Genomic DNA, 72,089 nt, shown 5'->3' with positions numbered 1-72,089 from the left:
AGTTCTTTGACATGATGCTTGCAGAAGGCTTGAATAAGTGGCTGCAATTCTGGGTGAAGAAATTTGAGTTTTCCAAGCATTACCATATTTTCACTAGCATGCATCTTCATGCTCACGACAATTGCATAATCTGTGTTGGTTTACCTTTATATGCTCGCAACAATACGCTATGACTTGCCTTTATGTGCCCATGAAAATTCCTATAGGGGAAATATTCATGACATGTGAGGGCACACAAAAAACCACAGGCTTTTACCACATATTTTTCCCAAGGTTTTTGAAGTAATCAAGGTGATTTGATTTGGTCCAAAAGGAGTGAGGAAATGATTTGTAATTAATGGATTTGATTGAGTCTGAAATGATGAATGGAAAATTAGTTTAAAATTTTCATGCACTAGATCATTTATAGGTTAGATTGTATGTGCTCCCGTGTAAAAGAAATGAGGATCTACACATCAGATTACCAATCTTTGTGGAAGTTATGAGAGCATTGAATTCGAGATCATTTTGTTTGTATGTATTTGTGAAAGTACAAGTGTAAAGATGATGTGAATTGAAGCAATGATCAAAGATTGATTTATGTTTCTAAACAATGCAAGCACTCTTGTGTAATGACAAAGGAGTATGATGATGCCTCTTTGCATCTTATATTGTTTCTGAGATCGGGTATGGTTGAATAGTGTTGAGAAATATAGGGAAACACTAATAGGGATTCTTATTAATTTGATTTCTCTATTACTTGACAATTTCTTGTGATTAGATATTTCTTCTTCTTCTTTGTTATTACATTATTATCATCAAGACAATTTCCAAAGCACAAAAACACAAGAGAACACAAGATATAGGCACTCATCTAGGGAAAAACCCCTAGGTAGGGGAAAACCCAGTCAAGAACTCTTCCTTCAGTAGATTCAAATCACAGTGAGACAACCAAGACTTCTTGAATAGGACAATGAATCTTATACATCCACCAAGTTGAGCTCCTTATGAAAACATAAATTTACTTCAATTAGAATTGACCTTTACTGCAACATTGTTCCCATGGTTCTGCATAGATGGAAAGATCACAAAGATTTTGGTCAGGTATATTCTTCCTTTATGTTCAGATTTCGTCGTTCTTTATTTCTCTTGAAAACTTCCTTCTTGCACTTCAAATTGTAGCCCTATTCACACTTCAATTGCATAAGTACTTTAAGAATCGAATGCACCTCAAACTTGTCGAGTATGGTTGCTATATATAGTGGTTGGAGTGTCCAATAATAGGCCTACTTGTAGACTAATGAAGAGGATGACTTGTAAACTGTTGAAGAGACCGACATGATGATATTGAGGCTGACTCGAGAGGAAGCTAACTTGGTGGAGGATAGACACAAAAATAATTTTTCTTTCTTGACTTTAAGGAGCCCAAGAAGGGTCTCTTACACAAATGATTTTGACTTTGACTCAACAAAAATCCTAGAGCACTCAAAGGGTGTTATGACCTATTGGCCATTGATCCAAGCATGAAATCGATGCTTTAATAAGTTAATTTTAATAATAATAAATTTCTTTTTGACTAATATATTACATCATGACTCAAGTACAATTATGAATATCAACACTAGTTACATTTTTCAACAAATAGTGCTGACAATGTTTTGTTGCATAGCCAATTGTGAAGTTGTTGGAATCATGTTTCTATGTTGTTGTAGCATTGTGTATGGTTTATATTGCAAAATGTTATTGCTAGAATATTGTTCTAGATGGCGTGTAAATGTATTGCTTGTATAAGCCATGTATCATCATTGCAATTCTAATGCATTCTCTATACAAATCTTATATATGTTGTTGTTGGTGTTATAATGATGTTAAGGACAAAGTTTAGTATGGTTGAGTGAGGAATTGTGTGGTTGTAGCTTCTGTGTATTGGTGAGCAAAGAATGATTGTATTGATGTCATTAATTTATGGATGAGAGGAGAGAGTGTGCTTTGATATGTTGCTAATGAGAGTGATGTATGTATGCAATTGTTCGGGTTTTTCAGTTATGTCTTTGTTGTTGGTTATGATAGAGACATGTATGCTTGAGCAGTTGTAGAGTGCTATGATTGTATTAAGTAGTGGATTGTATTGCAGTGGGATTTTATGTTGTTTGTATTGATATTTGAGCAGAGTTGGATCCAATATGAAAATTGATCAAACAAGATCCACAATGTATTGAGCAGAAGTTCGTGGGCCTAGTTTGAAAATATATGATTCTTTTTCCATTAGGGTTTGAAGGTTGGGGCATTTAGTGGCAAGTGGTGGCTTCCTTCAGGTGGTGGCCTGAGAAACTATTTGGAGGTTGGGGCCTGCATATAGTTTCAGAAGTTGTGGCTTCCATCAGGTAGTGGCCTGGAGTGAGTGGTTGCTCATATACATCACAAGTCGAGGCTTGCATATTGGTGGTGGATAGTATATGATGTAGAATAAGATTTTGATTAATAACGAAGAAGAAGAGAACAAAGTATGATGGTTTTTCTCCTGGAATGGTTTCAACCTAATATCCAATGTCATTATGTGCTTTGATGTTTTATGTGCCTTATGTTCTTGTTGCTCTCATGGTTACTTGTGCATGTGCAAATTGGTGATCATGTGTTATGTTTAGACTGCTTCTATATACATTGTGCTTCTCATTGATGATTCGGTTAATTGTTGTAAGAAAAAGCAAAAAACATAAATTGGTGATCCATATTGTACAATACTGATTCACCCTCCGCTCTTAGTATTGTTAAGCTCTCAACATTCACAGTGGTATTTACAAGGGGGATTAGCAAAAATGGTTTTCACAATTACGCCCATGTCTAGTACTACATCTTTGTGTCATAGAATCAATCATAGAATTCCTTTAATGAAAATAGGTCAACCATTCATAATGTGAATATTCTTGTGAATCATATATCATTGAAAATGAACTAACACACAATGATCATGGTAAATGATAGCATGCTATTGCTATAATGCAATCAATACTTTGGACATGAAATGTCTTAAGTATTAAACTTTATTTTATTTTTGTGCTAACTTTATCAATTATGTAGGTGTTTTCACACTACAAGATGTTTCAATAATAAGATAGAACATCAATAACATCCATCCATTAAATCCATGATGCTTGGAAAGTATATAATTTCCGAATTTAGGCTATTGTGATCCATTTCATGAATATTAGGAAATATTTCAGTAGAAATCACATTAGAAGTGTATTGTTGACGTGTTTTGAACCATCTAGCATGGTTCATCATGTCCTGAACCACACTAGATGGTTCGAAACGTGTCAACAATACACTTCTAATGTGATTTCTATCGAAAAATTCCCCATTATTTAAGTATATAATTATGATCACAAGAGGAATTGAACCACCACATGGATATAAATAATCTACAATAGAAAACATGAAAATATTATCGTTATCATAAAATCATTGTAATGATATATAAAACAAATTAAGATGCATGTCAGACTGTGTCCACATCACTTGAGCAATGATTGTGATCATGACTTTAAAACTAGTTATATTGCCATGCAATAGATCATATCAACCTTTTCATGCAATATAATCTAGGTGATGGAAGCCCCTTCATTTTCCCATGGGGTATTAAAGAGGGATATATTATAAAATTAATATTGTCATAGATAGATTTTGCAGGATTTGATTGGGTCTTTGGGATTTAAGAAATTTTGAAAATATGCCAACCAAAATGAATTTTCAATGCTTTGCAATCTAATCATGTGACTAAATTAAACAAAGTCAAAATATGTTGCGCCATAATCATTTTCAATTAAATAAATTTGTTAGCAAAGAGCTACTTTATCTCAAGAGGAAATTGCAAACACATCCACATTGTCATCTGAGAGCATGTTGGGCAAAGGGACAATTAACTTCCTACAATCATACTATATTTTGTAATTATAATTCAATTCACCCATCTTCCAACGTAATTAATCATTTGTTATAATGCACTAAATACTCGTGGCATGAAATGTTGTAAGCAATATATTCTATTTTGTGTTTCTGTGCTAGCCTTATCAATTGTATGGGTGTCAATGTGTTGCAAGATATTTCAATAACAAAATATGACATCAACATCCATTAAATCCATGATATTTGCTAAGTATGTCAATGTGATCACAAAGGGAAGTAAAGATCCACATGAATATACATTGTATACCACATAAAATGTGAAGTATTTATTATCATCATAAAATCATTGCAATGTATATATAAAATAAATTACATGGCACATCTGAGACTATGACCACATCTCACTGATGGTCATGATCACTATCTAAAAACTACTTATATCACCATGCCATAGACCATATCAACCATTTTCGTCAAGTGTAATATACGCAGTGGGACAATTTGGTTTCCTTATGGGCATTAAATATGGAAACAACATAAGTTTAGGGTTATTATCAATAAATCTTAAAGGATTGACTTAAGATTTTAGACCCCAGGAAAATTTTAAAATATGCTAATAGAAATAAATTCAAAATGTTTCACAATTCTAATCATGTGATAGAAAAAAATTCAATATATGTTATGCTATAATCATTTCAATTACATAAATATGTTAGTAAAGAGATACTTTATCTTGAGAACAAAATACAAGCACAACCATAATTTCATCTAAGAGCATGTTAGGCAAAGGGACAAATAACTTCTAATAATCATAGCATAATTAGTAATTATAATTCAAATCACCTATCTTCCATCTTAAATAAGCATTGGTCATAATGCATTAAATACTTATTACATGAAATGCCATAAGTATTAGAATTTTTTCATGTTTTTGTACTAGCATTATCAACTACGTAGATGCCAATATGTTGTGAGATGTTTTGATAATAAAATAAAACATCAACAACATCCATTAAAAGGTATTTAATCCATGATGCATGGCTTGTATGCAATTGTGATCACAAGGGGAAGTGAAGCACCACACGAATATTCATTATATATCACAAAAACATAAAGTACATATTATGATCATAATATCCTTGCAATGTACATATAAAAAAAATTACACAACACATGTAGACTATGCCCACATCACATTAACGACGATCATGATCATAATATCAAAGCTACTTATATCACTAACCCATCAATCATATCAACATTTTGTTTTTGTTCAATCTAGGTTATGGGACCCCCTTAGTTTCCCTATGAGTATTAAAGATGGATACAACACAAAGTTAGAGTTGTCATAGATAAATTTTAAAGGAGCATATTAGGTCATTACGCTTTAGGAAAATTTCAAAATATGCCAATAGAAATGAATTCATAATGCTTTGCAATCCTAATCAGATGATTTAAATGAAGCTCGGATAATGTGTCATAACCATTTTCAATTGAATAAATTTGTTAGTAAAGAGAAACTTTATCTCAAGAGGAAAGTTACCAGCCCAACCATATTTTGTAATTGTAATTAAATTACCCATCTTCCATATTTTGTAATTGTAATTAAATTACCCATCTTCCATTGTAATTAAATTACCCATCATCTAAGAGCATGCTTAAAGAGATCATGTGAGTAGATGACATCAAAGGGCTAAACAATTCACATAAAAAGAGAAGGCACTCGATACTCTCAACATTATATATATATATATATATACAAAATTTTCAACACAAAAAGAACTTCAAACCATAACAACAATACCATACAAACTCAGGAAATGATTAACATCACTTGAATAATGCAAAGATTACATTAAACTAAACAACAATCTAAATAACCATCAATATGAAATTTGAAAATCCTATATATTACAAAAAAAAATTAAGAACAAGAATTTGAAAATCAAGATGCTTAGAATAACGGGAAATGCAAAGTGCTTAATACCCATGCAATGGAGCATTTTTGGTCCAACATGAAAGGAGATCAGGTGACAAGATATGGAGAATATGCATTTGTAGATCACACTATGGAGAAGATTAAATGGACTTTATAATGTGAGCATTTGAAAGGGTGTCTATTGTCGAATAAATTAAAAATTGGAGAATATGCATATGTAGATCATACAATATGGAGAAGATTCAATGGGATTTATAATGTGAGCATTTGAAAGGGTATTCATTGTCGAATAAATTAAAAAGTATGCTTAGTGGTTTATTATTATTTTTAATCATAAAAGGGGGAATGAGATTCAAGAGATGAGTTGCACATCACAAAATACAACTCAAGAGGGAGTTGGTTCCATTGTCATCGAATGACTAATAGCGATGGTGAATTTGTCGATTGGTTTGTGATAGGAGGAGAGGTTGGATGGGATTTCTAACTATAATTCATGGGAAAAAAGGACCGAGTTAGTCTTGATTGTTAAAAAGATATATGACTTTGCCGACAAAGATATCAAGAAGCCAACTGGGGGAATTGGAAGTGTGTGAGGAGTTGGATACAAAGGCCAAGTTGATCATCCTAGATGGCGTCAAGGATAATTTGATCTACGTGGGGCTCAAATTTATAACTATTATTATAGATGGGTGCAAGTTATAGCTAAAACTTACGACAATTTATAATAATAATATTGTATTAGACTATGAAGATTTAATCTTCACTAATTATGTGTAAATTACAACCTATTTCTACATAACTTAGTATAACTTATAGATAAAATTAACTTTTTCAAAAAAGAAGGTGATATTTTGTTGTTTAAAACGCATTTTTGGATGCATAAATGGATTAAGCAGCCTCGAAAACCTGGGGCACTAGCATTCTACAAATTAAACAACTTAAATTCAAGTTTTTAAAAATCTCAACCGGATTTTGGTTAAAATTAACTAGAAAAAATGTCTTGAAAAATGTCATTTCCTCTATAAGTTAGATTATGCCTTTCTACATCAGTGAAATTAACAATGAAACAAACTTGAATAGTGCAATTATTGCGTCGTTCTCCAACACAATATGGTAGAGATGTTGTAATGTCCTGTCCTATTAAACATTCAACTGAGTCAAATTATATAAAAATAAATAAAAATAAAAATAAAAACATAAAATTAATAATTATAATTATAATTATTTATAATTAATTACGTCGTAAGGTTTTCCCTTTGAAAATAATTCCCCCAGTTGCCACTCTGTACGGTTTGGCACCGTTGATATTGTATTAGACGATTGAAATATTATCTTCCATCAGATGAGTTGGTTATGGTATGTTAGTTATTGTGTTTCCCAGTTAATCAATCCGTCGTCGGATGAGTTGGTTATGGTATGTTAGTTATTGTGTTTCCTAGTTAATCAATCCGTCGTCGGATGAGTTGGTTATGGTATGTTAGTTATTGTGTTTCCTAGTTAATCAATCCGTCGTCGGATGAGTTGGTTATGGTATGTTAGTTATTGTGTTTCCTAGTTAATCAATCTGTCGTCGGATGAGTTTTGGTTGGATAGAAGAGAAGCACGTTCAAATGGCTGTGCAAGAGGTGTTTACATGTCAGAGGCTTGGGCTCTCCATGATGCGATCATTGATCACATGACACAGCTAGTCGTCTCTTGCCTTTAGGGTATGCCTGGTCGCCTTCCAAGGTATGGAATAGCTTAGACGAGGGAAGACCTTCGAATTCAACATTGGAGAGTGGATGGGTGGTACAGGAACCACCGTGAGATCGCACGTGTTTAATGTATGATCCAATGATCCAATTGCCCCTTAAGAGCTCTATAGCTTAGGGTTTCACTGGAGTATTTCAAATTTCTAATTTGGTTAAGGACCAACTCTTCCTCAACAGATCGATTGGCACATAAAAACGATGGCAGTCGACGTTTGGAATCTGTTTTCATTTTTAGGTAAATTTCAACCTCTTATGGGCGTTTTCTCACCATACTCTTGATGTTCCTGACTTACAGGTGGGAACAGTGGCCACACCACACAAACTCTTATAGGTATATAAAGATAATCCTTTCTACTAAGTTCTTGGTCTCTTGTATTTTATCAATTGGCACATCAAAACGATGACAACCAACGTATCGACTTTGTTTTCATTTTTTCTTTTCAGGTAAATTTTAGCCTCTTTCTCACCATACTCTTGACTCCAAATCCACAAGTTCTTGTACATTTTCTTCTTCCAGTGGATACCAGATTGCGACCATGCTTGTGAAACCCTACTCGATTAGAGTTGGGTCACTTTCCAATATCAACTTGATTTGGGCTTTTATCCTTCAAATTTACTATTGAGTTGTATTTTTAAGCGATAGGTCGCCGATCGCTGGAGTTCTCTTTCATGCACAGGGGGCTGTTGAATCTCGACTGCACTTTAAATACTTGGATGCTTGTATTTTCATTAGACTTAGGTATCGAGAATTTGGACATACAAGCATCTCCCATTTTTTTTTAAAGGGAATATTATACCCTATGCATTGTAATGTATTTACGCACAACAACTAGGGCATCTGCTGGAAGGCTTTAGGTTTCGTTGTTGGTCCTTATCTCTATTATGGAAAGCTTTAGGCCTTGCTATTGGTTTTTATCTCTTATGCCTTTTGTATGGTCTTATCAAGTGCTTTTATCCCTAAGTTATTCTTCTTTGCCCCAATATGTGGCTATAACTCTATGGTTGTAGGGCACCTCTTCTATGCTACCAATTCCCTATCAAACCACACTTTGTTTGATACTTTATGGTTTTTTATTTCCACCCTATGTTGTATGGATGTTCCCATAGCCATGGAACTAGGTTATGTTGTAGGATGTCATTTTGCTTTAATTTTTTACAACAATTCTACAAAATATGTCTTTTGTCAAAGTCATCCTCTCTTAGTTTGACAATCCCAAAATTTTGTTCCTGAAATTAGATAGAAGATGAAAATAATGTCTTTGTTGGACAACCAACTGGATTGGAGAAAACCTTTTATCCTTCAATTATTTTCTAAAATCTCTACAAGATCGTGTAAAGGTCTAATATGGGTCCAAAAGGTTTGATCAAAGAAGAGGGTGCTTCTTTCAGAGGGCATGAGAGTATTCAAAGAAGGATGTTATCAACATCCTTAACTATGCTATTCATAGTAGCCTCTGGGAAAGAGTCCAAACAAACGCAGTCAATTGAGATAGAAAGTTTTCTTTTGATTTTCTCCTTTATTTTTCCTTCTCAGCAGTCTACAGATTGATCTTATATTCTTATTCATTTAGCGATATGGCTCTCGACCAAGGGGGAAGTAACCTGAAGTTCACCTATTGATATGCCTAATGTTACTTAATTTGTGTTTCTCGGATCCGAACATTAGGGCAATTATTTTGTTTATAGGAGACATCAAGTTTGGCATGTGTCATACTATTTTTGAATTGGAACCATCATGAATTGGTTCTGCTAGCCCAAGTAGACTTATATGTCTATGTCCACAGGATCAGTAAGGAGGAATTAGATGCAATCACCAAATAATTGGAGCAATAGTCTTTAAATGTCAACGCAGATAATGCATGAAGAGATATGAGAATACAAGGGCCCATGATCCCAGATCATAAAATTATTTACTGTCACAATGATAATATATAGGATTTATTGTCACATTGAAAATATATAATTTGTTTATTTTAAAATTTTAGCTGCAAAATGCACAACGTATTTGTCGGCCTCTAATGTTTGGTATCTCTGTTGGAAATAAATGCACGCCTTGACATTAGAAGATAAAGTTGAGATGTTTGTTGTTGTTAGCTCTTTAATGGCGTGTGTTTAATTTTGTGCTTTGGATGAAGCCCATATAGTTCTTAATATGACATTCTTCAAATGTGAATGCATATAATGCACAAAGAGAGCAGAAAATAGTAAATACAAGGGCCCATAATCCCAAATGATATAATTAATTTATGTCACACTGATAACCTATGGTTTGTTATTTTCAATTTTTAGCTGTAAAATTCACAACATATTTGTTGGTCTCTATTGTTTGGTATGTATGTTGGAAACAAATGGTATATTTGTGGGAAAGAAATACATGTTTAAATGCCCCGACATTAGATTCTAGAAGAGAAAGGTGTGATGTTTGTGTTGTGAGCTTGTTATTGACAGTATACCCTGAACCAATTTCGACAAAACTTGTTATCCCGTTCCGTTGCAGGTATGAGAGATTCATGCGCTCGGTTATAGAGAGAGAGGACTTCATATCAATATCTTATTTTTTATTTAAACGAAAGCTCGACTCCAAATCCACAAGTTCTTATACATTTTCTTCTTCCAATGGATACTAGATTCCGACCTTCATTGTGAAACCCTACTTGATTAGAGTTGGGTCGCTTTCCAGTTGCACCTTGATTTGGGCTTTTATCCTTAAAATTTACTATCGAGTTGTATTTTTAAGCGATATGCAACTGACCACTAGAGTTCTCTTTCATGCTCAGGGGACTGTTGAATCCTAATTTCACTTTAAATACTTGGATGCTTGAATTTTCATTGGACCTAGATATCGAGAATTTGGACATACAAATGTCTCCTAGCTTTTTTGAAAGGGAATATTATACCCTATGCACTGTAATTTATTCACGCACAACAACCAGGACATTTGCTTGAAGGATCTAGGTTTTATTGTTGGTCCTTATCTCTATTCTGGAAGGTTTTAGGTATTGTTGTTGGTCTTTATCTCTTACATCCTTTTGTACGATCTTATCAAGTGATTTTATCCCTAATCCATTCTTCTCTGCCCCAGCCTATGGCTATAACTCTATGGTTGTAGGGAACCTCGTCTATGCTACCATTTCCTTGTCTAACCACCCTTTGTTTGACACTTTATGGCTTTCCATTTCCACCCTATACTGTACAATTATTCCCATATCCACGGAACTAGATTATGCTATAGGATGTCGTTTTGCTTTAATTTTTGATAATAAATCTACAAAATGTCTTTTGTCAAAGCCATCCTCTCTGAGTTCGACAATCCCAACATTTTGTTCCTAAACTTAGATAGAAGATGAAAATAATGTCTTTGCTAGATGAGCAACTGGATTGGATAGCCTGATGTTAACCTGTTGATATGCCTAATTATACTTAATTTGTGTTTACGGGATCCAGACATTTGGGCAATTATTTTGTTTGTATGAGACATCAAGTTTGGCATGTGTCCTACTATGTGGTGAATTGGAACCATTATGAATTAGTTTTGCTAACCCAAGCATACTTATATGTCTATGTCCAAAGGATCAGTAAGGAGGAATTGGATGCAATCACCAAATCATTGGAGCAATAGTCTTCAAATGTAAATGTAGATAATGCATGAAGAGAGATGAGAATACAAGAGCCCATGATCCTAGATCATAAAATTATTTACTGGCACACTGATAATATATAGGATTTACTGTCACATTGAAAATATATAATTTGTTGATTTTAATTTTTAGCTGCAAAATGCACAACATATTTGTCGGCCTCTAATGTTTGGTATCTACGTTGGAAAGAAATGCATGCTTAAATGTCGTGACATTATAAGAGAAAGTTGAGATGTTTGTTGTTGTGAGCTCTTTAATGGCATGTGTTTCTCTATGATATAACATTATTTTTTATGCTTTGGATTATGAATTTAGTTTTGTGCTTTGGATGAAGCCCGTATAGTTCTTAGTTTGACATTCTTCAAATGTGAATGCAAATAATGCTTGAAGAGAGTAGAAAATAGTAAATACAAGGGTCCATAATCCCAGATGATATAATTAATTTCTATCACATTTATAACATATGGTTTGTTGTTTTCAATTTTTAGTTGTAAAATGCACAACATATTTGTTGGTCTCTGTTGTTTGGTATGTATGTTGGAAACATAAGGTATCTTTGTGGGAAAGAAATACATGTTTAAATGCCCTGGCATTTGATTCTAGAAGAGAAAGGTGTGATTTCTGTGTTGCGAGCTCGTTATTGACAGTAACCCCTGAACCAATTTCGACAAAACTTGTTATCTCGTTCCCTTGCAGGTATGAGAGATCCGTGCGCTTGGTTATAGAGAGAGAGGACTCCATATCAACAACTTCTTTTTTATTTAAAAGAAAGCTCGACTCCAAATCCACGAGTTCGTATACATTTTCTTCTTCCAATGGATACCAGATTCCAAACTTGCTTACTTGATTAGAGTTGGGTCGCTTTCCAGTTGCGACTTGATTTGGGATTTTATCCTTAAAATTTACTATCGAGTTGTATTTTTAAGTGATAGGCCATTGCCCAATGGAGTTCTCTTTCATGCACAAGGGACTGTTGAATCCTGACTGCACTTTAAATACTTGGATGCTTGTATTTTCATTAGACCTAGATATCGAGAATTTGGACATACAAACGTCTCCCAGTTTTTTTGAAAGGGAATATTATACCTTATGCACTATAATGTATTTACATACAACAACCGGGGCATCTGTTTGAAGGCTCTAGGTTTTGTTGTTGGTCCTTATCTCTATTTTGGAAGGCTTTAGGTCTTGATGTTGGTATTTATCTCTTACTCCCTTTTGTACGGTCTTATCAAGTACTTTTATCCCTAAGCCATTCTTCTCTGCCCCAGTCTGTCGTTATAACTTTATGGTTGTAGGGAACCTCTTCTATGCTACCATTTCCCTGTCTAACCACCCTTTGTTCGACACTTTATGGCTTTCTGTTTCCACCCTATGCTATATGGTTATTCCCATAGCCATGGAACTAGGTTATGCTATAGGATGTCGTCTTACTTTACTTTTTGACAATAAATCTATAAACTGTCTTTTGACAAAGTCATCCTCTCTTAGTTCGACAATCCCAAAATTTTGTTCCTGAACTTAGACAGAAGATGAAAATAATGTCTTTGTTGGATGAGCAACTGGATTGGATAGCCTGATGTTCACCAGTTGATATGCCTAATTATACTAAATTTGTGTATATGGGGTCCGAACATTAGGGAAATTATTTTGTTTGTATGAGACATCAAGTTTGGCATGTGTCATACTATGTGGTGAATTGGAGCCATCATGAATTGGCTTTGCTAACCCAAGTAGACTTGTATGTCTATGTCCAAAGGATCAGTAAGGAGGAATTGGATGCAATCACCAAATCATTGGAGCAACAATCTTCAAATGTGAACGCAGATAATGTATGAAGAGAGCTGAGAATACAAGGGCCCTTGATCCTAGATCATAAAATTATTTACAGTCACAATGATAATATATAGTATTTACTATCACATTGATAATATATAGTTTGTAATTTTTAAGTTGGAACATGCACAACATATTTTTCTGCCTCTAATGTACATAGCCATCATGTGCACCTGCGAAAACCCTCGAGCTCACTTGCACCATTCCTCTGCCAAGGATTCAATTTATGGTAAGTATGTCATTTAACAAGTTGTTGCAGGGAAAAAGAAGAATAAGTTTCTCATTTGCAATAAAATAACACATATAATATGTTTGAGGTGTTATTGTTTCTAATACATTTTATTAATGATGAGTAAAACCCTATCTTGAATTCAAAACATAATTCTATTCTTAATGAAAGTTCCATATTATGTTATCGACTTGCAACGTTTATTCATTGTTGATATCCATTGTTAACACTTCTCCTTGGGTGGGATAACTGAAGTCAAGATATGAGTGGCATCCTCTATTATTTGAAATCCTTTGGTTATTACTATAATTCCAATTATATTTGTTTAAAACAGAGCCCTCAACTGTAAGCTCCTACATTACTAAGACATGAGTAGGACCACAGTAAAATGTTTTGTTAATTTGATACGTTGTTTAAGAATATGTATGAAGAATTATTTTTTCATTCAGTGATTCCATAAGCAACAAAGAAGATAAATGGCGTCACCAAGGAATAGAGAAACACACAATACCTGTCGGCATTGTAGAAAGCACATCTCTTTAAAGTGGGATCTCCTCCTTCAACTTCTTTTTCAGTTTTAGTCTCAACAATGCTACCACTAAAATACTCTTTATCTTCGAGTAGAACTTGTGCAAAGTGTGGATTATCAGGAATGTATTCTAGGTGAAAAAATTAATAGAAGTAGGAAGTCCAATTGACCAATTTGCTTTTCCAACTGTAGAGCTTTCAAAATCACATGTATTACTTTATTTAGGTTTCAAAGGCCTTTTAGGGAAAATTAATAAGCATTGAGTGAGTCATTAAATTTAGGTGATTTGCAGAAGCACAAATGAAGCTTCTATCAAATGGCTTAAAGGAAGCAATGAGAGGGGTACAAAGGCCTCTCCAAACTATTGTTAATAGTTATGAAGTTTTGAAGATTTTGTTGCTGTCTACAGAAGCTCCAAGTCATATTTCCGTGAGAGATCAAATGAAGAGGAAAGTGGTGGAACTCGAGCCAAATGCATCCCCAGAAAGATCAAGTCTTTAAAGAAGCAACAACCCAAAAATAATGCCAAGAAACCTCCATCCAAAGGGTTAAAAGAGACCAACAAACTCAGAAGGTTATACAATGGCATCTCTACTAGCAGAGAAACATCAGATCATGGCATTAGTGCCAGTAAAGGCTCAAACACACTTTCTGATAGAGGATCTCAAAGATCAGACTCATTCAGAGAAGAGCCGAAGATCATCAAGGGAGATGAAAGGTATTAATATAGCTTTCTCGTAAACTTTTACTCAGGCTTCTCTTTACATGGTCCCTAAACGGACCTTCCGTTTGAGAATAACAGTCCTGAAACTGACATATTTGTGGGCATCTAGTCATTTGGTTGAATTGCAAAAACTTGGCCTGTATTTCATTGATGGTAGAGATTTTGTAGTCCTTCAATGATTACTGAAGTGCCTTTTTGTTTCCTAAAATTTGTTTTCTCATATGGATGACTCTGATATTCGTCTTACCTTTGGTTAATCAGGAAACCTTCACTAGACACTGTGGTAGTTGAATCACAAGTAACTCGCCAGGATGCAGAGGAGGGCACCCAACTAAAAATTGATCTAAGGCAACATCTGCAAGAATACATGTACTAGTTATCCATACATTCAGATGAAGAGCATGCTCTGGTCCTCAATGCTTGTTATCAACTTTTGTCTGATTTCTATTTGTCGATATGTCGGAAACAAGACTTCTGAGATAACAACCAAAATAGAGCAAGGGCCCAAGTGTTCTAGAGTCTCACAGAGCTCCAATCACCATGATATATCTTGATCGACACCTCTATATGGATTCTGCAGTATAGAGATACAGATCATGGGTATATATTATTGTAATTCAGACAAAGAAGTAATGTTTGAATGTGATACAATAAGATGTCCCATAGTCAGAAGTTGGAAGCTGGTGAAGTGTGGCCACTATAAATATGATATATGTTCAGTAAGGTGCCTCAAGCAGGGTTTAATTATCTAGATTAATGATCCACTTCTTGTACACGAAAAATAGGTCTTGAAGAATAGGATATGGCATTAGTGGTTGTAATTATCTTGCCTCCAGAGGAAATTTTGTTATGTACTACATATGAATGTGATGAATTTTACAGCTTGCATTGTTCAGAATGATTTTCAATTTGATAAATCATGATGTGTAATTTAAAGATTGAGATAAATGAATGGTAAAGGGGAACACATTCTACAACATATTTCAGACTACAAGATAGGATTAAAGATGCTTCTAGCTTGCAATCTATTTTGCATTGTTTCAATTGATTGAAAAAGTTGTCATAGAGGAGAACATGTACAGAGGGCCTAATGATGACCATATCGAGTTCAAAACTCTCCATCATCTGTCAGGTCTTAAAATAAGTGCATCTTAAAATGTTTACTCAATACAATTCAAAATTCTCCATTAGAGTGTCGATTATGTATACATACAACAACAACTACATGAAGAAAACAAAAGAAAGATCCATAAGGGTCACAACGGGCATGGTTGTATATGTGAGTATCCTGCCATTGACAAGGCTAGGTCATATGCCCTCTTATCTACCAGTCTGCATTTGCTGAAGACCATTGTTCAATTTTATTCATTTTCATGATTGGTTTTTTTTCAAAATGATTTTTTTTTTTTTACCATCCAGGCAGAGTCTAGGTTCGGATGGAATAATGTTCATCAGTCAAAATTGTGCAAGGCTAAGTCAAGTCAAAATTCCCATTGATATAGTTTATTTCCCACGGTGACTCTCACCCCAAACCCTTCCTCATAAAATTTGAAATTTGAATATGAAATATGATGAAAACTAGATTCCATGCAAACCAACTAAGTTTTGATGATTATCTCAAATCATGAAGTTATATTTTTATGAAGTGAAATCCAAGTGTGCTAGTAAGATACAAAATGGTTGTCTTCTTACTCTGTTACAATTTAAGCTCCAAAACTCACCAGCTCACTCATATATATATGGAAAGAAAAAATCATGATGTCGACAAATATGCTATGCATTTTCATCCCCAATCTGCCTTTCCCCACATGCACAAAGTCATCCTGTGCACTTGCAAAAATGCTCGAGCTCACTCCCACCATTCCTCTGCCAAGGATTCAATTTATGGTATGTCATTTAACAATTTGTTGCAAGGAAAAAAAATTAAGTTTCTCATTTGCAAGAAAATAATAGACATAATCTGATTGAGGTGTTATTGTTTCTAGTACATATTTTATTAATGATGAGTAAAACCCTATCCTGAAAGCAAAACATAATTTAATTCTTAATGCAAGTTCCATATTATACTATCGACTTATGGTGTTTCTTCACTGTTGATATCCATTGTTAACACTTCTCCTTGGGTGAGATAGCTGAAGTCAAAATATGAGTGAAGGGATGAACCTTGCTTGTCTCGTATACATGTACAATCACGTGAAATTTCACTATTGATATCCATTGTTAACACTTCTCCTTGGGTGGGATAGCTGAAGTCAAAATATGAGTGAAGGGATGAACCTTTCCTGTCTCGTATACATGTACAACCATGCGACATATCACTGTTGTGTGTCTCTCCTACGATTTCCTCTTTCCTCCTTTCCACCCCATTTGGGGAATATTTTACTTTTTTTTTAAATTGGTAAAAGTCCATTTACAACATATTTGTCAACCTCTAATGTTTGGTATCTCTATTGGAAAGAAATGCATGTTTAAATGCCTTGACATTAGAAGAGAAAGTTGAGATGTCTGTTGCTGTGAGCTCTTTAATGGTGTGTGTTTTTCTAAGATATAAAATTATTTTTTATGCTTTGGATTATGAATTGAATTTTGTGCTTTGGATGAAGCCTGTATAGTTCTTAATATGACATTTTTCAAATGTGAATGTAGATAATGCATGAAGAGAGTAGAAAATAGTAAATACAAGGGCCCATAATCCCAGATGATATAATTAATTTCTGTCACGTTGATAACATATGGCTTGTTGTTTTTCAATTTTTAGCTGTAAAATGCACGACATATTTGTTGCTCTCTGCTATTTGGCATGTATGTTGGAACCATATGGTATCTTTGTGGGAAAAGAATACATGTTTAAATGCCCAGACATTAGGTTCTAGAAGAGAAAGGTGTGATGTATATGTTGTGAGTTGGGATGTTTGTGTTGTGAGCTCTTTAATGGCATGCATTTTTTGTAAGATATAAATTGAATTTTATGTTTGGATTATTTGGCGGGGCATTCATTAGCTAATATGCTTATCTTCACTTAGGATATATTACTAACCTAGATCCATCTTAACTCTAGATCTATCAAGTGTCGAGAGGGATCAAATCTCTCAAGGTGCAAACCTCCTTTTTGAGTGCAAAATTTGAGGAAAGGTTTGCACCTTGAGATATTTGATCCCTCTGAGTGCTTGATAAATCCAGAGTGAAGATGGATCTAGGATAGTTTTAGTCGTGTGCAACCAAGGAAAACCTATTGAACATATGATTAATTTTATCAATAATATGTAAATACATCTAATCTTAATATAAACATTTTAAATATGCTAAATATGTATGAGATTTATTTAGTCATTCTAATTTTAAATTTGCTTAGTTACCTTAGTTTGTTGAGATGATAAATATTGTTAATAACTTTAATAATGAAAAATGATGAAATAAAAATTTTGAATGGAAAGTGACAATGTAATAATGCTGAATGATAGAAAACCTGAATGATAAGAATGTAGTCAATTACAAATAGTCTTCATTGTGGTCAATCTCAAATTATTTTCTTGTACTATTTTTATTGTCACCCTTGTTAGTTTTGCCATCTTTTCATATCGATTATATGAAAATGATAGTTGAGATCGTAAACCTTTTAAATATTTAGCTCAAGCTATTGTAGTAAACATCGTACCTTCTCTCTTGCTCTCCAATATTAATAGGTTGAATTACTATAACACAAAAATCAATGTACATTGTCAATAATTTTTTGTGCTTACACTAAAATCAATGCATACTATTAATCCAATCACTTTAAAATTAATATACCAAAGTACATCCAATTACATCAAATCAAAAATCAACATCTACACTGAAATCAATGCATCTAATCCAAGCAATCAAATAAGATTAGAAAACAACATCTACACTGAAATCAATGCATCTAATGCAAGCAATCAAATAGGATTAGAAATCACCATCTACATTGAAATCAATGCATTTAGTGCAAGCAATCAAATAAGATTAGAAATCATCTACATTGAAATCAATGCATCTAGTGCAAACAATCAAATATAATTAGAAATCAACATCTACATTGAAATAAATGCATCTAGTGCAAGCAATAAAATAGGATTAGAAATCACGATCTACACTGAAATCAATGCATTTAGTGCAAGAAATCAAATACGATTAGAAATCATATATACTGAAATCAATACATCTAGTGCAAGTAATCAAATATCATTAGAAATCAACATCTACACTAAAATCAATGCATCTAGTGCAATCAATCAAAATAAGATTAGAAATCACCATCTATACTGAAATCAATACATCTAGTGCAAAAAATCTTCTTCCCTCTCCCCTCCCCATCTATATATATATATATATATATATATATATCTCCCTCAACCTCTCCTTCTTTGTCTCTCTATCTCACTCCCCTAAACTCACACGCTCTCTCACTCCATATCTGTCAATCTCTTTGTCCCTCCCTCACTATCTCCATCTCTCTCTTATTCCCTCTCTTCATCTTCCATCTATATCTCTATCTCCCTCTGTCTCTCTATATCACCCCCAAAACATACACTCTCTTTCTCCAATCTATCTATATTACACTCCCTCCTCCTTCTCTCTCTCTCTCTCTCTCTCTCTCTTCCCCTTCTCTCCCTCTCCCCCGCTTCTATCTCTCTTCCCTCCTGTTGTCCTCTCTCCCTCTCTCTCCATATTCCTTATCACTCCCTCTCTCTCTCCACCTTTCTCTCTCTATGTCTTTCTTCTTACCTCCCTCTCTCTCCCTCTCCCTCTCCATCTCTCTTTCCTGAACTCTCTCCACTCTCTAATGTCCTCTCTCTCTTCCTTCCTCTCTCTCCCTTTCTCTACCACATATCTCTCTCTCTCTTCACTCTCCAACTCTGTTACTATATGCCTCTCTCTCTCCTTCTCCCCCCGCCTTCTCTCGATTTATCCTTCTTTGTATTTTTATCTCACCCCTAAACATACACACTCTCTCTCCCTTGTCACTCCCTCTCTCTCTCCACTTCTCACTCTCTGTGTCTTTCTTCTTCCCTCCTTCTCTCCCCCTCGAACTCCATCTCTCTATCCCTCCCTCTCTCCTCCTCTCTCTTGTCCTTCCTCTCTCTCCATGTCTCTCCTACATCCCTCTCTCTTCCCCCATTACTCCCTCTCTCTCTTCTTTCCCCTCCAATCCTCTCTCTTCCCCCATCACTCTCTTCCTCTCTCTCAAGTCCTCTCTCTCGTCCTTCCTCTCTCTCCCTTTCTCTCCCGCCTCCCTCTCTCTCTCTTTCTCTCTCTCTCTCTTTATTTTCCATCCAATCCTCTCTCTCTCTCTCTCTCTCTCTCTCTCTTTGCCATCCAATCCTCTCTCTTCCCCCATCACTCTCTCTCCCCCCCTCTCTCTCTCTCCAACCGTGTTACTATATCCCTCCCTTTCTCCTTCTCTCCCCCCTTGTATCCATCTCTCCTTCTTTGTCTCTTTATCTCACCCCTAAACATACACACTCTCTCTCCATCTCTTCCTTGTCACTCTCTCTCTCTCTCTAATTCTCAGTCTCTATCTTCTTCCCTCCCTCTCTCCCCCTCTAACTCTATCTCTCCCTCTCTCCTCCTTTCTCTCAAGTCCTCTCTCTCGTCCTTCCTCTTTCTCCTACCTCCCTCTCTCTTCCCTCTAATCCTATCACTATCTCCCTCCCTCTCTCCTTCTCTCTCTCCCACCTCCATCTTTATGTCTCCCTCTCCCTCTCTTACCCTTCTCTACCTCTCTCACTCCTCTCCCTCTCTCTCTCTTCATTTGTCGTCTCCCCTTTCCTTCAGTTTATCTCCACCTCTCCCTTGTCACCTATATCACTCTATGTCTTTGTTCTGCCCTTCCATATATATATATATATATATATATATATATCATGAAATATTAATATATGTTATAATATAACAAATTTAATATTGTATTAACAAAAGTTATTAAATTTAATAATATTAATATTATAATATATTAATATGAATATTAGATTTAATAATAATATTATTATTAATATTTTAATATTAATATTAGGGTTAATAATGTTTTTTTGCATGGTATTAATATAATTTGGTCCATGGTATTAGTAATAATTTGTCCCATGGTATTTGGGCCATAGGCTTCACCTAAATAAAACCTCTTTTTTGAATTTTTGTAAATATAAAGAGGTTTATGGAGTAAATATAAAAAGAGGTTTTATTTATTTACCATACCTCTGGAGTAAGTATAAAAAAAGGTTTTATTTATTTACCATACCTCTTAAAGAGTTCGTAGACCTCTACATATTTTAAATTTATATTGTGTTTATAATAATAATTAGAAATTAAAAATGTTAAATGTGAAATGTTTACGGCTGTTATTTATAGTTATTTAGATTTTTGTTTAACCCTACATATTGGGTTGTAGAATGCGCCTCTCGGTGCAACAAGTTTATTCTCTTAATGTGATTTTAGAAGGTTATGGACCAGGATAAATGGAATTACCATGTCTTTTCATACAAGTTAATATTGCATGCCTCTAAAAGAGAGGACAACATAATTTAAATGTTGTAAAGGGAAGACACATATTTTCTATCACTTTTGCCATAGAAATTGGTGATGTTTTAATGTTGTTTCCATGATGTTATTGACTCCTATTCTTTTTTCATGTTGGTAATCTTTTACTTGTTTTCTTGTTTTGTAAATTAGCTGAATTATATATTCATAAAATACAAGGGGTGTTATAAGTAGTCCATCTTGTACCCTGCTTATAAAGAAGACAAGCCTATTGTGATTCAAAATAATAATGGAGTTGTTCTTAGCCTTGCTTCTCTTATGAATAATGGAGTTGTTCATAAGCTATCTTCTCTCATATAATGGAGTTGTTAATAGGCTATCTTCTCTCATATAGAGATTTTAACACAACACTTATATACCCCACTAAAAGTAGCATGACTATTAAATTTAAATCTAGAACTAACTCTAGGATTTACTAGCAACACTAGCGTATAAAAAAATGGAGAACACAGTCCAACAATTAATTTTTGATGGCCTAGGCTATAATGATCATCATGTGCTAGTACATGCCCATCAACTTGAGCTATTTTGTTTCTCTTATTTTTGAAAAATTGTGTTTTGGAACCCATGGAATTGCCTCCTCATCCAAATTGTCTTACTGTGTTTCTCCCTTACCCTATTTTCTATCTCCTCCACTTCTTGTTTTACCATTGTAAAGAATTTGTTGTATTCTACCGCTTCTTCACGGTTGATATCCATTGTTAACGCTTCTCCCCAGGTGGGATAATTGAAGTCAAGATCTGAGCGAAGGGCTGAACCTTCCCTGTCTCATCTACATGTACAACCACGCCACATATCCATGTTGTTTGTCCCTCCAACAATTTCCTCTTTCCTCCTTTCCACACCATTTGGGGAGTCTTTTACTTGTTTTTAAATTGGTAAAGGTTCATTTACAACATAGTTGTCAGCCTCTAATGTTTGGTATCTCTGTTGGAAAGAAATGCATCTAAATGCCCTAACATTAAAAGAGAAAGTTGAGATGTCTGACGCTGTGAGCTCTTTAATGGTGTGTGTTTCTCTCAGATATAAAATTAATGTTTATGCTTTAGATTATGATTTGAATTTTGTGCTTTAGATGAAGCCCGTATAGTTCTTAATATTACATTCTTCAAATGTGAATGCAAATAATGCATAAAGAAAGCATAAAATAGTAAATACAAGGGCCCATAATCCCAAGTGATATAATTAATTTTTGTCACACTGATAACATATGGTTTGTTGTTTTCATTTTTTAGCTCTAAAATGCACAACATATTTGTTGGTCTATGTTGTTCAGTATGCATGTTGGAAACAAATGGTATCTTTGTGGGAAAGAAATACATGTTTAAATGCCTTGACATTAGATTCCATAAGGGAAAAGTGTGATGCTTGTGTTGTGAGCTCTTTAATGACATGCATTTTCTCTGAGATATAAATTGAATTTTATGTTTGGGATTATTTAGTGGGGCATTCTTCCGCTAATATGCTTATATTCACATAGGATATATTACAAGTTTATTCTATTGATGTAATTTTGGAAGGTTATGCATCTGGATAATCAGAATTGGATCCCTTTTCATACAAGTTAATACTCCATGCCTCTAAATGAGAGGACGACATAATTCAAATGTTGTGAAGGGAAGACACATATTTTCTATCACTTCTACCATAGAAATTGGTGATGTCTTGATGTTGTTTCCATGAGGTTGTTTTCTTGTTTTGCAAATTAGTTGAATTATATATTCATAAAATACAAGGGGTGTTAAAAGTAGTCCATCCTGTAACCTGTTTACAAAGAAGACAGTCCTATTGTGATTCAAAATAATAATGGAGTTGTCCTTAGCCTGGCTTCTCTCATGAATAATGGAGTTGTTCATAGGTTGTCTTCTCTCATATAGATATTTTAACACAACACTTATATACCCCACAAAAAATAGCATGACTATTAAATTTAAATCTAGAACTAACTATAGGATTTACCAACAACACTAGCATATCAAAAAAAGGAGAGCACAGTCCAACAATTAATTTGTGATGGCCTAGGCCAATCATCAAAGTTTAAGCTTGAAGAAATGTTGATGAAGGTAGGGGAGTACCCACTCCTGGATTGGCTCCAATAGCTTTTACATCTTGGGTGACTGCCACATCTATCTTGCCCTGCCCTTCTTCCTTGGCCGTAGCAAATTTTCCATCTTCTTTTGGGTTCTCACAGCCTTCCTTGGATCCTCATCCCCCAAATAGCATTGATTAAACTCACATTTATGGTCCAATTGCTCTAGTTTGTTAAGGATTTTCTTATGCTTAGTGCCCCTTTAACATTATGGCTATGATGTACCCCACTGCCAAAGCATGTCCATGCCCTAAAAAATAGTATCATCATCACTCAATCATACATTGATAAAATTCCATGTAAGAGAAAAGTGTGTTCATCAAACCAATAAAGGGTTGGCCACTGACCAATAGATGCCCCAATTGTTTGCTTGTCTAGATTGTCTATATCATTCTGAACAAGAAAAACTATAGTTGTATCTGGACTAATAACTCCTTTGCCATGTGTATTCATTGGAGACCCATGTCTTGCAATACCATGCCTTCCACTAGAAAACCTTCCCACAACAAACCCTCTGCCCAAAAGCCTTCATATGGTCAGCCCAACCGCTAAGTCATGTTAATGGTTGGATTGAAGGTTGTTTACTAGGATGGTATTCTGTCCACCGAACAATTCTTTACACCATACAATGATGGGTCTACAAACCTCTTCGTGAAGGTGTTTTCTTGAAAAGTTGATATTGATGGCAGTTGTGTCCTTAGAAATTAGTAGGAAATTTAAAGCTCCTTGAGCTACACCTTTATGACCCTTAACCTATTTTTCATTCTTTTCTCTGTGCCCATTCTGCTCCATCTATTTACGTATGTGGGTTGTTGTTGGGTCCCTATAATACTAGTGATTACCCCCTTACTATTGTAGTTATACCCCTTATTTATATTGTTGTGCCCCTATTACCCCCATATTGTTATTTCTGTGCCCCATAGAATCCCTCTATTGTTATTTTTGTGGCTTTATATTATTATTGTTAGGTCGGCTGGATTATATTGTGACTCCTTAGACTCCTATATATAGAAAGGAGGTTTTGTCATTTGTATCATCCAAGAATTGTTCATTTATGTAATGTAAAGGAGGTTGCCCCCTCGAAGAGGCTGAATTCTAAGGCGTTGATCTATCTTTTCTATCTTTTCTTGAGCTGGTTTCATAACATTTGGTATCAGAGCTTTGGATTCTAGGGTTTCGCTGCTCCAAACAGGTCATCGTGCCATTTTCGCTATAACTTTTTTTTTGTGACGTTTCAGAAGTCGCAAAAAAAAACCCATTTGAGAAGAAATCGCGCTGAACCTTGGGTCCGAATTTCAGAGCTTTTCGCGCGATATTTGCGGAGATATGATCTGAGGAAGTTGGTCTTTTTGCAGACTCCTGAATTACATTCAAAACAGGTGACCTGGGGAAAATCGTCATAACTTTCTCTCTGGGGATCGGATTGAAATTTCGTAAGAAGGTACAGAAAGAGGACGGACTGTAGTTTCTTGTATGTGTGTTTCAGATTCAAAGGTTGAAACAGTGACTCGTGGCACGTCGTACAAGTTCGCTCTACTGAACCAGTCTAAAAGCAAGTCACTGTGGGAGATTTCACATAACTCTTCCTTGGAGAATCCAATTTGGCTCAGACTTGTGGCATTGGAAAGAGGACATAGAAGGCTACTACAGGTAGCAATTTTAGAACTGGATGATCCGAAATTACAGAGATACATCAGATTCAATATCAGGCTTCTATAAAGTGAAAAAAGGTGTGTAGTTTTTTTTTAAATTTTTGTGTAAGCTTGGTTTAACGGAATTCAAAGGGCATAGTAAAGCATTATTATCGGTAACTGATGCCCCGAGGAAAGAAAATGCAAACACCTAGTAAGGAACCTGAAAGCTCTAGCATGACTCATGAAGAAGAGGAAGAAATGCTACATGATATATCAAAATTACAAGAACAAGTGCAACAAATGTCACGCTCACAAAAGCTAACAGAAGCTAAGATAAGTGGCGTGGAATCTAAGATAAATGGCGTGGAATCTAAGATAAATGGCGTGGGATCTAAGATAAAGGGCATGGAAGCTAAGATGGAGGATTCGATGGTAAATTTGAAGATAGATTTGAAGACAGACATGGAAGAATTGAAGAAGTTGCTACAAGAAAGGGTCACTAATGGTGAAAAGGTAGTAAAGGAAACTCATGATGAGAACAAAAGAAATGTTAATCATGATTCCATAGACTCTAATGTTGGATCGAAGACTCACCATGTTCCAAAAATCGATATGAGGAAGTTTGATGGCAAGGATCCCGCCACATGGATATTACAGATGGAGCAATTCTTCGATCTCAATAATGTGCAAAACACACAAAAGGTACGTATGGCAACTTTATATTTGGAACCAAATCAGTTTGTATGGTATCAATGGCTTTGTTCTCGTAAACAATTTATCACTTGGGCAATTTTTACGGAAGAATTGATAGCACATTATGAGGATACAAAAAGCAACACTTTTTTTAGCCAATTGATAAGTCTCAAACAAAAGGGTTCAATAATGGAGCACATTGAGGAGTTCCAAAAATTGAACATAAGGGTAAAAGATATTCCAGAGGAGCATAGGATTGATGTGTTCATAGGGTCTTTAAAGGATAATATCCAACATGATGTGCGCCTTTGGGAACCTGATTCATTAGAGAAGGCATTCAGGTTAGCAAGAAAAATGGAAAGCAAAATTATGGCAACTAGGAAGCATACCATTCACAACTATAAAGATGGAAGTGTTGTTGCCCATAGTCTTCCACAACCTACAAGGTTGACACCACAACAATTGGAAGAAAAAAGAGCAAAAGGGCTTTGTTACAATTGTGATAGCAAATACACAAAAGGTCATAAGTGTGCTGAGAAGAAATTATTCTACATAGATTGTGAAGAGGAAGAAGAAAAGGAGCAAGAAAGGTCAAAAGAAGAGGATATATTCCAGGAACAAAGCCTAGATGAAGAACAAATAAATCCGACCATATCTTGTAATGCATTGGCGGGAATTACCACTCCTCAAACCATCAAGATAGAAGGACAAATCAAGAAGAAAAAGGTAATAGTGTTGATTGATTCAGGAAGCACCCACAATTTTATTCATTGTAGGGTAGCAAAAGAATTGAATTGCTTCCTATATCCAGCACCAGAGTGTCAAGTGATGATTGCAAATGGAGGAACAATAAATTGTTCTGGAAAGTGCCATAATATCAAGCTATCCATGGGAGAATATGTATTGACTAGCCCAATGCTTTCCATTCCAATGGGAGGTGCTGATGTTGTACTAGGAGTCCAATGGCTACAATCCTTGGGTACAATAGCTTTTAATTTTCAAGAACTTTTCATGAAATTTTCTGTGGAAGGAAAGGAAGTTGAATTAAGGGGTATTGCAGGGAAACCAGGAAAGATAATCAGCTCTAATGGCATGACAAAGCTTCTAAAAAAGGAGCAAAGAGGTGTAATTGCACAATTATGTTCGCTAGATGTTTCCACATTGGAATCATCTATTTCTCCAGATCTCCAAAAAGTCCTGGACAATCATTCCAAGGTATTTGAGACTCCCAAAGGTCTCCCACCTATGCGTGATCATGATCATGCTATTCATCTGATTCCAGGAAGTGTTCCTCCAAACATCAGGCCGTACAGATATCCATATGTCCAAAAAAGTGAAATTGAACGTATGGTTGCAGAAATGCTAGAGGCTGGTATAATTCAACCGAGTCAAAGTTCTTTCTCAGCTCCAGTAGTATTGGTGCACAAGAAGGATGGATCATGGCGCATGTGTCCAGATTATAGGGAGCTCAACAAGCTCACTATTAAAGATAAGTTCCCCATTCCTGTCATTGATGAATTACTGGATGAATTGCATGGATCAATTTACTTCACCAAGTTGGATCTTCGTTCGGGATATCATCAAATCAGAATGAAGATTGAAGACATTCCGAAAACGGCATTTAGAACTCATGAGGGTCATTATGAATTTTTGGTCATGCCTTTTGGCCTTACCAATGCACCTTCAACATTTCAAGGTTTGATGAATTCAATTTTCAAACCATTCCTTAGAAAATTTGTGTTAGTATTTTTTGATGATATACTAATCTACAGCAAGTCTTGGAAGGATCATGTTGAACATGTTGACAAGGTGCTACAACTATTGGAGGAGAAACAATTATATGCAAAAAGATCCAAATGTTTCTTTGGAGTCCAGGAGGTGGAATATTTGGGTCATATTGTATCTCATGAAGGAGTTAAGGTAGACCCTAGCAAAATTAAAGCCATTAAGGAATGGAAAATCCCCACATCCATAAAGCATCTGCGAGGATTTCTTGGGTTGACAGGGTATTATCGCAAGTTTGTTAAGAATTATGGGAGAATAGCAGCACCTCTAACAACATTATTGAAGAAAGATTCATTTTCATGGACTCCGGAAGCAACAAAGGCCTTTGAACATCTTAAAGAGGCAATGTGCCAAGCACCGGTCTTAGCTACACCGGACTTCACAAAAACCTTTATTGTGGAATGTGATGCTTCAGGAAATGGAATTGGTGCTGTTCTAATGCAAGATGAAAGACCCATTGCTTTTGAAAGTCGTCCAATCAAGGGAAAGTTTTTAAGCAAAGCTATTTATGAGAAGGAAATGTTGGCAATACTCCATGCACTTAAGAAATGGCGACCCTACCTAATGGGAAGACACTTCAAGGTAAAAACGGATCATGATAGCCTTAAATACTTTTTAGAACAAAGATTATCCTCTGAAGAGCAACAAAAGTGGGTCACAAAGATGTTGGGTTATGACTTTGAAATCATCTACAAAAAAGGGAAGCAAAATGTGGTGGCAGATGCACTCTCAAGAAAGGATGAGGATGTGGAAGCATTGTTGTGTGCCATTTCTATTATCCAACCAGATTGGATAAACGAAGCAAAGGAGGAATGGAAGAATGACGAAGAAGTGTGGGCACTTATTCGAAAGCTACAACAAGATTCCAGTACTTCTGATACATTTAGCTGGCAAAATGATTCGTTATGGTACAAAGATCGCTTATACCTCTGTAAGAATTCCCAGCTAAAACAAAAGATTCTTATGGAATTGCACACTTCTCCCTTAGGAGGGCACTCAGGATTTTTAAAAACTTACCACAGGGTTAAGAAGGATTTTTTTTGGGATGGCCTTAAATCAGATATTCAAAAGTTTGTGGCGGAATGTTTGGTTTGCCAACAAAATAAAGTTGAAACAATTAAGACACCAGGTCTATTACAACCTTTATCCATTCCAAGCCAACGTTGGGAGGAGGTTTCAATGGATTTTATCACAGGTTTACCCAAGTCTGAGGGAAAGAGTGTCATCATGGTGGTAGTTGACAGACTTACCAAGTATGCACACTTTTGTGCATTATCACATCCATTTAAAGCCAGTACAGTTTCTACTGCATTTATGGAAACAGTTCAAAAGCTACATGGAAACCCAAAGATTATTGTAAGTGACAGAGATCCCATTTTCACTGGAAATTTTTGGACAGAATTATTTTCTTGTCTTGGTACTCAGTTAGCTCATAGCTCATCTTATCATCCTCAATCTGATGGGCAAACTGAGATAGTAAACAAATGTTTGGAAGGATATCTTCGTTGCTTTGTATCTGATAAACAGACACAATGGGTCAAATGGTTGCCTCTGGCTGAATGGTGGTATAACACTTCCTTCCATACAGCAACAAAAATGACCCCATTTATGGCACTTTATGGGTATCAACCACCATCCATCACATCATATTTAAGAGAAAATTCTAAGGTTCAGGCAGTGGAACATCACATCGAACATCAACAACAAGTCCTCCAACTCTTAAAGGATAACCTCGTGTTGGCACAAAATAGAATGAAACAACAGGCAGATCAACATCGCAGTGAAAGAAGTTTTGATGTAGGTGATTGGGTATTCCTACGGCTACAACCATATAAGCAAATGTCCCTAAAGCAAGCTAAGAAGGATAATAAATTATCACCAAAGTATTATGGTCCGTACAAGGTGTTGCAAAAGATTGGTACTATGGCATACAAATTGGAGCTTCCTGCAGCTTCTCGATTGCACCCAGTTTTCCATGTTTCATGTTTAAAGAAGGTTATAGGCGACAAGCTCCCAATTCAAACAATATTGCCAGAACTTGACGAGGAAGGAAAAATTATATTGGAACCGGAAGCAGTCACAGAAACAAGAACTCGACAGCTACGAAATCGATCAATTTCAGAGTATCTTATCAAGTGGAAGAACTTATCCGCTGAAGATTCCACATGGGAGGATGAGAATTTTATGCAGAAGTATCCAGAACTACTCAAGCGTTGAGGACAACACTTTTTTGAAGGAGAGGGGCATGTTGGGTCCCTATAATACTAGTGATTACCCCATTACTATTGTAGTTATACCCCTTATTTATATTGTTGTGCCCCTATTACCCCCATATTGTTATTTTTGTGCCCCATAGAATCCCTCTATTGTTATTTTTGTGGCTTTATATTATTATTGTTAGGTCGGCTGGATTATATTGTGACTCCTTAGACTCCTATATATAGAAAGGAGGTTTTGTCATTTGTATCATCCAAGAATTGTTCATTTATGTAATGTAAAGGAGGTTGCCCCCTCGAAGAGGCTGAATTCTAAGGCGTTGATCTATCTTTTCTATCTTTTCTTGAACTGGTTTCATAACAGTTGTCAAACCATGATGACATTGTTTAAAATTCTATTGTGTCCTTAACTGAATATTTAAATATTCAATTAAATCACATACCATATAACATATTCTTTCTTCTATGCTATTCTTTCCTATGCTATCGCCTTAAGGCATTTCCTTTGCAACATGTGGTGCAATTGCTAGTAATTAAACCAACCAAGATTCATCTTAACTCAAAACCTTTGCAACATGTGGTGCAATTGCTAGTAATTAGACCAACCAAGATTCATCTTAACTCAAAATGCACTGAGAAATTTGATCTCTCAACACTTAAAATTCTTATGGTGAAAAGAGATTTGATCTCTCAACACTGGGTTGTCAAACCATGATGACACTGTTTAAAATTCTGTTGTGTCCTTAACTGAATATTTAAATATTCAATTAAATTACATACCATATAACATATTCTTTCTTCTATGCTATTCTTTCCTATGCTAGGCGTTTCCTTTGCAACATGTGGTGCAATTGCTAGTAATTAAACCAACCAAGATTCATCTTAACTCAAAACCTTTGCAACATGTGGTGCAATTGCTAGTAATTAAACCAACAAAGATTCATCTTAACTCAAAATGCACCGAGAAATTTGATCTCTCAACACTTAAAATTCTTATGGTGAAAAGAGATTTGATCTCTCAACACTAGATAGATCAAAAATAAAAACAGATATAAATTAATTTTATCAATAAAATGATAAAAATTAATCATTTTAAAAATTAAAAATTCCTCTTTTAAATAATCGATAAACCTAACAAATTAATTACTATTTATCTATAAAAAAAAAAGGTTAAATTAAAAAACATATTTAAAAAAAATTATATTTTAACGCAAAATAAATAAATTAAAAATAGTTTTTAGAATTTTGAACAATCCCGATAATATCAAATAGAGTATTACATATTCACCTCTCTCGTACACATCCACATATAAAACCAAAAACAAAATAAAGAAATGATAACCGATAAAACTCTTACAAATAGATAAGCCATTAAATTTAAATTTCCGGAAAAAAAAAGCCATTAAATGAGATATATACGATCTCCCAAAATGGGATTTGATACTGTGCAAGTTTTAGGGAAAATGGGTGAAGGAAAGAGGAGAATTATCAAGATCGAGGGGATCTCACAGTCAGGGTCCAAAAACGTAAAAACATGGGCGGAAGAAGAATGGGAAAGAGCCATGCTCTTCCTGGCCAAAGGTCCTTCTGCATCCTTACAATTCCTGCCGGAAGAATCTAAAGCTCTGCTGTATGCTTATAAAGCCCAGGCACTGGATGGCCCTTGTCCTAGTGGACAGGATGGCTCTCTTGCAATTGATTACGCTCTCAGGGTAAAACAAGAAGCATGGAAGGCTCTCGGGGATATGCCTAGAGCCCAAGCCAAGAGAGAGTTCACTGATCTGCTCACACAAGTCCTGCCTGAATGGAAAAATTGGTACAACAGTTACGCTGCAAAGGTTCAGAAGGACGACTACGTGGATGGAACTTCCAAGATACTGAGGGAATTCTTTGAGAGGAATGCCCTCAGAGCAAACCTGTAAGTAATTTTTATACACTGGGTTGTTTTGATTCACATTCAGTTTTTTATTCATTCACGCCTATCTACCTATCTGGAAATGACCACATACACCCATTATGTATATATATATGGAGCTCGCAAGAAACTGGGAATGCCCTCAGAGCAAACCTGTAAGTAATTTTTGTACACAGGGCTGTTTTGATTTGCATCAATTTTTTATTCATTCATACATATGTACCTATCTAGAAATGGCCGCATACACCCGTCATATGAACAACACAAATATGTACACTTGCACAGACACCGATGTAAATACACATATGTATGGGTATACACTTGAGGGCTGTAAAATAGCATTATCTAAACCTACTATAATTTGGATTTTTCCTGGCCATTTCGACCATTTTTATATTTAGAATCTGTCTAAAAATTTAGAAGAATTGTTGGATTATAGATATGAATTGAAGATTGTCAGTGGCTTAAGTATTTTTGAGGTAATAAATATATTTATACATTTAAATATACAATTTCAATGATGAAAAATTACAATTTGATAAAAAATTATTTAACCATTGTGTAAAAAAATCCAAACCATATAACATTTAAACTTCTCCCCAGGAAAGAATCTAATTTTGAAAAACATGTTATTGACAGTTAGTGAGTTTGATGAAGTGAACAGTTGTCCAATAGGGACAAGCATTATGCAACAAACAGGGAAGGATTAAATGCAATATAAACTGGGATATATAGCATCATATTTCAAGCATTTCAATATAAAACTGGGATATACATACATCCCAGATTTATATTGAAATGCTGGACATATGATGCTGTATATCCCAGTTTTATATTGACTTTAATGCTGCATGGCTGACTGCTTATTGAATGCTGTCCAATAGATTCTATTCTTGTTATGGTTTGCCCCACCTGTGCTGCACGAGTTTTGAAAGACTTAGGCTGGATGCAAGCTCCAAACTATTTTGGTGTAATTAACACCTTAGTCACTGCATCCAGTGATTTTTGTATCATTTCCTTTGAAAAAGTTTGATTTGTTATGGTTTACCCCACCTATGTTGCACGCGTTTTTGTATCATTTCCTTTGAAAAGTTTGATTTGTTATGGTTTGCCCCACCTGTGTTGCACGAGTTTTGAAAGACTTAGGCTGGATGGAAGCTCCAACCTATTTTGGTCTAATCCACAACTTAGTGACTGCATCCAGTGAATTTTGTGTCATTCCCTTTGGAAAAGTTTGATTTGCGAAATCACGAGCAGCTATGAACCCTGTCTGCTTTAACGCAGACTGCACAATTTCGAAACCCCCTGTAACTCAAGCAATCCATCGTTGTTTTGCCAAAATCAGAAGGAGCAATGAACCCTCTCTGCTTTAACGCATACCGCATGAATGTGGAGAGCCTGTTTAACTACACCTTGAATAAGGCTATTAGGCTGCTGAGGTTTGAAATTGAGTCTATTAAGTGACATATATCTGCTATTTTTTTTTGATATTGACCAAAGTGTCCGAAGACACAGAGCTCACATACACGGAGAGTACTGCACTGCCTATCAAAGTTTTAAACATCAAAGCAGGCTTCAAAACAAAACATAAATTCTTCAACACCCTGCCCAATCTGCATCAGTGAAGCCCTTAAGCCTCATCTCATGAACCTTTCTATAAAACAACCAAACTCTGTTCTCCCCATGATATATCTCAATATGTGCTTAGCAGCAACCCAATGCGCTTTGGTAGGCTTGACCATAAACTGACTCAAAGAGTTAACTGCAAAACTTATGTTTGTCCGCATGTTCACCAAATACATCAGCGACGCAATCAACTACAGGTAAAGTGAAGGATCTTCTCGCTCCGATCTAGATGTATCCTCCTTCCTCCAATTTGTGACTAGAGGTGTGGTCATGGGCCTGCAATCCTGTGTGTGATATCTCCTTAGAATCTTAAGGGTGTACTTTCCCTATCCCATGAAGATCTCTCCATTACCCTTTCTCTCCATTACTTTTCCAAACCTCCAACCAAGGAAATAGTGCATCAACCCCATATTCTTCATCTCAAACCCCCCTGCAAGATCTCTCTTACACTTCTACAGTAGCTTATCTGCGCTTGTCAAAATCAGATCATCCACATATAGCACCAAAATAATTTGCTCACCTCCAACAACAATGTAGTAGAGGTTGGGGTTCACTTCACTCATGGTTAAGCCCAATCCCTAGAGGTAACTCTCTATTCGAGCATACCATGTCCATGGAGCCTGTTGGAGCCCATACATGTGTCTCTTTGTTGCATGTTGCAAATCCCTTCTGTTGCTTAACATAAATCTCCTCCTCAACAATCCCATTGAGGAATGTTGTTTTAATGTCCGTCTGGTGGATCTTCCACCCCATCTGAGTTGCAATAACCCTGACAGAGGAATATCTGGCAACTGGTGCAAAGGCTTCATCACGATCGATCCCCTCTACTTGTGAACCCCTTGGCCAACGGATATTATTTTATATTTCTCAATGCTCCCATCAGCCCCATGCTTGATCTTGTAAAACTAGCGAGAGCCCACCACAGATTTTCCCTTTGGCCTCAACACCACCTCCCAAACATCATTCCTCATGATGGAGGCATACTCCTCTACCATGGCATCTTTTCATACTTGCTGAGTGGGCTGTGCCTTAGAAACTAGAAGGCTCAACATCCAACAACTGTCATAAGTGCCATATATTCTGTGTACCCCTGTGGTTATTTGTTTTGTTGAATTGATGTACTCGGAGCACCAACTTGCTCCTCCACCTCCTAGATCAGTTGATCTGCCCATCTTGCTCTTCTTCTCCCAGTGTTGGGAATCACTGTCTCAATGGGCTCCATTCTCTCCTCCCTCTACATGCCCCTCTCGTCCTTCTGCTACTCAGCTTGCCCATCAACATGTTGAGCTGTAGTCTGAGGTGCTGCTTGAGCCTCTTGCTTGGAAGCTTGTTGCTCCTCCACCTGTACAGTAGCCTGCTCATGCTCTAAGGACTTTCTCAAAGCCCTTTCCTCCTCAGACTTCACATCTCTTCTGATGATTGTTTTCCTTTGTGCTGGTATATACATCATGTACAACTTGGATGTCTTGTTGTAGCCCACAAAGATGCCCTTCTCTGTTGTGGGTTCCAACTTCTTTCTTTTCTCCTCGGGTACATGACAGTACACAATGCGTTTGGATATCCAGAAATGTGACACATCTGGTTTCTTCCTTGTAAATGCCTCCTCTGGTGTAACTCGCCCCAACACTCTGTGTGGGCTTCAGTTCTACAAGAAAACTGTTGTATTGCATGCCTCAGCCCAAAGAAATTTGGGCAGCCCCTGGTCATGCAACATGGCTTTGGCCGCTCCAACTATGACCTGTTGTTGCACTCTACTGCCCGGTTCTGTTGAGGATTATATGGTGTGGCTAGCTCCCTTCTAATGCCCTCCTTGGCACATAACTCCTTGAATGCATTTGAGGTGTACTCCCCAATGTTATTAGACCTCAATGCCTTGATTTTCTTGCCAGTCTAGTTCTCAGAAAAAGCTGTCTCTTATTTTGTCATAGGAACAACTCTTCACATCGACATCTCCCTTTATTTGTAGCTACTACCTTTATTTTTATCTTTTGCGGTCCTTTAGTTCTCAAAATGAAATTTGGCACTTGAACGCCAAATTTTCTTAGCTCTTATTAATTTTAGATAACAATGGTATGTTCTATGCTTGCAACAATGACTTCAATGTCCTTTTATTAGCCCAATATCAATTCCATTTTAATTTCCAATAGCAATCACATAAACCATTTATTTACAATGACAATAACTGTAGATAGCACATAAACAATAAATGCAGAAGACAAGTCAAGATAAGAGAACACCAATATTTGGCTAAAGCTAGGAAAAAACCCAAGATGGGTAAAACCCTTGATCAATCCTTCTTATTATCAAATATCAAATATTCAACAGAGAGAGTACAACAATGATGAAGTCAAAGTCAAGTCTTTGACTGTCAAACGATCTACAAAAACCCAACCAACAACTGTCCAAAAAATGAGCAGAAAACCAACCAAATGCTGCCAAGTGTCACCTCTGAAATGCCTCAGGAAGTCTGAATTTTGGACTGTTATAAGTCTCTGAAATTTGGTCAACTGTTGCAGAGTTGACCTGCGGTCAATGCTGGTTAACAGGGGTGGTCCAAACCTGTGAAAAGATGCCCAGAATCTCGGTGGTTGTGCTCAGGAGCTCGGTCAAAGAAGTCTTCCAAAGCAGCCTTCCTGAACTCGGCCAAACTGTGAGAGAAAGAGCTCGGTTAAGTAGAGTCAATGGGGAGAGAGAATGCAGGTCAACAGAGAGAGAAACCCTTCACACGTGCCTCAGAAAATTGTCTACTTCTGCCTCACATAATTCGTCTTCTTCTGCCTCAGATCCGAGCTTCTTGTGATGAGATGATGTGATGTGAAAATGTGCCAAATGAGGTGAACGAATAGCCCTATTTATAGTTGTTGGAGTGGGGTGAAGAGACATGTCTTTTCATCCATGAGCCGACATGAAGAGGAGCTGACTTGAGCCGACCTGAAAATGAAGCATTTGTAGGAAGACAAAAATTCCAAAATTCCCAATGATGAATGATGCCATCAAGAGCTCTTCAAGGGTGAAGTGTGTCATCAAGAGGAGCCTTCCAAATGAGGGAATTGATCCCTAGTTGCCATCTTTAACAGCTCCTCACGATCAACTCCTATTATCAGAAGACTGAAGTGATACTGTGTCCCATACAGTGTTACATGATAATGTTGCCAAACTCTGATGTGGCAATGTTATCACATGTATATATTTTGCCATAATTTGATGTTTTGAAATTATTACAATAATTTGGAAATTATCACCGCATCTGCATTAGTATCACCTTGTAACCAAATTTTTGCTCTCTTAACCCTCATTTTGCAAAAGTGAGTTACAGGATTGAGTTCTGAGGATGCTGTGACCATTTTCCATTAAGCAAACAAGGGGAAATCCATTGTTTTCATTGCCATAATTCATCTCATGGGATACATATTTGTTTTCGTTGGTTTTGATGTGATTTTGTATCATCCTGTCAGAACTTATGGCTCGAGATAGAGCACTTGACATCTGATACATTTTTTATATCAATATTATGTTCATATTTATGTAGCAATGTGTTTGTTTGATGTTGATATTGTTTTAGAAGTTTAAAAAATGGAAAAATTGATTATTTTATATATATTTTTAAAATTTCCTAGTAATTTCTGATTTTTCCCCAATATTTCCGATAAGTTATATACTGGACCTCCAGCGATAAATACTGGATAATGATAAATGTAATGTCAGTCCCATCAACCACTGTGAAAGCACTATTGCTGAGCCTAATGATGTTGTCTGGACTCTGGATAATGCTTTGGGCTAAGGGGGCACGAGTACATACTACAAATGAACCTTCAAGACCTAAACAATCCATCTTAAATGAATACTTCTTATCAAGTCACTAGTTTTCTACAAATCTAGTCAATATTTTTGCTCGTATAATCTCCTAGAGTTTCTAACCAAATATCATACCTTGAGAGATCAAATGCTTAAATTTAGATTGGCCTGTGGACAGTTTCTCTTCAGAAATGTTCTTCTATGAACTTAAAACACTGCCTCACGAGTCATAATAGCATTATCAAATTTGATGCATCTGAGCTGCTAAACTATGCTATAATCTTGATATGCTGACTGCTTTAGGACATGCTGTATGATCCTGACCTTCCTTGGCTCTGTATAAAGAAATGGGTAAGGCTGAGCATTTCTTTTGGCTACAAAGCAGGCTTATTCAGAGAAAGTTGGCAGAATCTTGTCTGCCTAGATTATCCTATGGGTACCAAATAGATTTGACGAGCTTGCCAGAAGACTCTGACAATGCTTTGTCAGGAATATACTTGTCAGCTCTGCAGGATTTGATATGTAACTAATCCCTAGATTCAGCATAGTCGTGTATTCTATTAATACTAAATTCATATGTTACTTCAGTCAGTCTGGCTATTAAGGCTCAGTTATATCATGGCTAGCATATGCAAAAGGTTAGAGAAGGCATGGCTATACATGAAATGTTTCATTAATCATTTAACCAATTGGCATTTCATTTCATTGATGAATTCACTTCTTCTAAGAGATCTATTCCTTTTGATGTTTGGTTTATCTTCAAGACTTTAATTGATGCAAACCTTTTTAGCACCTCTTGTATGATCCCAACCTTCCTTGGCTCTGTATAAAGAGTACTTCTTTTGGCTACAAAGCAGGCCCATTCAGAGAAAGTTGGTAGGATCTTGTCATCCTAGATGATCCTATGGGTACCAAATAGATTTGGTGAGCTTGTGAAAAGGCTGTGACAATGCATTGCCAGGAATATACTTAGCTCTGTAGGATTTGCTATGTAACTAATCCTTAGATTTAGCATAATCGTGTACTTTATTAATACTAAATTCATATGTAATCGTATGTTATTTCAGTCAGTCTGGCTATGAAAGCTCAGTTATGGCATGACTAGCATACGCAAAAGGTTAGAGAAGGCAGGGCTATATTTGAAATGTTTCATTAATCATTTTACCAATTGGCATTTCATTTCATTGATGAATTCACTTCTACTAAGAGATCCATTCCCTTTGATGTTTGCTTTATCTTCAAGACTTTAATCGATGCAAACCTTTCAAAGCCAGCATATTTTGGCCAACATAACTTGTTTTGCAGTGAAACATTTTCGTACAATGTCCCAAATTTGTTTTGCCTATTAATAATGTTGATCAGGGCTAGTTGTAGGTGTGTACATTGTCAGTTATGTTTGGTTTGAGTAATATTCTCAATTGCTATAATCCACCATTGATATGGATTAATTCACCATTTAGTAAATTAAATATGAAAATATGTTTAGAGTCATGTGGATCCACCCTTGATCCGGATCATATGGAGACTGTATCTAGATTTTAGTCATCCAAGGGTACTGCTTGAGAAGGAGGGTAACATTTTAGTGTTGAGGGCACGTGTTCAGCAAATCAGAGAAGTTAGAACTGAATTGGGGTAAACTCTGTTTGAAGTCTCTGTATTTGCTGCAGAGGCCATGTTGATATTGGCCTGTCTCTAGAAATTTTTCATCTCATAGAAGACAGCTGCAGCTGATCCTTCGTAGAATCTGGAAAGCTATAAAGTGTATGATATTGTGGTTTTCTATGCTGGAAATGTAATGTAATTCCTTTATATGGCTGAAATCTTCGTGTATTATGTTTGTTTTCCTTGGTTTTTTTGCATTGGAACTGTGACCTAATAGAGCATTTTGTTGTGCTCCAGCCCAGTATGCAAGAATGTTGTGATGTTCTGTAAACTTTTTGGCTTGGTCAAAATACATAAAATTAGATTAATGTAATGTAAACATTTTAACTCTATCAAAATAAAATAAAAATCCCCCTATGCTAAAACAAAAATTCTACATTATTATTTTTTTTAATCAATTTTTGCTGGGGAGTTAAAGTAAACTTGAAATAAAAATAAAAATAGGCAAAATAAAAAAAACCCCTATGTTAAAATAAAAATTCTATGTTATTATTTTTTTTTATCAATTTTTGTTGGGTAGTTAAAGTAAACTTGAAATAAAAATAAAAATAAACCCATGTTAAAATAAAAATTCTACTTTATTATTATTTTTATTAATTTTTGTTGAGTGTTGATTTGTGGTAGCATTGGATGTGCTCTAGCCATGAAACTTGGTGGAGAGGTTGGGGCACATGAGATCTCCACTACCCAGAAAGGGTTTGGGTAGATTCTAAACAGTTCAGGAGATATTAAAATAATTAATTTTTTAATGGAGTTCCTAAGTTTAAACTTAGGGAAATTAAATTATTAATGTGGATTAATATAAAACTGTGTTAGAATGGTCCAAAAGACATGGATCAAGCCAGATCTAATCTTAGCCGTTGATTAGGGACTTAATCTTGTCCGTTGATATGTCAATGAGAGAAGTATAAGAGGAGGCTTGAGGGTCACTTGGAGAGTACACTAGATGATCAGTCATTTTATTCTCTAGAGCGGGGTTTGCTAAGAGAGATAGAATCAGTGATCGGAGTTGCAGCTAAGGGGCATTGAGTACAGAGAGACAAAGAGGCAGAGATAGTGTTGGTAGATCAGCGCAGGAGCCAGAGAGAGTGACGTAGTAGCAGCCAGGGCTCACGCAAGGCCACGCAGAGGCAGCCAGGCGCTGCGTAGTGCTTCAGAGAGGGCAGTGTTGCTGACGTAGAGGGCCAGAAGGCTGACACAGGGCCTCTTGAAGTTGACGCAGGCCCATTCAGGGTGACATAGGGCCAGCGCTGGGCAGAGAGAGGCTGATGCAGTCCAGAAAGGCAGAAATTGGTGTTTCTGGGGTAGATTGGAGCTGAGGAGCTGTTGGAAGGTTTATCAGGGGTTTTAGCCGGGACATTTATCTTAGACCGAGAGGTACTACTGCGAAGGAAATTCTCTGTTGGGTAAGCCAGATTTGGCACTCAGATTGTACTTTGAAATTGCTTAATAAGAAAACCCTCAGATAGCTGCATTGGTTTTCCCGCATTGTTTTTTTCCAGGGACATTTGTCCAAAAATAACGGTGTTATGTGTGTGCTTGTTTCTGTTTCCTTCAGTTGATGATCTGTAATATGTTGAGCATGCACTAGTGTTTATTTTCAGTATTTACATTGTAAATAACTTGTTAAGTAACGAAACAAGTAGGTAGGAATAAATCAGTAAAGTGCATGGAGGGTTTCTAACTGGTAGACTTAGAAACTTCAACATGGTATCAGAGCGTGGTTGTAGATCATAGGAGAACTGAGGACATCAGCTGAGCAGAGCAATAGCAGCAGAAAGCAACTGTCCCAAGTGACAGAAGTTGTTTCTAGCAGAGCAGCAATAAGGGATGGGTGACAAAGTGCTTGTGTCATCAAGAGTGAGACGAGAAGAGGCAGCGCAGAGGCTAACGGAGACAAAGGGAGACTCACGCAGAAGCTAGGAGGGTTGATGCAGTTGGTTGAGGAGGCCGGGTCGCTGGTGCCGGGATTGCGCAGAGCCTAGGAGCTCTCACCTTCAGGTTGCTAGGGTTTAGGAGGCTATGGGAAAGTTACAAAGTGGAGCTAGTGAGGTACTGTAGTCAGAACAGTACCTGGCAGAGCAAGGCCAAGAGGAGGGAGTTGCTACCTAGGGTTTCTAGCCGAGAAATCCAGATCAGTGGTGTGGTTGCACAGACGATCAGAGTAGGGGGCATCTTGACATCGACAGAAGGATTTCCATGAGGGAAATCAATATTCAGAGGGAGTCACATCGAGAATTTCCTGGAGGGAAATCGAGACTCAAAGGGAGTCACATCAAGAACTTCCAGGAGGGAAGTAGAAGAGCATCACGACACTACACAGAGTAAGAGACTAGGACAGGTTGGACGGATCGTCAAACTTTGCAGTTTGGAAGGCCAGAATCTTATCCGTACTTGACAGAAATCGTGTCAAGCACTTCGCCTTGGAGACGATAGCTATCCCAGTCGACCTTGCTAAGAATGACAAGTATGAGGAGGCAATGGCGAGGGCCAAGAGCATCATCCTTGACGGGGTCAAGGATCATGTAGTGCCACACATTGCTGAGAAGGAAACGACAAATGAGATGTGGGAGGCCCTGAAGATATTGTACCAGCATATTTGCTGTGCAGAGAAGAATGTTACTAGAAAATCAATTGAGGTCATATTAGATGAAGAAGGGAGAACCGATTAACACCTTCCTCAGAGGACTGAATGAGATCAGAGATCAGTTGACTGCCATAGAAGCCACGTCGGATCAGGAATTGATGGTGAGGATAGCCCTGAATGCAGATTCAGAAGACTGGGAGGTATTTGTCCACAATATACTGTGCAGAGGGACACTTGCACCTTGGGATGAGATGTAGGCGACTCTTTGCCAAGAAGAGATCAGACGACAGTCAAAGGCAGGAAGCAGTAATAAGGGGATCAGAGTCAAAAAGGAAGAGGAGAAAGATGTTGCCCTAGCATCTGAGGGAAAGCAAGAAAAGTGGAAGAAGGATCTCTCCAAGATCAAGTGCTTCCACTGTAGGGAGCTGGGTCATTATGCGACCCAGTGTCTAAGGAAGAAGTGTAAGGGAGAGTCTTTCGAGATTAAGGCAGCGCCAGCAAGGGCAGAGAAGGAAGTGGAGACAGACGATGATTGTGCCATGAGTGCACACGCACCACTTGAGCGGAAGTGGGGAGACATTGAGTTGTAGTCAGGCGGACTACAGGCGATGAGGGGCAGGATCCTCGAGGTACTCAACCTTTTGGATTATACCTTGCTATGGGAGCGTCGAAGAGGAGTAGCAGAACTGGCTGATGTGGGTAGAGACGAATGTAGATGGAGCATCAAAGAGAGCTACAGTGCAGGAGTACCGAGACAACGTGAGGCTAGCAGGCTGCAACAGTGCGAGAGTCTCGGGAGTGTTGCACCAGTGCAGGATGGCACAGAGAGGTGTGCAACGGTGCGAGATGCAGGGAGTTGTTGCAGCAATGCAGAGGTTAGAGAGGGAGCACTTGTCAGCGGTAGAGGGAGCTTCAACATCAGGAGGGTCTCTAGCCCAACAAAGAGGTCAGAGTTGGGAGATCAGTGACTTACTTCTCAGTAACTGAGTTGCAGTGCAGCAGTAGGCAGCACGATGCAGCATGATGAGAGAATTTGCAGTGCGGATGCAGTGTTGGGAGAAAGGACCAGCAGCAGCACGGATGTAGAGGGAGCTGTCGTACAGATGCATCAGTGGCAGTGGCAGAACCATGGGCAGGTTCAAGATAAGGCAATGGCAGAACCATGGGCAACAATACAAGATACAACAGTGCAGAGGATGGTGGGCAACAGACCTAGCATCAGCACAGGGACCGATGCCGGATGATCAGAGTAATACTCAGTGAGGAGTATTACTAGAGCATAGTCCTTGCTAAGAGGGAGTGTTGATTTGTGGTAGCATCGGATGTGCTTTAGCCATGAAACTTGGTGGAGAGGTTGGGGCACATGAGATCTCCAATACCTAGAAAGGGTTTGGGCAGATTCTAAACAGTTCAGGAGATATTAAAATAATTAATTTCTTTAATGGAGTCCCTAAGTCTAAACTTAGGGAAATTAAAATATTAATGTGGATTAATATAAAACTGTGTTAGAATGGTCCAAAAGACATGGATCGAGCCAGATCTAATCTTAGCCGTTGATTAGGGACTTAATATTGTCCGTTGATATGTCAATGAGAAAAGTATAAGAGGAGGCTTGAGGGTCACTTGGAGAGTACACCAGATGATCAGTCATTCTATACTCTAGAGTGGGGTTTGCTAAGAGAGATAGAATCAGTGAATGGAGTTGCAACTGAGGGGCATTGAGTACAGAGAGATAGATAGGCAGAAATAGTGCCGGGAGATCAATGCAGGAGCCAGAGAGAGTGACGCAGTAGTAACCAGGGCTCATGCAGGGCCACGCAGAGGCAGCCAGGAGCTGCGCAGTGCTTCAGAGAGGCCAGCGTTGCTGACGTAGAGGGCCAGAAGGCTGACGCAGGCCCATTTAGGGTGACACAGGGCCAGCGCTGGGCAGAGAGAGGCTGACGCAATCCAGAAAGGCAGATGATGGGGTTTCTGCGGCAGATTGGCGCTGAGGAGCTGCCGGAAGATTTATCAGGGGTTTCAGGCGGGACATTTGTCTCAAACTGAGAGGTACTACTGCCAAGGAAATTCTTTGTTGGGTAAGCTAGATTTGCCACCCAGATTGTACTATGAAATTGCTTAATAAGAAAACCCTCAAATAGCTGCACCGATTTTCCTGCATTGGGTTTTTCCAGGGACATTCGTCCAAAAATAATGGTGTCATGTGTGTGCTTGTTTCTATTTCCTTTAGTTGATGATCTGTAATATGTTGAGCATGCACTAGTGTTTATTTTCAGTATTTACATTGTAAATAACTTGTTAAGTAATAGAACAAGTAGGTAGGAATAAATCAGTATTGTGCATGGAGGGTCTCTACCTGGTAGACTTAGAAACTTCAAGATTGAGTAGTTAAGGTAAACTTGACTTGGTCAAGTGGTGGTTTTTGAGCACCAGGTTTATGAGAATCCATGGTATTCATGTGGAATATAGTTTATTTAAAGGGGGAATTAAACCAGCCTAGATCCATCTTAACTCCGAATATCCCATATTTACACATTGATTGTGTTTGTGTATGTGTTTACTGTTGTTTGTAGTGACAACTTACTTTCAGAAAAAACAAACTTGTTGCCATGTTTAGTGTGGTATCTGTTATAATTTGACCTCTGTATTATACTATAAAGTTTGATTTTTCCCTTCACGCAACCATTTAGGCCTAAAGTTCATTAAAGTAAAAAAAATTCTAATAAACCTTCCACATTGGGAATTCAATTTTTTATTAATATCCGCCTACCATAATCCAGTGACTGTTAAAGATTTAATCTAATGGCTGTAATGGCTCATAGGGCCCGGAGTTAAACCTCTTTAAACATCCTTTCTTGGTTCGATATTGTTGAACGACGCGATCTGATCTAATTTGATGACGCTTGTTTCATATTAGGTCGGAAGGTGCACATTGGTTAACACCCCATTGCTGGCCCAATGAGATCGGACTATCCCTTCTAAAACAGATCAACAATAATCGTGCAATATTGGGTGTGGACTTGCAAGCAAGTTAAACGTAAATCTCGACCTGATATATGTGTCAGGGCGTAGATTTCATAGCTGCATTTAACATGATTTGAGTTGTTTTGAATAAAAGGAATGCGTTATAATGGCGTATTAATGCCATGCTTGATAACGTAGCATGCACACCCTCCACCAAGTTTAGTAGCTAAATTCGCGACCAGAAGCCCCATTTTTAGTTGCATTCAGCCTAACCAAGGTTGAGAGCTTCCATTTTCCATAGCACAACGAACCGAGACTGGGAACCCAATCGATTTCTTCATTGGAAGCCAAGTAAGTACCTCAGGTCATCAAACAGTAAAATTATCTTATTTTTGAAGCAATTTCAAGGAATTAGTTGTAGCGATGGCAGATGAATCATCTAAAGAAGCTTTTATAGATGACCTAGCTCAAACAAGGGATACCCTGGTTCAAAACACATATATCCTTACTCTGAAGAAAAACTTGGAACTGACCTCCATAATTTCTCGGCAAGATGAATATTTCGTTAAAGTAAAAAGTCCTTAGGGCCACCCTACCCGCTACTCACTTCGACCTAGATACCATCCTGCTTCTAGCTAGATTTTTAATTCTGAAACTGGAGACATCATTTCCGTTGTAACCAACCAAGTCTTCCTAGAAGTGTCGGAACAAGCATTTGCTAAAATGTTGAACTTGCCCTCTAAAGGTGTAGATATTTTGGACAAGAAATTTTGATGAGGATTTTATGGCTTGGGTTGAGGATGAAAAGTTAAAATTTTCAGAATTCACTAAAAAATCGTCATCAATGGAATTACCCACGCCAACTAGGCTTTTGAAATCCTTCTTTTAGACAATGGTGTCCCTTCTGGCAATAATTGTAGGGCTCTGAAATGATTCGGAGATGGATGAGATGATGTTTATGATTTGTAGACTGATAATGTCAAACCCTCATGAAATCAACATAAATTTCCTCGGGTATTTGCCACGAAGTATAATTTTAGATTTCAACACGACCTCTCCCTTCAAGGATTGTACTTACTTGGTGTGTTTGTTTATATTTAATTATCCCACGTATTTCACTTCAACAAGATTATTGGAAGGAAACCAAGATAAGGAAGGGAGAGAAAAGGATATTTACATGTGGATTGAAACTCTATATCCAGGATGGAACCCAGGAAGTTATGTCCAATATATCGGCTGTTTCTCTTTTTACCTTTGGGTCAAATTGTTAGGGGAACCCCTGATAGGATATCAGAGGAGGCTAGAAGATTATTGTGGTGAACTAGAGAAGATAACATTGGAGACTGGTTCCTTTTTTCAGATTACTCGGTGATTAGGATCTATGGTTTCCTGAAGGAGGCTTATCGTCTCCCGAAATTTATCACTCTACATATCTTTGCATACGAGGTGTTAAGACATCGACTTTATGTAAATGAATCTCATTTTGTTTCTAAAAACAAAAAGACACTTTTTAGTTTTCCTTATGGGGTTTTCTCTTTGATTACTAGACATAAGACAACGATTGGCATAATTGAAAAAGAATTGCTATCTTTTGGTTTGGAAAAAGATGTTTGCTTGAAATATGACCCGCATGGTATTATTTTTAATCTCAAGAAACAAGCTGGTTTGTTTGCTTACGTTTATGAATCCAGAATAGAGGTTGAACAATTGGCTAAAGTGTTTCCTTTGCTTTAGAATAGAAAAAATCAAGCACATATGCAGGTAGCCTAGAAGCAGAAAAATCATGGAATTCAAACAAGAAACATAGTCGAGTAGAGACATTGCTTAGGGAACCATTCAGGTTAAGAATCTTGATCCCAGTCAACCCATAGATGCACCAACTGACAATGCCTTGAAGAGGAAGGTAGATGAATTACATCTGGAGGAAATAGGATGTGCAGTCAAGGTGAGAAAAGATGAAGAAGATGAAGTCGAAGCCTTTGAAAGAAATGCAGAAGAATTGTCTAAAGAAGTTCGACAAACACTTGAAGAATCATAGCTGAAAGATCCAGGTGAACAAGCATTGTCAGTCAAGAACAATTTCATCAAAGAGAAGGCTATAGAAGGTATCAGGGGGGGAGCTAATGTTGCTACCTCAACAAGCAAAGATTGTATAGGAGATTGTGCTTGGGGAAATGACCCCTACTATAGGTCCTAGATTTATAACCTTCACTAACTTCGACAATAATATGTTCAATCTCACTGTGGTACAGCTAGAAATAGATAACAATAAAAAGTTGTTGGGCTCCAGAGCAACCACTTTCGGTATCAATTTAAGTAGGGTCACTAATTTTGACATGGTCAATTGGCACAATTAGATTGGAGAAGTTGTGGCCAAAAGGTTTTTGGATTCAAATGCTAATAACAAGAAGCTACGAGCAATGGTCGCTAAAGTTGGAGAACAACTCAACATTGCCAAAGTGGCATCGAGAACTAAAACTATTTGAATCAAAGAGCTAGAGATAAGCTACTAAGCTAATCAGACCAACCTAAGGACGGGAGCGTTGCCATAAAGCTTTTGAAGGAAAAAGATAAGGAAATAAAAAGCCTAAAATCCACTGCGAAGATTCCTGACTATGAAGCAACCAGTTTGAGAAAAGCCTTCAAAAAGAAGGAATAAATGGAGATAAAATTACTACTAATGCAGAAGGCCCTTGATATGAAGGATGTTCAACTCAAAGGACAAGAAGAACAGACAAAGCGGTTGAGCAAGGAATTTGAAGAAAGGGAGAAAAGGCACATCAATACAATTGAAGAAACAAAGTTACCATGGATAAAACTTTAAAACATGTTACAGTTGGAAAAGATGATTTGGACAAATTAAAGATTTATGAACTCAAGATCTCACAGTTGGAGTAGAAACTTAAAGATCTAGAATTGGAAAAGGAACAAGCCGAAAAGTGATGGTCATGCCGGGTGGAAATAAAAATTGAAGTCATTGAGGGGATACAGGACACTCTTAAATAGAAGCAAGAAGAGATTAAATCCCTCCAAGAAATTATAAAGATTACTTCAGTAGGTAGGCAGGTTTTGGTAGAATATAAGGAAGAGATATGGGAGTAGATCAATTGGAAAATCTCACAAATCAAGCCATATGTTAAGATTTTATCAGAATGTGAGAAAATAATAAAAAAGAATGCTGATCTTGAAATTAAAAATCTTACTCTACTCGAGGAAAGGTTGAAGGACATTGATCAACTGGTAGACTATTTGAACTCATTGGAGGAAGAAACAATCAAAGCTATGAAATTGCCCAACAAAGATGAATGTATTTTCTCTCTCTATATAGTAAAAGAGAAACATAAATGTATCATGGAAATGAAAGACAAATTTCAAAAGGCCATAAAGGTTATCAATGATTTTAGAGTAGAATGGAATTATCTGGGAAGGTTTGGTATCCCTTCGTTCTGAGGAAACGAAGGTTGGCTAGTTGGAGAAGCCTTTTAGGACAAATTGAAAGTAACCCAACAGGTTCGAGGATGCCTTTCAGCTGTTAAAGAAGGAGTTATCTCTGTGCCATTAGTGATAAACTCTTTGTGTAGTAATTTCAACATATTAGCAATATTAGACAAATTGATATAAGGCCTGCCTCCTGCACGTTACCAGCTGAAGTCTCAGTTGATTCTAGTTATCTCCAAGTTTAAAAAAGTACTATGGTTGGCATCAGTCGAATGGGATCAGATTTCTAAGTTGAAGAAACGCTTAAATCCGCAAGTTGTTTTAGCACCAGCCATCACAACGAAACAGACAGCTCCCCCACCACAATTTGTAGTGCACGACTTTTAAGAATGGGCAGAAGAAGATGTTGTCATGATGATTTTTCCTAACTCAAAGAAGAAAAATGCAAAGGATCCCTAGGGTGTATTACTAATTGCCATGTCTAAGAAGCCGACTAAAGCGACCAAACAATTTGCCAAAGGAAAAAATGCCCCAAGAAGATGACTTTGTTTGCTTTATTTAATTTGTTCAATTACTTATAGTTTTTTTTTTTTTTTCTTTGTTTGAGTAAAGACTAATTCTATTAAAAAGAGAAGAGTATAGTACAATCAAGCTTGCATGCAAGCCAAGCAGAAAAGCAAGGGAGCCCAAGGAGATAGGCTCCACCTTGCTCCTTGGCTAAGAACCAGGAGAGGGCTAAAGAGAGCATGGAATAACAAAGAACCGGAACTAAGCAGAGAGAACTACCCTGTGGGGGCTGTTACTATCACACGACTTTTTTTTCCTTTTTTCTTGTTTACTTTGACCCATTCAGAAGAACTTGGCTGAGCCGAAACAAGTTGAAGACTGTTCTGCCCTGGCGGCGGAATATCCTTCTCAGAATCTGAGGATGAAGTGAAATGAGAACGTTTCTGGGATATCTGAGAGACGGAGGGGTTTGCCGGATCATCCAAGGGAGCATCCAGCGGAATCTCAGCGTTCTGTCCATCTGCAACAATTTCCTCCTCATCTGAACTGGTGGAATCTGAATCCTCCATAGGGGGAGGAGGCGCACAGGGGTTCCAACTTTTGGACTTGGGCTTGCGCTTTGGAATCTTCTTTTTGTCGAGGTACTGGGGACAGGAACTTTGGAGGTGTCCTGTTTGATGACAATGGCGGCAACGGAAAGCTGTGTTCTCGTAATCCAAGGTTTGAGTCCAATGGAAATCTCCATACTTGAGATTAATCTGATCCGGCAGTCCTCTGCTTATGTCTATTTCTGCACAGATTCTACCATAGGTGTAGAGCCCATTTTCCTTTCGAGAAGAATCTACAGCCAGGTAGCTTCCTAAAGTTTCTGCAATTGCTATGAAGACCGAAATATGCCATAGATGTGCCGGAAGATTCGGGAGCCTGACCCAAATGGGAGTCTTGGTGATAACAGCTGTAGAAGGGTCGAAGTCTGGAAACCAAGGAGTAAGAAAAAGCCCCGCCGAGCCCCAAAACCAAGGGCCTCCTGTTAAGGCCTTCTGATAATCTTCATTTCGGTCAAAAACCATAATGAAGAAACCTTTTGAGCATAAGTATATCTCGCTTTTTTTAGTCCAATTGGTATGAATCCATTGGTATAGATCTGATGTGCGAGGCCATAGCCCATTGAATCTACATACAAGTGCGGATTCTGCAAAAAGTTGATAGCGATCATCAATCCCAGTATGGGAGAGATTGATGGAAGGAATGTCCTCTGATTTGTCTACCAGAAAAGGCTTTGGAGCCTCAAATGGATGGCCTGTTGTTGAAGAAGGCTGTGAATGGGTAGCGTCTTTGCGGACAACATCTTTAAAAGAGAAAGAAGGGGCAGAGGAGGTCTGCCTGAAAGAACCCCCTCTCAAACGAAAAGTAGCTACAATAGAGGCATCCCTCTGAATGCTGTAAAAAGAGAGAGGAAGGGTAGTCGTAAGTTGCTTACCCTTGTATACCAGTCTGAGGCAAGATGAGGGGATCCCTAGCCGGCCTTCAAGATTTTGCAAAAGGTCCTGCACAAGATCCGTTGCGCGTGCCCATTGCATTGTTGTTTTGCCCGAGAGGTTGACTTGGATCTGGAAAACGAGTGAATCTTCATGCAAATCTGGGTCAGATCTGGCTCTTGCTACCCGGCTCCAACCTTTGCAAATCTCAGATGAGAGAGGACTGTAGCTTTGAAGGGCCTTCTCCTCCTGAATTTGCCGCAGGGGAATGAGAGTAGAAGAGGGGAGGGTCCAAAGATTAATGACCCTGTCGAAGCGTTCCGCCGAGGAGAGTTTCCGGGAGATTCGTCCAGGCAGATCCAGGAAGCTTAATAAGATTTGCAGATCTGCTTGGTCGATGATTTGTGTGGCGATTTGGCAATTGAGGGGGCCCATCTCCACAGCGAGGAGCATACTCCTCGGCCTTTGCATCTGCGACGCGATCCTGACAGCAGAGTAACCGCAGTAAGACCCGATCTCGAGGGCAACCCTGGGACTGTATTTTGCAATGGCGGGATCGAGAAAGGGGCCCTTATCGTCGCCAATGTTCATGAGCCAGCTGGTGCGCCTGCTGTAGGAGTCGATGGCCTTCAAAATAGACTGTGGGTTGCCCCTCTCTGCCGTCTGCAGGACGTGGTCGAGCAACGCTTTCTCTCGTCCTTCCCCTGCTTGCCCGGTCCCAATCAACGCTTTTAGGTTCGTCTGTGCTCTTACAAATGAAAGAAACGTGGATAAACCTGCCATAGCCATGTTGATTCACGAGCTCTCCGCTCACTGTAACAACGATGGTCTTAGCTTTCCTCAAACCCTAGTTGCAGAGCTCTCAATTACTTATAGTTTAAAGACAGTTACTCAAAAACAATTAACTTAATTTTGTATAAAAGACCTCATTTCTCATTTTGAGGGGGTCGATTTTTGAGGTGAAAGAGACTTATTTTGGAAAGGAGGTCTGATTGCACTTGTTGCATCCACCTGATCTCATGTTTTATAATTTTTAATTAGCGTAGTTTACATGTATGGCGTATTTTGGCATTTTGTGTGTTATTTTTGTTTGGTTACTGCTAAAGGAAATCAATAGCTTACTGTAATTGACTTGATCAATAGTTTAAGCGATTGTTACAATATCTGGTTTGTTTTCCCTTGGTATTATATTGCCTCGGGTATTTCAGATCAGAAAACTCCTTGTGAGATAAGCCAAGGCCCTTGACACTTCAGCTTTGTTGTCGGGTGCTATGTTGATTACTTTAGTAGCGTTCATCTTATTTGATGTCCTCTATGTGGTTATGTTTTAACATCTGAAAGGCAATTTGTTAATTTTAGGATAACAATGGTATGTTCCATGCTTAGAGCAATTTTACTTCAAATTTTATTAGCCCAATATCATATCCAGTTTAGCAATCACATCAACATGATAGTAAAATGCCAATAGAACATAAACAATAATAGTAGAAGACAAGTCGACACAAGAGGACACAAGATATGGCACCAGCCAGGGACAAGCCCCAATGTGGGGAAACCCTTGATCAATTCTGCTTATAATTCTTCAAAAGTTCAGCAGAGAGAGAGTACAATTTACAATATTCACTTGCCCAATCTGATTAGTCAAAACAACAGAAACAAAAAGCCCTAACCAGAAAGTCAATGCTGCTCAACAGGGCTGAAATTGACCTCCAAAAGAGCTTTGTCAACCTTGGTCAACTTGGCCTCCAACAACAAGATAATGCAGCCCAAAACAGTCCGGAAATAACCAGTCAAATCTGGTCAACAAAAGTCAATGCAACAACCTGAATTAGGGCAGTCAATGTTGGTCAACGCAGGGATCAAACTACCTTGGTTTTTGTGCCCAGAATTGCGGCCTGCCTAAACAAAAGTCTCCCTCACAAAACCGAAGTCAACGTTGGTCAAAGTCAGCCTCCTGAAATTTCGGCCTCCTAAAATTTTAGTAAAATCTGGTCAACGCAACAGCTAGAAAATCAGACCTTCCTTCGCACGTGTGGAGAGAGAGATAAGCGCAGAAATCTGTACCCAGTCAATATGAGAGAGAGAAAGATGAATGAGAGTGAGATGCCAAAATGAGGAGGCACCTTGTATTTATATGCAATGTTGAACACTGGAGGAGGCTAATTTGATGGCTGGCCGACCTTGACAATTTGTCCATAATCAAAATAAATTCATAACTTCATTTGTACATGTCAGAATGGGATGATCTTTAGATCAATCCTACACCTCTCAGAAAGAGGAATCCAAGAAAAATATCAGCTGCCTCATAAGAGCTGTCCAAAGTGATGTTTGGCCCTAGTTGCCAAATTTAACACTCCCTCTCAACTAGGGAGAACATCACCTGCCAAACTATTTGGCAATTTGTACCATCCCTATCATTGCATTGCTCTGCTTTGCTTTGTTGAACCATGAAGAAAGAAGAAATGATCGAGAATGTATCATACCATTCTCCACTGACCCAAAGTCAGTCTCCAACAACGGAGAGTGTGTCATACCACTCTTAACTGACCCGAAGTCAGTTTCCATTGATCCCAGATTAATATCAAACATCCTAGCATAGGGAGTACGGTAGTACATGATGTGTCCATCGGTAGTACTATGCTCCCTATCCTCATTTCCCTACTCATTGGCCAGATGAGAGGTACTTCCCATGAGTCCTAGACTGCATGGGTAGGATGTGTCGGTAGGAGAAGGTGAACCACTCATCCTATGCATATCTCAACATAGGGTATCACAGGGGAAGGTGAACCACTCACCTTGTACATCGCGTACCATTAGAAGAAGGTGAACCACTCACCCTATGGTCGCTCATCGCTCCAAGAAGTACCCTAAGCCCCTCGAAGCTCCCAGAGCTCAACATCCATCTCATATGGGACCCTTATAAGAGGGCCTCTACACGGCTCCAAGTCGTTCACAGAAGGTTAAGAATTTGACCTTCCCTAAGGGCTTCGTAAGAATATCGGCGACCTGATCATCAATCCCAATATGACAGAGCCTTATTGCTCTCCGTTGTACCATATCCCAGATAAAGTGGTACTTGATATCAATATGCTTGGAGTAGTCATGAAACACGAGATTCTCAGAAAGACGAATCCCACTCTGGTTGTCGCAATAGATCACGGTGGTATCTAGCACATGTCCAAACAACTCAGGAAAGAGCTTCCTCAACCAAATAGCTTCACAGGAGGCCATACTAGCATCAATGTATTCAGCCTCAGCGGTGCTCAAAGCAACCAACTTCTACTTCCTGCTCATCCAGGATATCTAAGCAGAACCTAGAGAGAAGCAAAATAAAAATAACCATTAGAATAACCATGGAGCCTCACATTCCCAACAGTGTATCTCAGTCCATCGGTGATTGTGCCTTGGAGATATCTCAAGAGATCCTTAGCAACAATCCAATGTATGTGATGAGGCTCGACCATAAACTAACTCAATGTATTCATTGCAAAACATATGTCTGGATGGGAGTTCACCGAGAACATCGGGGCCTCCATGAGTTGACGATATTCAGAAGGATTTCCCAAATCGGGCCCAACAACACTTCTGCGTAACTTCTTGAAGTTAATTTTCATCGGAGTAGTCACGAACTTGCAATCCACCATCCCAAATCTTTCAAGTATCTTCACAATATATTTTCCTTGAGAAAGGAAAATCTTGCCTGGCTTTTGCTAGACCTCCAACCCTAGGAAGTAATGCATCAGCCTAGGTCCTTCATCTCGAATTCGGAAGCCAACTCCCTCTTACATTGATGAATAAGAGGGTCTGCACCTGTCAGAAAGAGATCGTCCACATAGAGTACCAAGATGAGAAGTCTATCATTCTCAACCTTAAAATAAAGGTTCAGATCAACTTCACTTCTTGTAAATCCCAACTTCATCAGATAGCCATCGATCCTCTCATACCAAGCTCGAGGTGCTTGCTTCAACCCATAAAGGGCTTTCTTCAACCTGCATACATGTGATTGGCGATTTTGAACTTCAAACCTCTCAGGTTGTTCTACATAGACTTCCTCCTTAAGTGAACCATGCAAGAAGGCAGTCTTGACATCCATCTAATGAAGATTCCATCCTTGCGAGGCAGCAAGGGCTATAATCGAATCGATGGTGGTGTAGTGGGCAACCGGTGAAAATATCTCATCATAATCTACACCTTCCTTTTGAGAGAAGCCTCAAGCAACGAATCTGCCCTTGAACTTTTCAACACTTCCATCAGCTTTATGCTTGATCTTGAAGAGCCATTTCGAGGTGACAACGAATTTGTCCTTGGGTCTAGTGACCACATCCCCTACATCATTCTTTATAATTGACTCATACTCTTCATTCATTGTATCCTTCCAAACCTGGTGTTTGGCAGCTTCTTCGAATGTGCAAGGCTCAGATTGAACAATGGTGCTCATTGCAGTTAAGTACCCTTGGTACCTATTCAGCTTCTTACTTTCCCGAAATGTCCCCCTAGGTGCAACATGTCTCTCGACATCTTCGAGAGTCTCCCTAAGCCATGAGGGTCTCAGTTAAAATTGGCAACTAGGGCCAAAATCCATGTGGGTCATCTTATTTATGGCAGCTAATATTTTTCTTGGATCTCTCTCATCGAGAGGTGTAGGATTAATCTAAAGATCATCCGATTCCGATAAGTATTCCTGGAGTTATGAATTTATTTGTGTTATAAGACAATTCGTCAAGGTCGGCCAACAACCAAATAAACCCCACATGTGCTCAACGTTTTAGTATAAATAGAGGTGGCCTTCAAGTCATTTCAACACACTTGGGATCTCTTCCTCTCTCTACTTGTCATTGGGTTTTAGTAGGAGGAGAAATCCTAAGGAATAATGTTGCCCTGATCCAGAGGGCAGAAAGCTGGAACTGCCGGAAAAGCTGGAACTGTAGGAAAAGCCGGAAAAGCCGAAACTGCTAGAAAAGATGGAACTGCCGGAAAAGTCGGAATTGCCAGAAAAGTCGGAGCTACCAGAAAAGCTGGAAAAGTCGGAAAAGCCGGAAATGTCGGAACTGCCGGAAAAGCTGGAACTGTCGGGACTGCTGGAACTGTCAGGAACAATTGGAACTGCTGGGAACAGCCGGAACTACCGGGAACAGTCGGAACTGCTAGAATTGCTGGGAACTGCCGAAACAGCCGGAGCATATGTCTCCGAAGGAGAGCAGCATGCAAGGGACAATTAACTAACATTGGGACAGTTGTATGGTATTTAGCAGTAAATACACCAAGCATGCAATGCTACAGCTAGCATGCAAGGGACAACTAGCATGCAACAAGAAGCATGCTAAGGACAACAGGCATGCTAGGGACAACAAGCAAGCAAGGTGCAGCCAACACATAGGTCAGGATGGCAACATGGTGTAGCAATGGCACATAATGCAGTACAGTGATGGGTATAGTCATGATTAATGAAGCATGGTGAGATGCAGCATAGTGATGATGGGTGCAACATGGTGCAGTGTGGTGAGGTGCAGCATGATGATGAAATGTAGCACAACGATAGCTGAAGGAGTCACCTTGGAGAATTAGTTGAAGCAACATGTCTTCAACTGATTTCATGTATCATTTTCTTAGAGATGATCTATGCTCTTATCTAGACAAGTCAAATTGTTGACTTCTGTTGTAAACGTACTATCTCTCTCTCTCTCTCTCTGCTGAACAATTGAAGAACATATAAGAAGAATTGATCAAGGGTTTCCCCACATTGGGGTTTGTCCCTGGTTAGCGCCACATCTTGTGTCCTCTTGTCTTCTACGATTTATGTTTATGTTCTATCTGAAGTTTACTTTAATGTTGATGTGATTGCTAATCTGGAAAAGATATGGAGCTAACTGTGAAAATTGAAATAAATTGCTCTAAGCATAGAACATACCTAAAATTAACAGTCTCCTTTTCGAGGAGGAGGGATCAGTGGGATCCATCGGTTCTTCAACATCGGGCATCGACTCATCCTGCAAATCTCCTTGATTTCTTGCATCTGCTTCTTTGTCCTTCCTTGTTATAGGAAGGTTGCTAATATTCCATAGGGTAACATCCTCATTGAAGGTGACATCATGACTCAACTCTACTTCTCTTTGACCATGCACATAGATTCTATATGCCTTAGAAGTTTCAATGTAGCCCACAAATGTTCCTTTATTCTCGAAAGTATCCAATTTGCTTCCCTTTTCTTTTGGTACATGAAAATATAACGGGCTACCAAAAATTCCAAAGTGAGAAACATCAGGGTTCTTACCGGTGAAAACTTCTTCGGGAGTTTTGGAGTCCAATGCTTGATGGGGGCATCAATTTTGAATGTACACAACATTGTTGGCAGTTTCTCCCCATAGGAACTTTGGAAGTCCTTGATCACAAAGCATGGCATGAGTGGCTTCTATAATGGAACGATTCTTCCTTTCAACAACACCATTTTTCTCAGGAGTATATGCAGTGGTAGTCTCCCTCTTAATGCCAGCTTCCCTGCAATAGTCATTGAATTCATTTGACTCATACTCGGTTCCATTATCGGTCTTCAATATCTTGATCTTCTTCCCTATTTGATTTTCCACCAAGGCTTTGAAGGCACGAAACCATGAGAATATTTCGTCCTTCTTCAAGAAATATATCCAAGTTTTGCGAGAGAAGTCCTCCTAATGATGTCATAGGCAACATACCAGATAGATCAGAATGAACCAATTGCAAAATGTCTGTGGTCTTGCTATAAGTTGAGGGGAATGGTCCCCTATATGTTTTCCTTTGGCACATCCCTGACGTACACCTTCATGCTCTATTTTGAATTCGGGTATACCTGTAACCATCTTCCTTGCATTGAATAGAGCCTTATAGTGAAGATGAGCAAACCTCCGGTGCCATAGTTCTGATTGAAGAGATGTGTTGCAAGACATGGCTCCCAGTGGATTTCCTCCAACTTGATATAAACTGTCAACCCTGAATCCAAGAGTAAATGCTTCTTTGAAATTTCTTTTCCACACACGTACCTTTCCATCGATGAGTACCACCTTAAATCCTTCGTCTTCCATCGTCGAGATAGACACTAGATTCTTCTTTAGATCAGGTACATAGAGTACTTCTTGAAGATGAACGGTGTTACCTTGATTCAATGGAAGGGTAACATTCCCAACTCCCTTCACGGGATAGGTGGCATTGTCTCCAAGGATAATTTCCAAATCTGTATCGCTCTCTATCAGATTTGAAAGAGCTTCCTTGTACCCGGTGAAGTGCCTAGAGGCACTACTATCAATTAACCAATTTCCCAAAGTATCTGGAGGAGAGGCAATAGAGAGGGTAGATATAAGATAAAATTCCTTTTGCTTAGAATTTACAACATTAGACTCATCATACCTGGAGTTTCTTGTTCTTTTAGAAGCTCGATCATTTCCAAGTTGAGTAGTGGAAGCATTCCTTTTCCCTTTGTTGTTGAACATGCCATTCCTTTGATTTTTGTTGTTGCCCCTGGAATGATTGTGATTATCATCATGAGATGTGTCCCTTCTATTTGGACAGTCTCTAGCATAGTGATCAAACTTGTTGCAAACGAAGCATCTTCCCTTCCTTCCATTTTTGAATCCCAATCTTCCTTGACTTTGCTTCTTTGAACCTGCATTGTTCTTCCTCTTGGCATGAGCGGAGAATGCGGTAGGCTTATTCCTATTCGAAGGCATCTCCAATTTCATCATCCTTGTTTCTTCTTGAGAACATATAATCAACAATTCTTCAAAACCTGGAATTCTGTCGTTATTGAGAATAGTAGTGTTGAACACATGCCATTCGAGAGGAAGACCTCCAAGGGCAATGAGAGTGAGCTCCTTGTTAGCAATAGCTTCACCAATCAAAAGAAGAAAATTTTTGATCTCAGTAATCCTCATGAAGTAGGATATAATATCCTCACCTTTTCCCTTCTTTATATCCTTCATCTTGTTCTCGAGGAAAAGAATTTGATTTGCATTGCTAGATTTGAACATGCCAACCAACCTGTCATATATCTCCATTGATGTTTTCAAATCGGAGATGTAAGCAACTAAATGCTTATGAATAGAATCCCTGATGATCTTCTTGGCTTTGACTTCACCCTTCTTGTATTTGGTTTTAGCAGCAGCCGGTGCATTAGAAGGAGGTTCTGAAATCTTTCCCTGCACATAATCCATCACATCTTGTTCTTCTAATGTCAAATCAAGAGACATCTTCCATGCATGATAATCAGACTTATCATGAAGCTTATCATCAGACTTGAAGTAGGATGTGGAAGCCATTGAATCTTGTCTTTGATCAGTGATTGCTCCTCTTGGTGATTGCTCTTCTCACTCTTGCTTGGGCTTTGTCTTCACCTCAGCTCTGATACCATGTTAATTTTAGGATAACAATGGTATGTTCTATGCTTAGAGCAATTTTACTTCAAATTCTTTATTAGCCCCAATATCATATCCAATATGGAAATCACATCAACATGATAGTAAAATGCAGATAGAACATAAACAATAACAGTAGAAGACAAGCCAACACAAGAGGACACAAGATATGGCACCAGCCAGGGACAAACCCAACCCTTGATCAATTCTTCTTATAATTCTTCAAAAGTTCAGCAGAGAGAGAGTACAATTTACAATATTCACTTGCCCAATCTAATTAGTCAAAACAACAAAAACATAAATTCCTAACCAGAAAGTCAACGCTGGTCAACAGGGCTAAAATTGACCTCAAAAACAGCTTGGATCCAAGTTTTGCAAGAGAAGTCATCCACAAAGACGACATAATATAAATATCCTCCTAATGATGTCACAGGCAACATACCAGATAGATTAGAATGAACCAATTGCAAAATGTCTGTGGTCTTGCTATCAGTTGAGGGGAATGGTCCCCTGTATGTTTTCCCTTGGCACATTCCTGACATACACCTTCATGCTCTATTTTGAATTCGGGCATACTTGTAACCATCTTCCTTGCACCGGGTAGAGCCTTATAGTGAAGATGAGCAAACCTCTAGTGCCATAGTTCGGATTGAAGAGATGTGTCGCAAGACATGGCTCCTAGTGGAATTCCTCCAACTAGATATAAACTGTCAACCTTGAATCCAAGAGTAAGTGCTTCTTTGAAATTTATTTTCCACACATGTACCTTTCCATCGATGAGTGCCACCTTAAATCCTTTGTCTTCCATCATCGAGATAGACACTAGATTCTTCTTTAGATTAGGTACATATAGTACTTCTTGAATATGAATGATGTTACCTTGATTCAATTGAAGGGTAACATTCCCAACTCCCTTCATGGGATAGGTGGCATTGTCTCCAAGGATAATTTCCAAATTTGTATCCTTCTCTATCAGATTTGAAAGAGCTTCCTTGTACCTAATGAAGTGCTTAGAGGCACCACTATCAATTGACCAATTTCCCAAAGTATTCGGAGGATGTTAGGATATTCCGACACATAGGAAATAGTTAAGTTCAACTTGGTCTAGTATAGAGTTAGGTAAAGTGTGTTTCTTTACCGTTGTACATTTTGTAACTTACAATCCGACGGTCACGATATGTAGTGATCCGACGGTTCACTCTCTCCTCGGTATTATCGACACTTGATCCGTGGCTTGACACCCGATTGGTCCATGAGTTCTATTTAAAGCGCATGGAGGGTCATTGTTCGGGTAATCCGTCTATGAGAGAAAGCTTATGTAAATTTTCATTCTTTGATTAATAAATTGCCTGAAGTGGCCACGTTGGCTCAGGCCGTGGACTGTTTCCCTCTTTGAGGGTTTTAACCACGTCAAAAATATTGGTGTATTGATTTGAGATCTGGTTGTGAGCGGTGTCCTTTTGGTGTTCTTTCTGAGGAACTTACCCTGTAAATTCCTACATGGTATCAGAGCTATTTGAGGGCCGCGTCCGTTGGTGATCCAAATCTGAAGCCGGTAGAACTGCATGCGGCTGTCGTTTCCTAGATCTACTGTTTCTGACTGCTTTCGGGCCGAGAGGACTGCTCTGTTGTGTTCAGAGCATCTGTTCCAGTGAGGAACCCCTTTCGTTTCACGCGAAAAGGTTTCCGGGAGCCCTATCTGCGTCATTTTTAAGATCTGGAGGTATACAGTGTTTATCTGCAGTTTACTGTTATTTTCTCTCTGGTTATTTCGGTTTTTGTTTATTTAGCTTTTTTTATTACCGGATCTATACCTTTCATTTCTGCGTATGCTCTTTGCCCTGCGACTCTGTGCGATCTGGGCAAATCAGAAACAAAAAGGAAGTTTTTTTTCTCATGCGTATGCTCTTTTCCCTGCACCTTAGTGTGATCTTGGAAAATCAGAAACATTGAGAAAAATATTTAGTTTCCGGCTAAAGCTAACTTCGAGCCGTAAGGTTCGTTTTTCTTTGCATATTTGTGTTGGGTTTTGTGTTTTTGTTTTGTAGGAAAAAAGAGCTTTCTCAAGGCAAGCACGCAACCCAAGGCCCCCCCCCCTCTCTCTCTCTCAAATTTTTTGTATAGCTCAATTGGTTCAAAGCTATTTTAAGAGAGTAGAGGTCTTGGGTTCAAATCTCCATTTTGTGGGGGCGTTTTTTTTCATTCCCGCACTTTGCCGGCAACTTCAACAAATTTTTTTCAAAAAGCCATAACTTCTTTATCCGGAAGCCTTTTTCAGAGCCGTTTTTTTTAAAACAGCCTAATTTTTCGAGATCTATCCATTGGAACACTTACTTTCAGCATCTTCAGCCTCAGTTTTAAAAAAAAATGGAAAGTCCATGCCAAGTCATTCTTGACAGCACTAACTACTTCCAATGGATATCCTACATGGAAGATTTACTTAGAAGTAAAGGTCTCTACAGAATAGCCACAGGCCAAGAGAAGAAACCAAAAGATGAAGACAAGGCTGCAAAATGGGAAAATAGACAAGATCAAGCACGTGGTTTGATAGGGATGTCTATTTCTCCTGATCTTAGATTCCATATTGCAGAACTTGATACTCCTCATGAAGCATTGGAACAAATCACTAAAGTTTTTGGGATTAAAAATGAAATTAGAGCCCATCAACTTGAAAATGAGTTGCTTACATTGGATCCTAATAATTTTTCTTGCATTGAAGATTTCTTGTCCAAATTCAAGACCCTTAGATATCTCTTGGAAGGTGTTAAGGTTAAGAAAGAAGATAGTAACCTTATTTATTCCATCCTTACTAAGTTGGGACCAACCTACTCTGTATTTGTTTCCACCTTCCATTCTACAAGGGAAGCTTTCATTTGTCAAGGAAAAGACTACAAGGCCCCTTCCTTTGACTCTTTTTGTGATTCTTTAATAAGAGAACAAGAAAAACTCTTACACCTTGGTCTTCTTAATCTTGGAAACTCTTCCAAGAAAGCGTTAGCCGCCCAGCAGCAACCAAATTCAAAGAATCCTAAGAAGTCATATCCTAAAAAGAATGGTCCTAAACCAAACAAGGGTCCTAAGCAAACTCAACCTCAAAATGAAAGATCATTTCAGCAAAATGATAAGACCAATAAAAACAAATGGAAGAAGACTGATAGACATTGTAACTTTTGTAATCGAGATGGCCACTTAGAATCTAAATGCTTTAAGAAGATGGAAGCCTTGGAAGCCGCAATGAAGAAACATAACATCCATGTGGAGCATTCTTCAACTTCAACTTCAACTTCATCTTCAGGAATGGCACTTTCTGCATGTCGTTGTCAATCATCTCAGTCTGGTTATGCATTAAATGTATCTTCTTCTTCTCATTCTCATGAGTGGCTCATTGATTCTGGAGCCTCTTATCACATGGCCAAAAACAAAGCCATGTTTTCTTCTTTAAATGATTGTAACACCAAAAATATATATGTTGGTGATGATAGATCTCTTAATGTTGTAGGGACTGGAACTGTTCATCTAGACAATGGTCAGTTTAATGATGTATTATGTGTTCCAACCTTATCCTGCAACCTTCTATCTGTATATCAGATAACTCATTCAGGTGAAGGTAAAATTGTTGAATTTTCACCTCATGATGTTGTAATCAAGGATCTAAGAGATCCTAAACAGATTCTAGCTACTGGTATTGCTGATGATTCCACAAGGTTGTATAAGTTTCACAACTTTGGGTCATCAAATCTTCCCTCAGTATTTGTTGCTCATAATGATGAAGTGAGCAAACTTTGGCATGAGCGATTTGGTCACTTAAACTATCGCTCCCTTCAGCATCTATGTAAAGAAAATATGGTGACAGGTCTTCCTATGGTATCTTGCAGAGATGGTGTTTGTTTCGGATGTGTACTCGGAAAACATCATCGGGACAGTTTTGAAAAACGTGCCTCTTGGCACGCCTCAGCCCCTTTACAGCTTGTGCACAGTGATTTATGTGGTCCACTTCCTGTTGCTTCATTCTCTGGCTGCAAGTATTTCTTAACTTTCATTGATGATTTCTCCAGACGCACTTGGGTATACTTCTTAAAACTCAAGAGCGAAGTATTTAACACATTTTTGGCCTTCAAAGCCTTTGTTGAAAAACAATCTGGACATCAAATTCTTAAGCTAAGAACTGATAATGGTGGAGAATATGTTAAAAACACATTCATCAACTTTTGCACCGAAAATGGAATTCAAATGCAACATACTGTTCCATACACTCCACAACAAAATGGTGTAGCTGAAAGGAAAAATCGCACCTTAAAGGAAATGGCTAATTGTATGCTGCAATCTAAAGGACTCAGTCTTAGTTTTTGGGCCGAAGCAATTAATTGTGCAAATTATATAATAAATCGCACTCCTACTAAGGTTCTAAAGAATATCACTCCAGAAGAAGCTTGGAGTTCCATTAAACCAGATGTAAGTCACTTTCGTGTTTTTGGAAGTGAAGCATGGGCCATATTCTAGATGAAAAGCATAAAGCTTTAGAACCTAAGAGTGAGAAATGTACTTTTTTTGGATATTCTGAAGATGTAAAAGGTTATAGACTTATTCCATTTAAGTCCAAAAATGTTATCATTAGAAGAGATGTAAAATTTGATGAAAATAAATCGGCCTGCGAGCCTAGTCCGGCGGATGTGCCACCTCTTCTACTTTTGAAAACATTTCTTCTTCAGATGATGAAAGTGAGGATGACAATCCTCCCCCACCTTCTCAGGATCCTCAACTTCCAAGATGGGTCCGTGCTACTCGGGATGCAGCAGGTGATCTTGCCGGTGATCCTACAGATCAGCGACGTACACGTTCTCAGTTTGAAAGAGCCTCTTCTTTACTGGCTCAAGCTCTAGTAAATCATGATCCTGACACTTTTGCAGAAGCTTCAGGCCATCCACATTGGGAAGCAGCTATGAATGAAGAATATCATTCATTGTTGGCAAATGATACATGGGATCTTGTTCCTCTACCAAAGGGACGCAAACTTGTTAGATGTAAATGGGTTTACAGAACCAAGTATGGACCAGATGGGAAAGTTGATAAACATAAAGCTCGTCTTGTTGCTAAGGGCTTTTCACAGGTTGAAGGCATTGACTACACTGAAACCTTCTCCCCTGTTGCCAAAATGAACTCTATCCGCCTTGTTCTTTCCCTTGCTGCCTCTTTAAAATGGGAAGTCCATCAGATGGATGTTAAATCTGCCTTCTTGCATGGGGACTTGCATGAAGAAATCTATATGGAACAACCCATTGGCTTCATCCAAACAGACTCCAGCCTTGTATGTCGACTTAAGAAATCTCTTTATGGTCTCAAGCAAGCTCCTCGGGCTTGGTATGCCAAAATGGATAGCTTTCTTTTAGAATCTGGTTTTTCTAGGTGTTATTCTGACAATACTGTTTACACCAAGAAAGTGGGCAACTCTCTTATCATCCTTGTTCTTTATGTTGATGATCTTATTCTTACTGGTAGTGATCCCAACCTTATAAACCATGTGAAGTCCAGCCTTAAAAAGAAATTTGAAATGACAGACTTAGGACACTTACACTATTTTCTCGGTCTTCAAGTCTTGCAATCCAAGGAGGGTATTTCCCTTTCCCAGTCCAAGTATGCTTGTGATATTCTTTGTCATTTTCACATGGAAGAATGTAAGCCAACCCCTTCTCCCTTTCAGTCTGGAGTCAAACTTTCAGTCTCTTGTACTTCTCCTGAAGTTGATGCTACCTTATACCGTCAACTTGTAGGAAAACTCTTGTATTTAACCCATACTCGTCCTGACCTTTCCTTTGCTGTTGGCCTTGTTGCTCGTTTTATGCAAAACCCCCGTGAAAGTCATTGGAAAGCAGCTAAAAGAATACTTCGTTATGTTCGAGGTACAGTACAGTTTGGGATTCATTACAGTGCCAAAGCAGCTCCTCTATTAGTTGGTTTCACTGATTCTGATTGGGCTGGTGACCCTGATGATCGGAAGTCTACTGCCGGTTATGTCTTCACTCTTGGTTCAGGACTTATTACATGGGCTTGTAAGAAACAGGCTGCCATTTCTCTTTCGTCAGCAGAAGCAGAGTATCGTGGTGCCGTGGAAGCTAGTAAGGAAGCCTTGTGGCTTCGTCAGATCCTATCAGAGTTTGGCTTTGAGCAGCAACATCCAACCACACTTTTGTGTGATAATCAAAGTGCCATTCAGCTATGCAAAGATCCAGTCCAGCATCAGCGCAGCAAACACATTGAACTACACATGCACTTCATCAGAAAGCTCATTCATGACCATGTTCTTGAAGTGCAATATTGTTCAACAGATGATCAGGTTGCAGACATCTTCACAAAGGCTCTCACAGAGGCGAAGTTCACTAAACTTCGATATATGCTTGGAGTTCAGGAAGTTGTCACTAAGGGGGGATAGGCTCTAGTGCCTCCTTCCTTCTCCTATTGTGTCATATTTGTAAATCCTTCAATCCTATCCCAAGTTGTTCTTAAGGGGGGATGTTAGGATATTCCGACACATAGGAAATAGTTAAGTTCAACTTGGTCTAGTATAGAGTTAGGTATAGAGTTAGGTAAAGTGTGTTTTTTTACCATTGTACATTTTGTAACTTACAATCCGACGGTCACGATATGTAGTGATCCGACGGTTCACTCTCTCCTCGGTATTACCGACACTTGATACGTGGCTTGACACCCGATTGGTCCATGAGTTCTATTTAAAGCGCATGGAGGGTCATTGTTCGGGTAATCCGTCTATGAGAGAAAGCTTATGTAAATTTTCATTTTTTGATTAATAAATTGCTTGAAGTGGCCACGTTGGCTCAGGCCGTGGACTGTTTCCCTCTTTGAGGGTTTTAACCACGTCAAAAATACTGGTGTATTGATTTGAGATCTGGTTGTGAGCGATGTCCTTTTGGTGTTCTTTTTGAGGAACTTACCCTATAAATTCCTACAGAGGAGAGGCAGTAGAGAGGGCAGATATAAGATAAAATTCCTTTTGCTTAGAATTTACAACATTAGACTCATCATACCTGGAGTTTCTTGTTCTTTTAGAAGCTCGATCATTTCCAAGTTGAGTAGTGGAAGCATTCCTTTTCCCTTTGTTGTTGAACATGCCATTCCTTTGATTTTTGTTGTTGCCCCTGGAATGATTGTGATTATCATCATGAGATGTGTCCCTTTTATTTGGACAATCTCTGGCATAGGGACCAAACTTGTTGCAAATGAAGCGTCTTCCCTTCCTTCCATTTTTGAATCCCGATCTTCCTTGACTTTGCTTATTTGAACCTGCATTGTTCTTCCTCTTGGCATGAGCAGAGAATGCAGTAGGATTATTCCTATTCGAAGGTATCTCCAATTCCATCATCTTTGTTTCTTCTTGAGAACATCTAGTCAACAATTCTTCAAAACCTGGAATTTTGTCGTTATTGAGAATAGTAGTGTTGAACACATGCCATTCGAGAGGAAGACCTCCAAGGGCAATGAGAGTGAACTCCCTGTTAGCAATAGCTTCACCTATCGAAAGAAGATCATTTTTGATCTCGGTAATCCTCATGAAGTAGGATATAATATCCTCACCTTTTCCCTTCTTTATATCTTTCAACTTGTTCTCGAGGAAAAGAATTTGATTTGCATTGCTAGATTTGAACATGCCAACCAACCTATCATATATCTCCACTGGTGTTTTCAAATCGGAGATGTAAGCAACTAAGTGCTTATGAATAGAATCCCTGATGATCTTCTTGGCTTTGACTTCACCCTTCTTGTATTTGGTTTTAGCAGCAGTGGGTGCATTAGAAGGAGGTTCTGAAATCTTTCCCTGCACATAATCCATCACATCTTGTTTTTCTAATGTCAAATCAAGAGACATCTTCCATGCATGATAATCAGACTTATCATGAAGCTTATCATCAGACTTGAAGTAGGATGTGGAAGCCATTGAATCTTGTCTTTGATTAATGATTGCTCTTCTCACTCTTGTTTGGGCTTTGTCTTCACCTCAGCTTTGATACCATGTTAATTTTAGGATAACAATGGTATGTTCTATGCTTAGAGCAATTTTACTTCAAATTCTTTATTAGCCCAATATCATATCCAATTTAACAATCACATCAACATGATAATAAAATGCAAATAGAACATAAACAATAACAGTAGAAGACAAGCCAACACAAGAGGACACAAGATATGGCACTAGCTAGGGACAAACCCAACCCTTGATCAATTCTTCTTATAATTCTTCAAAAGTTCAGCAGAGAGAGAGTACAATTTACAATATTCGCTTGCCCAATCTGATCAGTCAAAACAGCAGAAACAGAAAGTCCTAACCAGAACGTCAACACTTGTCAACAGGGCTGAAATTGACCTCAAAAACAGCTTGGTCAACCTTGGTCAACTCGGCTTCCAACAGTAAGATAATGCAGCCCAAACAGTCCTCAAATAACCAGTAAAATCTGGTCAACAAAAGTCAACGCAGCAACCTGAATTAGGGCAGTCAACATTGGCAACACGGGTCAAATTGCCTTGGTTTTTGTGCCCAGAACTGCGGCCTGCCCAAACAGAAGTCTCCCTCACAAAACCGAAGTCAACTCTGATCAAAGTCAGCCTCCTGAAATTTCGGTCTCCTGAAATTTTGGTCAAATCTGGTCAACGCAGCAGCTAGAAAATCAGAGCTTCCTTCGCACGTGTGGAGAGAGAGAAGCCCAGAAATCTGTTCCCAATCAAGATGAGAGAGAAAGGTGAATGAGAGTGAGATGCCAAAATGAGGAGGAGGCACTTTGTATTTATATGCAATGTTGAACGCTAGAGGAGGCTAATTTGATGGCTGGCCGACCTTGACAATTTGTCCATAATCAAAATAAATTCATAACTTCATTTGTACATGTCAGAATGAGATGATCTTTAGATCAATCCTACACCTCTCGGAAAGAGGAATCCAAGAAAAATGTCAGCTGCCTCATAAAAGCTGTCCAAAGTGATGTTTGGCCCTAGTTGCCAAATTTAACCCAATTTGATTATTGACATGAACAAAGCTCTATTGTTTCAGCCTGTTATGAGTCTAATTGTTGTTTGATATTATACTATTGGAGGATTTTAAATTCATTCTGCTTATCTCTGACGTAGATTTATGAGATAAACAATATGTGATATTGTATACTTCATGATTCTGTTCTGTCTCTAGTAAGCGATTAATTGTACAACGTAGTCTTAGTTACTTCTCTTTTCTGTTTGAAGTTTCTTTTATCCGTAATATTTATGTTTACCTTGTAATATGCCATCCATGTGACTGCCCTTTGACTTTTAAACCTGATTTGAAATCCTATTTGACATACAGGTTTCCTACACCTGGAATCTTATAACTTTGACATCTTTTTTACACGTTATTAACTTATTAGTAATCTGGTCAAATCATAAAGGTATAATAGAATATACTTCAGGTATAAATATAGGGAATACCCCTGAGGCTACAAGAGACCGGCCAGTTAGCCTGAAGCGGGAGGACTTAGTCCTTAGTGAATGTCTTTTTAATTGTTCCTGAGTCTCCGGAACAGTTAAGAAACCAACAGTATCTAAATTTGCAAATTAACTATTTGTTCTTAATCCTACAGGCAGATGCATTTTTCTAATGCTTCTGCTATTTGTAGTGTGCCCAAGTCGCTATGGAGGTTTAAGCTACTGCTGAGAATGATTGCAGAATTCCAAGCATGCAGGCTTGTTTATGCAATAATTATCGTAGAATCCCAATAGATGTATCAATTTTTGGCTTTGCGAAAATTGTTGTTTAAGAGGCTATTCTATTGTCTATTTCAGAGATGAGTAAACACCTTGAGCTAGATCGTATTCTTTTAAGTTGTTATTATTAAGGAAACCCTTACCCTTTATAATTACGATCTGTTTTATTTTTTATGGAGGTTTCCAAATGCATGAAATAGCAAGGGGAACTGACCCAGTAATATATTTTCTTTCTGATTCTACAGGTGAGGAGAATGAAGGTCATTTGAAATAAATTGAAAATAAGTACTTGAGAAGATCAGGAAGGGCTGCTTCAAGAACTATTATGTCTTCTTTATCAATATATTTTCATGAACAAAATCAAATATGTACTATTTCACTAGAGGTTGCCAAGATGTCTTGGATGATCATACAATATGTATAATATCAACTCTCCTTTGTATGTATCTTGCCTTCATAAAATGGACAGATGAAATAAATGAGATAATCAGCTCTGATTAATTTTCAATGTAAGATCATAAATTTGACAGCGGATTAGTACTCTGCTTATTGCATGGAGGGTATATAATTGCAATGAAATATATGACTTGGAGTTTGATTTTAGGAAAATAAGTCCTATAGACCAGGTAGGTGTCAAAAGACTTTTAAAACTGATGACTACGCAGGCAGATATTATGTTTGCCAAGAGGTTATAATTAACAATCTACTCGATGTTCTATTTCAATTATGAGCAAGTTGCAAGTGGGCATCGGTTCATTGTTGAGGTTGATGGAATGTTAAGCTCTGCCAACGACGGTTTTATTTTTGCTAGGGACCTGTGTGGTATGAGTTCCAAAGGGACGAGGACAGGTGCAAGTCCCTATACACCCCTCGTACTGGGCTGAAGTCCACTCTTATAATGTTGACCCTTGTAGGTTAGAATGGTTTTAACAAGGAGATACGATAATCTAGTCATAATTATTTAGTTTGTTCATTTATTCAATCTAAGCATCCTTTAAATCCTAATATTGTTTAACCATGGAAATAACTCGCTCTCAAGAAGGAGATGAAACAGAGATCATCTGCTTGTAATATCAAACATAAATGTCTACCAGTACAATTTAGACCAAAAGGTTCTATGTAAAGTTAGTAGCAAGGCCATAGCAATCTGGGAAAAATAAATGACTTCTCCTTTGCATGGGAAAGCAGTCTCTTGGGGCATGTATTTTGAAGTACTTCAAAAAAGTAAATTTATGAACAAGGTTATGTCAGAAAAGGTCTTTTGTCTGTCAGGCAAGGATTGCTGGTTAAGAGCCCAAAACCAAAATAATATAAGATGGATCTGCAGGGTTAAAAATTCTTGGTGTTAAAGGCTTAAGGAACTCTGTCCTTTTGCAGTGTAGCCTTTGTATCCTGTTTTTATAAGCACTACGGAAGAAGAAATTTCAAGCAAGGTGATATAAGTACTTGTTTAGAAAATACTTTCTTGCAGACAGCCCAAGAGAAAAATAAAGGCACTCAAAGTATTAAATTCCTCAGGAAAAATTTAAAGATGGTATTGAAATGTAACGTTTACAGGAAAAATTAAATTTCTCGGTAAAAATTCAAAGTATTAAATTCCTCAGAAAAAATTTAAAGATGGTATTGAAATGTAACGTTTACAAGAAAAATTAAATTTCTTAGGAAAAATTCAAAGATGGTATTGAAATGTAAAGTTTATAAGAAAAATAGAAAGAAAAGACATTCAAAATATGAAATTTATAGGGCAAAAAATAGAAATAAAGTTAATGTACTAACAGATAGAAACTTTGACATTGCCATGCAGTAAGTAGTTTTGAAATTAAAATGTCTAAGAAAATAATATAAATGGAAAGACATGTAAAATGTCTAAGAAAATAACATAACTGGATAGACAAATGTAAAATTGCTAGGAAAAAATAGAAAGCACTCTTAATATATGAACCTAGCAATGAAATCAAAATGTCTAAGAAAATAATGTAAATGGAAAGACAAATGTAAAATGTCTAAGAAAATAATATAAATGGAAAGAAAAATGTAAAATTGCTAGGAAAAAATAGAAAACGTTCTTAATATATGAACCTAGCATTGAAATCAAAATGTCTAAGAAAATAATATAAATGGAAAGACAAATGTAAAATGTCTAAGAAAATAATATAAATGGAATGACAAAAGTAAAATTACTAGGAAAAAATAGAAAACACTCTTAATATATGAACCTAGCATTGAAATCAAAATGTCTAAGAAAATAATATAAATGGAAAGACAAATATAAAATTGCTAGGAAAAAATAGAAAATACTCTTAATATATAAACCTAGCATTGAAATCAAAATGTCTAAGAAAATAATATAAATGGAAAGACAAATGTAAAATTGCTAGGAAAAAATAGAAAACGCTCTTAATATATGAACCTAGCATTGAAATCAAAATGTCTAAGAAAATAATATAAATGGAAAGACAAATGTAAAATGTCTAAGAAAATAATATAAATGGAAAGACAAATGTAAAATTGTTAGGAAAAAATAGAAAACACTCTTAATATATGAACCTACAAATACTATGAAATTTCCATTCTGTAAAGTAACATTGAAATTGAGTAGCATGGAAGTTGATAACCACCCTTGCTTTTAGGCATTAGATTATTAATATTACTTTTATTTATGATTATGAAAAAAAATATGTAAGAATATTGTAGAAATTATGAAATTTCCATTTGGTAAAGTAGCATTGAAATTGAGTAGCATGGAAGTTCATAACCACCATTGCTTTAGGCATTAGATTATTAATATTATAATCTAATATTATTTTTATTTATGATTATGAACAAAATATATTTAAGAATATTGTAGAAAGTCTCACTTTTATAGAAGATTTGATTAAATTTTCTAAATAATGATGAAAGTTTATGATTTATAGACAAAGTGAATAATTAGTGAAACATAAGTCTTAGGGTTTATCAAAAACTCTCAAGTATACAAGGAAGATGCAAACATGATTAGAAATTGGTTTATAAATGTTAATTTTTTTAGTTATTTTATTTTTATTACAATTAAGATATTTGATGTCCACAGGTTTTGGATAGATGTTGATTTTGTGTCCTGTTAAGGCATTTTGAGATGTTAAGTCACCAATTCAATTGCCACCCTATTCAGGTGTTATTCTTGGACATGACCATGATGTAGCCGACCAAACTTTAAAATAAAACAACAGCAACAAGATGCTGGTGAGATTGTTAAGACATTCCTAGATGTTAAGTCACCAATTCAATTACCACCCTATTCAGGGGTTATTCTTGGACATGACCATGATGTAGCCTCACCCGCCAAACTTTAAAATAAAACAACAACAACAAGATCTTGGTGAGATTGTTAAGACATTCCTAGATATTAAGTCACCAATTCAATTACCAACCTATTCAGGTGTTATTCTTGGACATGACCATGATGTAGCCTCATTGGCCAAACTTTAAAATAAAACAACAACAACAATGAATATACTTAATACAACCCCCTTTTATTTCATTTGCTATGTAATTGTGTTAACTTTACAATTTAATTACTATCTCATTTATTAATATCTAATTATTTTAGGTCTATATTTTTTTATTAGTCACATATATTAACATGAATTTTTGTGCCGAGAGGCCTCTCAACTCTACAACCTAGTATGGGGCTAGATGTCAAGTAAACATGTAAATGTAAACATAAACATTTAACGTGTAATGTTTAACATTTAATATTTTTAATCTAATATTGGCCTATACATAATAATCTAATTACTGTGGGCCAAATTCTTGATAAATTATCATTTAACATTTTAATCTAATGTCGGCCCTAAACATTTTTAATCTAATGTTTATACATAATAATAACATTTTTAATCTAATGTTTATACATAATAATAATTAGATTGATTTCTAAATAGGGCCAACATTAGATTAAAAATGTTAAATGTTTGTGTTTACATTATGGTTTGTTAAACATTACATGTTAAATGTTTACGTGTACATTGGGGAGGTATGAACGAACCATAATGTAAAAATGTTAAATGTTAAACATTACATGTTAAATGTTTGTGTTTACATTATGGTTTGTTAAACATTAAATGTTAAATGTTTACGTGTACATTGGGGAGGTATGAACAAACCATAATGTAAAAATGTTAAATGTTTACGTTTACAATATAAATTTAAAATATAAAGAGGTTTATGAACACTCAAAAAATAGGTATGGCAAATAAATAAAAATATAAATAAATTGGAGGTATGGTAAATAAATAAAAATATAAATAAATTAGAGGTATGGCAAATAAATAAAACCTTTTTTATATTTACTCCATAAACTTTTTTATATTTAAAAAGACTCAAAAAAGACGTTTTATTTAGGTGATGCCTATGGGCCAAATACCATATTTATAAAAGAGGGATGGTAAATTAATAAAAATATAAATAAACCGGGTAAATAAATAAAGTTTATTTTATTTTATTTTATATTTAC

General features: G+C 37.5%; 1 protein-coding gene across 1 annotated transcript; it reads left to right on the top strand.

Annotated features, from left to right (window-relative positions):
• The first annotated feature begins 30,897 nt into the window (after positions 1–30,897).
• LOC149214452 (uncharacterized) lies at positions 30,898–68,131 on the top strand. The gene is made up of 2 exons (XM_089392309.1): positions 30,898–31,418; positions 67,840–68,131. Exons 1-2 carry the CDS (start codon positions 30,907–30,909, stop codon positions 67,841–67,843), a joined length of 516 nt encoding a protein of 171 aa, XP_089248435.1. The 5' UTR covers positions 30,898–30,906; the 3' UTR covers positions 67,844–68,131.
• Positions 68,132–72,089: the final 3,958 nt, after the last annotated feature.

Source organism: Pinus tabuliformis, chromosome 1_1 (genome assembly GCF_031772625.1).
Source record: "Pinus tabuliformis cultivar Carrire ecotype Pingquan chromosome 1_1, CPIR1, whole genome shotgun sequence".
Lineage (NCBI taxonomy): Eukaryota > Viridiplantae > Streptophyta > Pinopsida > Pinales > Pinaceae > Pinus > Pinus tabuliformis.
The sequence above is the reverse complement of the archived record's forward strand: the minus strand, read 5'-3'. Positions and strand labels throughout refer to the sequence as shown.

What these genes read in the sequence shown, in the direction of transcription:
- LOC149214452 (XM_089392309.1), top strand. Translation starts at nt 30,907, where the DNA reads ATGAGATATATACGATCTCCCAAAATGGGATTTGATACTGTGCAAGTT.